The sequence below is a fragment of the Archocentrus centrarchus genome, chromosome 6, assembly GCF_007364275.1.
Source record: "Archocentrus centrarchus isolate MPI-CPG fArcCen1 chromosome 6, fArcCen1, whole genome shotgun sequence".
NCBI lineage: Eukaryota > Metazoa > Chordata > Actinopteri > Cichliformes > Cichlidae > Archocentrus > Archocentrus centrarchus.
The window spans coordinates 19,025,550-19,097,224 of NC_044351.1; the positions used below are offsets into that span (position 1 = coordinate 19,025,550).

At 41.2% G+C, this 71,675-nt stretch overlaps 5 protein-coding genes across 7 annotated transcripts in view; 4 read left to right on the top strand and 1 right to left on the bottom strand.

The window, feature by feature from the left end:
• LOC115782309 (kunitz-type serine protease inhibitor bitisilin-3) overlaps nt 1-1,403 on the top strand; it is a 3,795-nt gene extending 2,392 nt beyond the window's left edge. Inside the window, exons 5-6 of the mRNA XM_030732419.1 lie at nt 72-150; nt 276-1,403. Of these exons, the coding sequence (XP_030588279.1) occupies nt 72-150; nt 276-366 (170 nt within the window). The 3' untranslated portion in view covers nt 367-1,403. The remainder of the gene's footprint in view (nt 1-71; nt 151-275) is intronic.
• A 3,184-nt stretch (nt 1,404-4,587) lies between these two features.
• Nucleotides 4,588-15,680, top strand: usp3 (ubiquitin specific peptidase 3). Its single transcript, XM_030732504.1, has 15 exons — nt 4,588-5,060; nt 5,320-5,380; nt 5,742-5,879; nt 6,161-6,244; nt 6,438-6,519; nt 6,867-6,946; nt 8,614-8,727; nt 9,037-9,150; nt 9,363-9,512; nt 9,868-9,974; nt 10,284-10,364; nt 10,487-10,605; nt 10,712-10,825; nt 13,681-13,748; nt 14,332-15,680. Exons 1-15 carry the CDS (start codon nt 4,970-4,972, stop codon nt 14,789-14,791), a joined length of 1,863 nt encoding a protein of 620 aa, XP_030588364.1. The 5' UTR covers nt 4,588-4,969; the 3' UTR covers nt 14,792-15,680.
• Nucleotides 15,681-17,204: 1,524 nt separating this feature from the next.
• On the top strand, nt 17,205-21,361 carry fbxl22 (F-box and leucine-rich repeat protein 22). Its single transcript, XM_030731067.1, is given in 3 exon segments — nt 17,205-17,774; nt 21,013-21,299; nt 21,301-21,361. Coding segments are annotated over 3 exon segments (918 nt in total).
• Nucleotides 21,362-49,958: 28,597 nt separating this feature from the next.
• ciartb (circadian associated repressor of transcription b) lies at nt 49,959-58,103 on the top strand. Its single transcript, XM_030732492.1, has 6 exons — nt 49,959-50,088; nt 52,140-52,602; nt 52,935-53,010; nt 53,564-53,642; nt 55,335-55,464; nt 56,475-58,103. The coding sequence occupies exons 2-6, from the start codon at nt 52,180-52,182 to the stop codon at nt 56,865-56,867; spliced, it is 1,101 nt and encodes a 366-aa protein (XP_030588352.1). The 5' UTR covers nt 49,959-50,088; nt 52,140-52,179; the 3' UTR covers nt 56,868-58,103.
• Nucleotides 58,104-64,912: 6,809 nt separating this feature from the next.
• The window catches only part of dapk2b (death-associated protein kinase 2b), a 14,392-nt gene continuing 7,629 nt past the window's right edge, over nt 64,913-71,675 (bottom strand). For 2 of the 3 annotated variants that reach the window (XM_030731037.1, XM_030731038.1), the window contains exons 5-12: nt 70,661-70,790; nt 70,501-70,549; nt 70,382-70,408; nt 70,146-70,298; nt 69,645-69,690; nt 66,857-66,946; nt 66,654-66,740; nt 64,913-65,961 (exon numbers count right to left, since the gene is read on the bottom strand). In XM_030731037.1, the coding sequence (XP_030586897.1) occupies nt 65,884-65,961; nt 66,654-66,740; nt 66,857-66,946; nt 69,645-69,690; nt 70,146-70,298; nt 70,382-70,408; nt 70,501-70,549; nt 70,661-70,790 (660 nt within the window). In that variant the 3' untranslated portion in view covers nt 64,913-65,883. The other variant, XM_030731039.1, reaches the window with a different exon arrangement.

Sequence of the window (71,675 nt, forward strand, 5' to 3'; positions counted from 1 at the left end):
ATTGTCTTTTTATTTTGTATTGTATCCATTTACACAAACCTTATCTGTTAAACTGTTGTCCTCTTTAATAGCAATCATCTGTGGAGTTGTGCTTGCAGTCATCGTTGTTGCTCTCATCATTACAGTGACTGTCCTAACAGTAAAGTCAAAGTAAGACCATTTTTGTCTTTAAAAAAAAAAAAAAAGGAAGATCATTGCCTACAGTTAATGTCCATTTTCCAAAAAAAAACAAAAAACAAAAACATATATTTGTCTTATTTATTTATTTTTTTTAGGAAAAAGACTGCAAAGAAGAAGGCCGCTGGGAAAAGTAAAGACCTCCAGTCTGAAGCGCCTCTTCAGGACAGGGGGATTGAAATGGCTTAGGACACTTCAAGAGCAACATGTAGTTTTCCCAGCTTGGCTTTGGGCATAAACTAGTCTGCTAGTTTTGATACTAAACGTATCACAGTGGCAACTTATTAAAATATCTTAAAGTTCGATTTTGATTTATATTACTTACATAAAATAGTCATCACATTGTTGCCATATTTTGTGTTTTGTTTCATCTCTCCTGCATCTATTAATTGATGTATTGTTTTTCAAGCTTTACACTATATTTTTTCGATCACTTATCCTATTTCAATCTAGTTAGTCATTGTCAAATCAATAGAAAATTGATGTTAAATAATAGTAGTAATAGTTAAATAATCAGTTAGTCACAATTTTAAATATTTTCCCAGCGTAAAGTCAAGCATTAAGTTTTCTTCCACTGCACTGTTGGTAAGACAGAACAAGCAATGTTAATGCAGTAAATTGTGATGGACGTATCTCACAAATTCAGGTATTTTTCAAAGCTCAGTCAATACTGAGGAAAAAAAAAATAATTGTTGCTTTCAACCCTAAAAGTCTTGCACCAATAATTTGGAAAAAATATTCATAAGAACCCAGGCAGTGTTTTACACAAACATTCAAACATAAGCAGGAGACAGGAAACAAGCTCACGTCCCATTTGTTGCCTGAAAGGCTGTTAGTGGTGTGATCTCATAAACATCTTGCAGTTTCCAAAACTGTGTCGTCACCTGGTGATTTGATGAAAAACTGTCTTAAGTCTGAATGCACACGCCAATTTAAAACCCAGCACGTATATTTAGAACCGTCTTTGATGCGATGTTTTGATGTCTTGTGCGCTCTCTGTGGTTATGCTTTCTTACTCAGTATTTGTAACTCTTGTGTAGACAGAAATGAGCTAAACGGTAAAATGTCAAAAGCAACACTTTGCATCTTCTCACATTCACATTTCATTTAGGACTGCTTTATTACATATTGCATTTGGCACATAAAAATTACTCTCAATATCACAGAACATTGAATGCTTTGTTTTATTGAATGTGCTAGCAGTGATGGGTTTTCAATTTTTTTTATTAGTCAGGAAATATAATTGTTCATAAAACACTTTGGTATAAATTGCAAGGTGTTCTTTGTAAGGTGCTTTTGTACTGTTTGACTTGCAGCAGAGTTGAAATGAGGTAAAATTCAACTGTAACATTCCTTAATTGGTTCAATAATGGATGTCATTTATTTAATTTGATGTTCATTTTTGTCCATTATTATTTTCAGAAATAAAAACTGAATATGTACAGCTGCATTACTGACTAGGTTACCAACTAGACATAATGCACAAATCCTCAGAGGCCCCAGTTATTGAGGCACTCCCTAAAGCCACAGGTCCATGCTCTTGCACTGGTTTTTGAAATGTTAGTTTCAGTATTAGTTTTTGTTAGTATGAACCAAAGTTCATACTAACTGGAGAAAGTGATATTTTCATTAAAGCAGGTCTAGGTGTAATTACCTCCACCAAGGAGGTTATGTTTTTGGTAGTGTTTGTGTGCATGTGTCACTTTGTCTATAAACACAATAGATCAAAAAGTTTTGAATGAATTCTGATAAAACTTTTAGGGTGTAGAGTGGGGTCATGTTAACAATCCATTAAGATTTGGCTTACCCCCACCACATTCTTCAAGGTCAACTTCATGATTTATCAGTTGAAATTTGACAAAAATTTGGATTTATAATTTAGAAACTATTATGCTTACAAGTGTAATGTGTATTATCAACATATAGAAATTATAAAGATTTAAAATATCATGTGATATTTGACCTCTGACCTCTCCTTCAAGGTCAATAGATTGATCTGAAGGTCAAAGTGATAATAATGCTATAAAGAGCTATTTAAATCTATGTATTCTTACTGCAATTGTTTGTGTTGACAACATATAGGCATTTTTACTGCACTACAAACTTCTTAAAGTACATTTAAAAAGAACAAAAAAACCAAAATGAAAATACAATGCTACTCTCATAAAAGTGAATACTGCCCAGAGAGTGAGCTGCCTTGGCGTAGGTTTGCACTCTGAGTGCTTCTTGATTTAATACTGTCAAGTATCAAGATGCTGAAGAAATGCCTGTATTCAGAAACTCTCTCTTTAAATTAGCTTTCAGGACTTTGATAAGGCTTTGATATCACATTAACGTCACCAATGCCCACTTCGACTGACTGACCAACTTTTTGTTGCCTTGAATTCCATCATTTAATTAGACACATCTGATTACTCTAACTATAATGTATCTCAGCTACAAGCAAAGTACAACAATTGTTTTGCTGTTGCTTCAAAAATAAAAACATGTCTTCGTGCAATCTCTGCATCTGTGCCTTGCACAGCTAATATGTTTAACTTTACAGGTAGTTTTGTGCAAACAGGATAGAGCTATGTCTAAACTGCTGTGGGACAACCCCATATTGTGCAATTTTAAGACCAATTTGAAATAAGCAAGAGCTGAGTGTGGCTACTGTGTTATCATATTAATATTTTGTGTTGTAGTGCAACCTTAAGTCAGCTTTCTTTTTTATTTTCTGACTTTCCACATGTGAATTACACAAATACTCACATCCAGTGTCTGTTCTTGTTGTGGGCCTGATTATGGGGTGTTGTTACCAGCTGAGAGAGGCTACATTATACTCATAGAATCTGGGCTTAAGGTATACAATCAACATTATTTTGCTGTATTTCCATGAAAAACACAGCACTCTGCCAGAAAGGTGTGTGGGGAGCAGCAGCTCATTTAATTAAAATCTATAAACAACATGTGATACTTACAATCGTGGCTAATTTATTAGGTACATCTGTTCGACTGCTTGTTATTGCAAATAACTAATCAGCCAATCACAGGACAGAAACTCTGAGCATCAGAATGGGGAAGGGAGGTAATTTAAGTGACTTCGAATGTGGCATGATTGTTGCTGCCTGACTGGTTGGTCTGAGCATACTACAGAAACTGCTGATCTACTGGGATTTTCCCACACAACCACCTCTAGGTAACTAAACTCTAAGTAACTCAACAAATAACCAGACATTACACGTCAGGTATGCAGAAGGGCATCTCTAAAAACATTACATGTCAAACCTTGAAGCACATGTACTACAGCAGCAGAGGACCACACCAGGTGCCACTCCTGTCAGCTAAGAACAGAAAACTGAGGCTACAATTTACAAAGGTTCATCAAAAATGTTGCCTGGTCTGATGAGACTCTGTCTTCTGCTGTGACATTTGGATGGTGGGGTAATGCTGTGGGGGATGTCTTCTCGGCACACTTGGGCTTAGTACTGTTGGGAATGTTTACAGCACCTTGTCAAATCTCTGCCACGATGAACTAAGGCAGCTCTGAAGGGAAAATAAGGTCCAACCTGGGACTAGCAAGGTGTACCTAATAAAGTGGGTGCATACATGTATTAACTTTTAACTTGTTAAAACTTGGTATAATATGGGATCTTTAAAGGTGAACAAAGGTGGGACCTGTATTATTGCTAATTATCAGCCCCTCCACCCCTAAAAACAGTACTTCCCAGAGTAAGAAGCATTGTGAAGAAGCAATAAGTGTTGTCTCAGTATAGGAGGTGTGATTGGTGGACTTAAATGGAACTTACAGGCAGATGGTGACCCACAAACCTTTGCCAGGGATCTCAGGTTAAGCTGGCCATGTGGCTGATCCTGGGTCATAAAACAACTCAGAAGGATTTTAGGACTATGCCCATGTGCATAAAACATCTGCAGTATATGATGACATAGAAATGATATTGGGATTCAAGAAACGTCAGTTTGGATAGTAATTTGAACAATCACAACTGTCGCATTTTACTACAACTTACTCAAATGTTGAAACAAGGAAAGAGGCGTCATCATAACTTCGCATGCGTGTTGGCTGAGGTCTAAAGGCAAACTTAATAAAGACATGCAACTTAAATAAATAAATAAATAGTGGCTAATGTGGTTATATTTGTTAAAGCGGTATAACTACACCGAATATAACCTTTACTCATGTTATAAGTTATGTATACGTTTACCTGCTATTTCCAATCAAAATGGTTGCTGTTATGTAAAAAAAAATTAGAGCGTCAAAATAACAGTAAATACAACAGAAAGAGTCAAATTAAACTCGATTTGTAATGCGGCTTTGGTATCTTTAAGCGGCTCGGGGAGGAGAATAAGCGAAAACGGAAGTGGTGGAGAAAAATGCTCCCGGCAGCGTTTTCATCTTTGTGCTGGCGAACAGCCGAGCCGGCAGACAGTACGTCACTTCCTCAAGTTATTTCCATTTGTTTGTGGCAAACGCCAGCAGTTATCTGGTACCTCTTAACATCAAATATAAGGTTACTATTTCATCTTACGGCATGTGCGGGTGGAACCAGCGCTTCTTTTTATTTATATAAACAATTTTTGTGTGAAATTATGCAGGCTATACAATAGCTACATAACGCGTCGGCGTAAGCAGAGGCAGGAAAACGTGCGTTCGCCACCAGAAGTAGTAGATCTGCTAACGTTAGCTAGCTAGTTTAGGTTAATTGGCTAACTATTGTTAGCTTCCTGGGTCCTGGTACCGTTGGTGTTGCAGTGTTGGGTATAACGTTGGCTGACTCGCAGCTGTGAGCTGATGGAGTGCCCTCATCTGAGCTCAAACATAAGCGGTGCCTTTGATTCCTCCAGGTTCCCTAACGGTGCTCCGTCTTCTTGGTGTTGCAACGGTAAGAGGAGTGTTTTTCTGCCTTTTATTTAACTTTCATTAAATTCAGTTCATTGTACATCAGCGTAGCTCGGTGTGCAATATTTTTGGATGCCTACCTGTGATCAGATTGCCATATTTCTGTCTGCTAGGTAAGTACTAGCTTTAAGTCGGCGGCAGATATCACAAGGGCAAATCACAATTCGCCATATCTCTGTGGCAGTTGAAGGAATTGTTTTATATATGGAAGTTAATTAAACGGAATCATCTTTTATGTTCAGTTTGCAGGTCTAATAAAAGTCCATGGATTTGCCTTACTTGTCTGGTGGTCCACTGTGGACGGTAAGTTTGTGTCTGTTGTTTTGCTGGCCGGTAAACCTCCGTCTGTTATTTTTTTTTAAGGAATTGACTTTGGGACTAACAAGTCTAATAATACAGTACTTAAGGGGCACAGTAAATAAAGCTTCCACATTCGTTGATTCTGATGACAAATGAGATGTACATAAAAAAATAAATAAATAAAAACTTGCCATTGTGTAATTGAAAATTTTTGACAAACAAAATAACAAGACACTAATCATTTAAACAAGATTAGATTTGCAACACACCTACATCTTTGATAACATTTGTGAGCGTAACTACTGAGTCGTTCACAGGAAATTCCAGATGTTGTACATTTATAAAGTTATGTCTTTCTGCACAGATATGTCAATGGACACGCAAAGAAACACTTTGAAGAGAACCAAGTCCTTGGTGTTAGTCAAAGGAAGAGTGAGAAACATGAAAAAGAGAAAATCCATCATTCTATTTGCATGGATTGCAGCAGCTACAGTGTGTTTTGGTGAGTGTCCTCTGTGACTGTAGTTTGAATCATCTGAGTCAGATTTACTTGACAAAGGATGTTAGAAACACTTTTGTGTTTTTTTTTTGTTTTTTTTTTAATCTAACATTATTAAAATTATCATTGAAGTCACTTCTTCCACATTTAAATGTGACTGAATGTTGAAATGTGCTACTGTGTGAAAGATGGAACATTATGATTGTATTTCTTAAATGGTTTTAATGGGTGCAAATCTTTATTCCCCAAATATGGATACGTTATAGTTAATGTGGATTTTATAGTTACAGATGTGATGAATTTGTTGTCAACGACACCAAACTTGGGCAGGTGCAGAAGGTGAGGGAACATCTTCAGAGTTTAGAAAAGTAAGTACAGTTTATTTCATTTTTTTTTCCCCTCATCATTTTACTATCATGGTTGCCCTTGAACATTATAAATAGACCGTTTTAAATGGACAGTTAGTTTTGATATCTCGAGAGTATTTTAGGCAAGTTAAGGCAAGCATGCCAAAGTAATCTGCCTTATCTGGGTGATACAAGTAATCTTTTCTGCTTACAGTTCAGCACTAATGGGTGACAGGCAAAGGAAAAGAAAACTTCAGGACAGCCCAGCAGCAGATGGCAAGCTGTTAAAAGACAATGTAAGTAATCCGTCGAGGTAAATGTTTTGTCTTGGAAAAAGAAGAAAGGATAACAGCTACTTCAGAATTGCATTCCCAGCGCAAAAAACTGCACTACTCCTTCAAACTTGGTCAAATTATCTTTTTACAAGTCTATTTTTTACACTGTGGTACAGGGCTTCAATTAAATGAGTCACAGCAACTTTATAGAGCTGTACGCAATGCAATTTAAATGTTAGCTTAAAACAGTTTTTTCCATAAGACTTTAAACATGCATATATATATATATATATATATATATATATATATATATATATATATATATATATAATATAATATAATATAATATATACACTTGTCTCTCTCAGGATGGCATGGCTTTAGGTGCTACAGGCCTGCGCAACTTGGGCAACACGTGCTTCATGAATGCCATTCTGCAGTCCCTCAGGTAAGTGTACTGAGGAAGAGGAGGCGGTGTGGGTGGTGAACTGAGTATGTGGTACAATTCAGTAGCTCTGCCCCTGTAGACCAAGGGCCCCACGAGCAGTCATCCTTTATTAATATAGTGTGGGGCACAGTCGGGGGGATTACAGAGGCTGCTTGGAAACAAGACACAGTCACAGCCCAGGTTTCCCAGATAATACACATATAGCCACATTTAGCTAAAGGATTATAGTGGTGGAGTTTCAGATTTACATTGTATTTTGCTACTGACCAACTGTCAAAGCAGCTAATATTTTTGATACATATAATTTTTTTTTTTCATTTTCAATATATTGATTAAATAACAAATCCTTATAAAATAGGATTAATGAACTAATTCATTGCTCTGAATTTTGCTTTCCCATATTGGCAATACCTGGCAACCTCTGCTGGCTCTTTAAAGTCAGTGAATAAATAATGAACTATAATAAAACAGTTTCAGCTGTAGTTTCCCTGGTCTGAAAAAAAAGGTTAAAACCTCAGGCAGACCACATTATGCGTTTCTTTATAAACACACTTGCCTTAAAAGTGTAAAGTTTGGATGTACTTTAGTTTCCAGCAAAATCCCTCTAAAAGTGAAGTAAACTTTTTTAAGGCATGTTACATGGCCAAAACGTTTGAGCCACACCTCTTAATCAGTGAATTCAGGTGTTTCATTCAGACCTATTTCCAAAGATGTATAAACTCAAACATGTAGCCATGCAGTCTGCCTTTACAAACATTTGTGAAAGAATGCATTCAACTTTGTGGGAACGGTTTGAGGAAGGAACTTGACTGGCCCACAAAGAAGCTGACCTCAACCCTATCTAACACCTTTGGGATGAATTAGAGTGGAGATTGTGAGCCAGGCCCTCTTGTCAAACATTATTGTCTGACCTCACAAATGCTCTTCCAGACGAATGGGTAAAACTTGTAGAAGGCCTTCCTAGAATAGTGGAAGCTGTTATACTGTAGCTGCAAATCCATAAAACCTATAGATTTAGACTGGGATGCCACAGAAGCTCCTCCAGGTGCAATGTGTAGGTGGCCCAATACTTTTTTGTCCATATTGTGTATTTCTAATTTGGATCTTGCAGATGGTTAATAGATTACAAAATAAATAAATAAAATGAACCGTTGATTCTATAGTTAGGTGATCTAGTGGTTCTGTTATATGTTGGGGGATTCTGCTAGCATGGTTTGGACCCACTTGTCTACTCAGGAAAATGTGACTGCAGATCCAAAAGACATTGTGACTGGTTGCGTTTATCCTTTGGTGAAACATTTCTATTCTGGTGGAGTGGGCCTTTTCAGGATGATAGTGCCTCAGTCCACGGGGCATACTGTGGCTTTTGCAGTCACCAGAGCTAAAACCTTGTGGAACATTTATGATGACAGGATTGCTCATTTGAGGATTTAAAGGACTGTTTTAAGTACAGTTTTAGAGACTTTCAGAATCAGTGCCAACGTGCTTTGAAGCTGTTGAAGCTGCATTTGATGACCCGACATTTTATTATGACACTTTGTCACATTTTCCTTTAAGTTGTCACCTCTCTGCTGTCAATTATGGCCATTTCTGCCTGTTGTATTTTTAGTGCATTCTGCTGATGTCAGGTGTGTGCCGTGTGATCGCAAAATTTGTTTCTTTGACAGCAACATCGAGCAGTTCAGCTGTTATTTCAAGGAACTGCCTGCTGTGGCTCTACGCAGTGGTAAGACGGCAGGAAGAAGGATGTACCACACCCGCAGCCAAGGGGACAACAGTGTGTAAGGTCCTCTTCTGAAGGAGGGATGATTCATGGGCAATAATTCATGTTAATTTCATCAAGTATGAAATTATCCACATTGTTAGTTATCAGTGATCTTGAAAGACACCTTTCTCATAAGATGAGACTCCTAACAGTTCTAATTATGTTTTTGCTACAAAGGAAAATACGTATGTGTGTTTGTGTTAAATGGAAAAAAAAAAAGAGACATAAGTCAAAAATCCAGACGATTATTTAGGTTAAAGACTAAACTGAAGCTGAATTAACTACAATGTGCAGCATAGTAACAGGACTGCTTTATGCTGAACAGATCTTTGGTGGAGGAATTCAGGAAAACTCTCTGTTCCCTGTGGCAAGGGAACCAGACCGCCTTCAGTCCAGACTCCTTGTTTTATGCCATATGGAAAATCATGCCAAGTTTCAGGTACGCCCAATTTGTACACAGGTTTTTTTCCATAAGTTAAGCTGCTAATGCTGAGCAGGAAGTCATTTCCTTTTCAGTTCTGCTGATGTACTTAAGCGTTACCATATTTATTCACAACAATGACAACCGTGCATTGTTCAAAAATTGTTATAACCTATTGTAAAGTTATTACATTATTGTAATTTAAAGCTTTTGTGTTTTTGTGTGTGCAGAGGTTATCAGCAACAGGATGCCCACGAATTCATGCGTTACCTGCTCGACCACCTCCACAGGGAGCTACAGTACAGTCGTAACGGGGCTTCTCATCCAATCTCGCCTCAGGATGGAGTCAGACTTTCTAGTGCAGAGGGCAAGTGCTGCATGTGAGTCAGTCTAACCTTACAATTATTTTGGTTTTGTTGTTTCAGCAGGCTCTTGGATATGATGATTTAGGCAAAAAGAAAACTTTGATTTAAAAAATGACCTAGGCCATTACTTTAAGAGGGTGACGATATTTAATATTTCCTCCTTTTTTAGTTAAAACAGGCTAGTTATAACTATATATATTGGCATAATAACATGCAGCAGTAAGTCACTTACATGAATGTTTTCCTTTAGTGCAACTGACTCTATAAAATGGCCCATATTCAGAATTTGATATATGTATTCATTGGTGATGCTGCTGTTGTATGCACATAGCTACTAGCTAAAGCTACTGTGTCTTTTGATTCTTTACAGCAACGGGACCGCCAGTGTTGTAACGTCTATTTTTGGTGGTATTCTTCAAAATGAAGTCAACTGCCTGATTTGTGGGACAGAATCTCGAAAGTTTGATCCATTTCTTGGTAAGACATAAAATGTCATGAAAAACCACACACCGCATTGACGAAAGGGCTAGCATGTTTCTCATGTCAGTTGCAATTTTTGTTTTTTCTTTTTTCTTTTTCCTTGTTGCCTCATATAGCAAAGTTCATGTAGTGGTGTTACGCAAGATAACACAAATGTAAATGTGGGTTTTCCGTAGCAAATCTTTCGATTGTTGCTCTGTAGCTTAAAGCAAATAAATGGAAAATGCGGTTAAGTGTTATAGAGATAAAGCTTGATATAGCCTGGTGATGCATGACAATATTTTTCTCCTTTTTTTTTTCACTCAGATCTGTCTTTGGACATTCCCAGTCAGTTTAGACAAAAGAGAAATAAGGACCAAGAGCCAGTGCCAACATGCACCCTCCGTGGTAATCTTCCTATGGTCAAAAATGATCATTTCTAGACATATTTTGCAGTGTTAGTTTTAAAGTTTGTGATGCTAAAATTCATCAGAGCATTTAATATTTGTTTGTTTTTTGTTTTTTTAAAGACTGCTTACATAGCTTCACTGACCTGGAAGAACTCGATGACACAGAGCTGTACTACTGCCATAAGTGTAAAAAGAGACAGAAATCAACAAAGAAGTTTTGGATCCAGAAGCTGCCAAAGGTGGTGTTTTTTGTTTGTTTTTTAATTTTTACTTGCTATGAAACTATTGAAATTTTTTTTTTTTTTTTACTTTTTAAATAATTGTCAGTTTTATTTCTACTCATAGGTTTTGTGCCTACACCTAAAACGGTTCCACTGGACTGCCTTTTTGAGAAACAAGGTGGATACTTACGTAGAATTTCCACTGAAAGGTCTGGACATGAGGGGCTACTTACTTGAGGTGAGCTTGACACTAAATAACGTGGGTTTTTCACAGTATATTTTTTTTTGCCAGTTACATTCCCAATGAGACAAATCAACAAATGGTGTAAATCTGTGGTAATTCTCAGACTGTTTTCAGTCTGAGAATATTTATTTGGGAAAATTAGCTGTTTAATCAGGAGAAGATATCCTTTTAATGGCAGGCAATGCAAGGACCAGATTAGGCACTTTGTGGCTGAGAATCATATGAACGCAAGTTTATAAAAACTGCAGTAAATGTTTGCAGACTTTTCTGCTATTTTTGTGGGCTCCTAAAAGCTCCACTGGCTGTATCAGTACACAGAATCAGAGGTCAATAATAATACTCCTTCCATTTTCCACTTGTACAACTGAAAAACAAGTTCACTGAAATTATTATTGTGGAAGTTTATTGGTATTATCTCAAGTCATTTTTGTTGGAAAGATCAAAATAGGAACCTAGTTTACTTATGGCAGTTTGAACCTTTTGTAATGAAGAATTAGTTTGGTTAAGAGAGATGACTATGAACTGTAATGACTGCCTTGTCAGTTATGTATAAACAGAGCACCTGCAGACAGTTAGGAATAGACTTAAAAAAAATAAAAATAAAAATATAGAAAGTCTGTTTCTCTAAAAAAAAAAAAAAAAAAAATTCTTTTTGTTTTAGCTCTGCTGTCGATGACAGACCAAAGTCAGCAGAGCTTATCTCATACCAGCCATCCGGCGTCCGTCCATCATCGACCTTTTGACAAATTTTATATTTGAAATCTTCTGAAACTTGATAAAAATACTTTTTGGATGAGGCTCTGGGGAGACAGATTTTGGACTTGGGTAGTTGCACTACGATCTGCAGCAAATGTATTTTTCATTATTTGGATCACTGGTTACCACCTGCATTTGTGACTTTCTGATAGATCTCCAGCTGGTTACGTAGGAGGTCCGCTCTTGTTTTCACGACTTTGCAAGATGCTGTGATGGCTTATTCACACCTATGTTTGATTCTTGGACATGAAGTATCTGCCTGATTTCAGGGTACAAGCAGGCTTATACTCTACATAAACTGCTTTTGATTAGATCTTTATGTAAGGTCTTGAATTCAGAGTATTTGTGTCAAGTATTAATCTTGTTTGTCTGAATTGCTAGAAGCCTCAAGGGGCACTATTCTACAACAAATCTGTCTGACGGCTCTGCAAAAAGTGGGTCAGTAATAAAAAAACACCCTTTTTTGTTATTTTTCAAGACCCTCCTAGCATACACCCACAGTTCTTAAAAAGTAGGGACACTGTAAAATGCAAATAAAAAACACAATGCAATGATTTTCACATCTCACAGACCCATATTTTATTCACAATTGAACATAGAAAACATAATGTTTAAACTGAGAAAATATACCATTTTAAGAAAAAAATATTAGCTCATTTTGAATTTTATGGCAGCAACATGTTACTGAAAGGTTGGGACAGGGCCACGTTTACCACTGTGTCGCATCCCCTGTTTGTTTCATGAACCAAATATTTACAATTAGTGAAATGTCTGGACTGCAGGCAGGCACGTTCAGCACTCCTCTCCTACAAAGCCACATGGTTGCAGTATCTGCAGTGTGGGGTTTAGCTTTGTCTAGATGTAACAGCTCTGTGAAAGACGTCATCTGGATGAGAGGATGTGTTGCTCTAAATCCTGTATATGCCTTTCAGTATTGATGGTGCCCTTCCAATTTGCCAATCCCATAGACACTAATGGACCCCTTTACCATGAGAGATGCATTCTTTTTGAACTGAGTGCTGATAACAAGCTGATGGTCCAATAGATGAAAACAGTCTTGTGAATTGTTCTCCACGTGGAAGATCAAACAGTTAAGTGAAGAAATGAGTCAGAACAAGGAATGTTCCTGGCAACTCATTTGCTACATGGTTAAAAAAATCAGGCTAGTCGAGACCGAAAACATTTAGAACTGAACAGGCTTTAAGTGGACAAAGTTCAACATTGGTCGAAGTAATATTTCCTGTGTATGAAAGCAATCACTTTCCTTGTTAATCAAATCGTGTTTTAAGTCTCGCTGAGTGTGTGGCACTTTGTATAATGTTGCAAAAACAGAGAGTTTGCAGAGTCAGATTAGTTTGCAGAGTTTGGCTCTGCAAACTTAGCAGTGCTAGCAGTAATAGCTTTGGTTTCTTCTATGGTAGCTTCCACACCCTGCAGAATGTGGTTACACCTGGCCTTGTTTGCTTGGTTATATTACAGTTGATTCTGACAAAGCTGTCATACAACTGCTCATTTTTTTTTTTTTTTTTTTTTTTACATTAAAGTACTTCAGAACAGCAGTTCTGGTTAGGATTGTCACCTGTTTACTTTCTCCTTCGCTCTTTTACAACTTCCCTTTAAAGAGAGGGGAATAGAGAGAGTAGTGACCCTCGTCACAACTGAACCAGTGACCGCTGTTGTAATTAATAAAATAAGAATAATAGGTTTAACTGACTAGTATTTCTAGCACTTACTAGCAAGGTGTTTAAACATCTAGTCTGACTAATTGTGTACATCCCTAGTCAGAACTTAGGGGAGTGTAAAGTGAGATCTGTAACATGTTGCCTTTTAAAGCATCCGGCTTAATTTGATAGTGTTTGCAGTGGAGGAGAGAGACAGGAAAGCGGGAGGAGAGATGGGGGAAGACACAGTAAATGGTGACTAGGTCAGGACTCGCACCGCCACGCGGCATATGTGGTCGCCCGCTCAACCGCTGAACCACCCTGCCCTAAATTGTTTTGATTTTTATGCCATTCTCTGGCTTGTATCCACATCCAGATGTAAGGCTATAAATCTTTGGGCATTTCTACATTTTTCTTTTGCTCTGTTTGCAGCCAGAGAAGTCATTACCAGGGAGCTGCCTGTATGACCTTGTTGCTGTCGTGGTGCATCATGGATCTGGGTGAGTAGCTTAGCATCGTTGAGTTTGGCTTTTCGTGATTTGTCAGTCCTCACCTAATGTCAAGGAGATGGTAGAAGTTGAGGTAATTTTTAAGTTTTCTTAGCTGAGAAGCATGCCTGTTTAGAGCACATAAATGGAAAAGCCATAATTAATCATTAATTTAATGTAATCACTAATTAATTCCCTTCAATAAAACAGCCAACTGGATCCATTTTGCTATGTATTGCTGTTTTTTTCTGAGATCTGAGTCTCTGCATACAGTCGAGACTGAGCTTTGGATCTGTACGTTATCATCTGCCAGCTTTGAGTTACTGTATAATCCGTTTGATCCAGTTTTGTCAAAAAGCTTTGTGGAAAGCTGCAGTTTAAAAATTCATGTAGCCACTAAATACTGAAAGGCATTAGGCTGTGAGTGCTTGAAAACACATTTAGAATCAAAGTGCATTTGTCTTTCGCCTCTAGGTGGCACTGCTACACTGCTACCATGTTGTCAAGCTGAATCTATCCCTCTTGTTTCAGCAGCAATAAATGAAGTCTTGTATGAAAGCAGGCAGCAGAACGTGATGTGTGTCTATGTTCACAGGGTTGGGTCAGGGCATTATACAGCATACGGCAGCCACGAGGGCCGCTGGTACCACTTCAACGACAGCACAGTGACTCTGACCAATGAGGATACAGTGAGGAAGGCCAAAGCCTACATCCTCTTCTACGTAGAGAGGACTGGTCAGGTGCCCTCTGACATGAGCGCATCAAACAGCACAGCCACAAATAAGCCTGCCGCGGACACTGCAACTGTGGACAGTGTTTCTTCAGAAATAGTTTCTCAGGACAAAGTTGTAGCTGACACAGCAGCTACAGAAATGGATTTAGTGGATGTGGCAGCCTCACACGGGCATGTTGTGGATGAAAAAGCTGTGGAAGACGCGAGCAAAGACATGGCTACGCTGGCTGGGGCATCAGTGAAGGCTGCAACGGATGCAGATACCTCAGACAAGGCTGCAACAGAGGAATCTCACCAAGCTGTACAAACTGTCGCACAATAAATGATTCTTTGAGATTTCACTGCCTCAGACCAGCTCGTGACTTTGTTTTGGCTTCACCTCAATCACATTTGTCACAGTGCTTGATTATAATTTTCACATAACATTCACATTTCCACTTTTGTGTTTATGACTTGTTTGAAAGCATCGTGTTTAACTTGCTGCTTAATTTGTTTAGTGGGACTTTTTGCATGTATTTTCTTGATGATGCATTCCTCATATGAGGTAGGCTTCTCCATATTGAATAGATTCCAAAGGTGATCGTTTAAAGTTTAATGTAATGAAGCTTTAGCCTTGGAAAACCTCAGTTGGTCCAATGTTTAGCCTAGACTGAAGAGATTTGTTGTCAAGAACACTGTGTTATATTTGGCATTTCTATTGTTTTTAAACTTTCCAGTGTTATATTTTTCACCTTAAGAACCCAGTAGTTCTGTTTTCCAGTCATTAGAGTATATTTTAGGATTTAGAATGCAATGCATTTGACAGACTGGTGCTCATTAGGGCTTTAGAAAGTTGTTTTAACTTCTTGATCAGAACCAATGTAAAAGAAGTGATCCTTCTCAAAGTTTTGCCTGTACTGATGCTGGAATATCATGTGACATTTTTATGTTAATTTGAAATGGGCATACACGGGGACCTAATGAAATTCTCTTAAAAATGTGTATCAGGCAACATGAACATGACAGAATACAGTGGAGAATGTTTTATTAAGATGTTTTTGTTTGCTGTTTTTATCCACGACGGCAACCGGGCGACGCGGTGCCAATAAAACCAGACAGGACGCCGAGGTTCACATTAGTTGTTTTTGTTTTTGTTTTAGTGGTCTGTGTTATGAATCATTTTACTACACTGTCTCAAGGAGAGATGGTAAGATAAAAAAATAAAAGTACTGTACCATCAATATGTTTCTATACTAAGCTATAATTGAGCTTGTCCTGCAAGTCCATTTTCTAAACAAGTTCTTGCACTTTAAAGGAGTGTCATTTGCATAAACTATCATTAGATGCACATTAGGAACAGGTCTTTACTTTGTGTGTGTGTGTGTGAGCGAGAGGTACACACATGCATGCAAAAATGTATTTTATTTGTAAATCCGGAATACAACTGTCCAACACCCCTATTATGTATTGTAACTGTAAACTGCCTTTGATGTGGCCAAGTACACCTTCTGAAGTGAGAGAGCGGGTTTTTAGCAACCCTTTTTGTTTTGTTTTTTTCCCCTCTGCCATCCTCTCACACGCGTACACACACCGCTCCCCCGGGACACGTGCCAGCCAGTAAGCCTCGCTCTGGCAGGAACAGGCGCTCCTGTATGCTGAGGAGCAGCTGCTCTTCATCGCCTGCACACAGGTGGCTGTGGTTTGTTACTCTGTCCTCATCAGTGATACAAGTGGCCTTTTTTTTCCCCATCTTTATTTTTTTTTTTTTTTTGATTTGATCACAGCTGCAGACAAATAGCTTACATTACAGTGTTAAGACGGATCAGAGGTCTTGTAGAGGACGTCATGACACGGTGAGGCAGAGTACGGAATGTGACCAGCCTTCCAACAGTGGAATTTCCCAATGTCCTGCTTTTTATAGAGATTAGTGATAATGAGTGTAGTTTTAAAAAAAAGTTGGCAAGGAAGTGTGCAGTGATGACATAGGCTAAATGGTATTTTGCCTTTTGCCATCAAAGTACGTCCTCTCTAAGCCAACTGAACAAACACACCCTGAGTTGTATTACTGTGTGTTCCTTCAGGCAACGTTCTGTGTAACGCTGTGACTTTCACTCACGTGAAGAGCAAGGTTAAAGTTATGTGGCAATCTAATGATTACAGGGAATTTTAAAGGTCATAAAAGTGAGTCCTTAAACCGATGCCTACTGCTTTAAATATACATATTTTTTAACTTAATTGTGATATATCATTTTATATCATATTATTTTTGACCCCACCTAAATGAAGAGGACAAAGCCCCACACTTAATTTTTTTACGCCTCTTATATCTCTAAAGTATCACAGAATTGGCTCATGTTCATACATTTTTTAGAAAACATTTAAAACTATTTTAACACAGTTGAAAACCCGTGGGAGTTTTTGAACTGATGTATTACTCCACTATCCTCCAATGTCTTTTGGAAACAAGATATTGGAGGATATTGTTGTTCCCTCTCTCCAGCAGGGATCCAGAGACTTGCTGTTCTGGTAGCAGTTGTTGGCACAATATCTTGCTAAGGTATTTTATGCTATTTTTTCCCTTTAATTTGACATATAAGTGTAGTTGCTGCAGGGTCTGTTTTTGCACTGCACAGTGGAGGTGTTTCGCTCTTTTTTTTTTTTTTTTTTGTCTGTTAGTGTGTATCTGAGAATTAGGCCAGGACAGTGTAAACATCTGGCTGAATCCAGTGCTTGCTGCCTGTTGAGAGCCATGACAGATGGAAAGGGAGCGTATGGCTCAAACACTTCCATCTTTGACTGCACCGCAGTTGTCTTCCCAAAATAGCCTGTGCTCTACGGCCTTATATGTGCAGGCCTGTGTGGTGTGCCTGAGGGGGCATCATGTATCTAGGCCACACAATACAGGCTGTGGGCTCACTGTTGCTGCTTACCAGCAGGCCTATCACTGCCCCAGGGACGGGGCCTGTCTTTATGTCTCGGGACAACACACCATGCATCTTATTCAGCTCAACCGTGAGTGTCTCCTTCACCTTTTCTCCTTCCTGGACAAGGACAGCCGGAGGAGTTTGTCCCTCACCTGTCATCAGTTGCGTGAGGTCTTTCTGGACCCCTGCCTCTGGAATCTACTCCACTTCAGCTCCCCCTGTCAGCTTAGAAAGGACAACTTTGTGCTGGGACCCTCACTTCGTTACTTAACTATTAGGTGGTACTCCAGCATGGTCCTGCAAGTGTGCAACATCGAGGACTGGGTGAAGAGCTCGTTTCAGAAGGACATCTGCAGTAAACACGAAAGCCTGGTCAGCAAGTTCCTGGTCCAGGTCTGCCATATGTGAGTGTTTGTGTGTGGCTTTCCCCTGCTGTGTTGTGTGTTTCAGAATGACAACTGACAAAAGATGAGATATGTATAATGACAATAAAGTTCTATTCTATTCTAAGATGAGAGAGGACACTATAATATCCTGCAATACTGCCTTGAGCAATTGCTTTTAAGCACCTTAACAGCAGAGTTAACATGACACTGGCACAGCCTGTGCGGTTTGCGCTCATCTTCACACACGCACAGGAACATTCAAAATTGTGTTTTTTTTTATGTGCCTTTAGGATGATCACACCATTTGTGTGTGTGTGTGTGTGTGTGTGTGGGGGGGGGGGGGGGGGGGGGGGGGTCAGGGTCATTCACACCCCACATCAGTGAACCAAATGGTTTTCATTTAAGGCACGTCGCTCCGTCTAACTGCCATGTTCAGCTGCAGGCAGCATGGAACATAATCATTAGAAACAGATGGCTATAAACAACTGGCTATAGAGACAGAAAAATGACACATCTGTGGGACACAAGACTGATTCTATTACTAACATAACTGTGGTCACATATCAAATTATATTTAATGAATGACGTGACAGTTGGACTTGATAGGTCGCTGAAAAGTAGCCGTTTTGGCTTTTGGCCTTGTGTGCGTGGCTGGCTTCAGGAATCAGCCTGGAGAGGCATAATGAGGTCTCTGGATAATTTCTTCAAGGCAGCCAGTAATAACAGTTGATGTGAGTGAGCTTGGCCACCACAGCTGGCCGGGACGAGAGGAGGGGAAAGGGAGGAGGGGAAAGGGGGGGGGGGGGGGGGGGGGGGGGGGTCTCTGTGGCGCAGTGCACAACCCTGTGAGGACTTCCTGTATTGTGAAATTTGAGATTTGTGATGTGAGAGCTGTGAGATGAGTCAGAGCTAGAACCGCCCACTTTGTCTGGAGCTTGCATCTCCATGTCCTTAAGGTACACTCTCTGCATACTGATAAACCCTCCCAGATTGTCAGAAGAAAGGAAGTGCACGTGACAAAGTGGGAGGGGACACAGAGAGACTGTGGGGGTGATAAAGAGTGATTTGGCTCCAGACCCTCCCAGTCAGCTGCATAGTGGAGATTTATGCAGGCAGGTGGAGCCTACAATTGGCTCTTTGTTGCTGTCAGAGGAATGAACATGTGCTCTGTCTCTGCCTGCCTCTTCCTGGATAAGACTCCACGTAAACTCTGACGCCAACCTCATGTCTATATTCATTTTTTTTCTTTTTTTTTTTATCTACATGGAAAAAAACTATAAAATATAGCATGTCTTTGGGCACATTTGTAGTGTAGTTTTCAGTGTGATGCTGCTCTAGAGCCAGAAAGCTACAGTAAATCAATTTTCTTAAGGTCACAGTATTAGAATTGCACATTAATTTACATGTCGGATTTGCTGTGTAGTGTGGCCTGCACAGTGGGTGGCACAAGAAGCTTTGGCACGAGAATGGTTAAACATTTCTGTTTCTAGTTTGACTCCCAAATTTTAATATGCACCATTTGGCTAAACTGATGCTTTCTCTTATATAACGAGAACAAGCATGACTTCTGCTTACGAAGTACTTAGAGATTTATCTGACAGATGCTTTAAGAAATATTTCCTATTGAATCTAGAAAGTGGAAGACTCCCACAGTGTTTTAGACTTTTTGACGCAAACCCTCGCACTCAAGAGACTGAAGGACACAAACAGTAAATGTACTCTACGTCTCAGTCCCTTTTAAGAGTTCACTGGATAATTTGACCAGACAAATTAACCGTTAGGAAACCAAACGGCTCATTACAGGCATGATTGCAGGCTGGTGGTGTGGTGTTCTGCTTGTGCTCAACATAGACCAGCCTGCACCCATTACTGTTTCTATCTGAACTTCACTGTGTCTCAACCATAAACTGAAGGAAGAAAATTCTGGGCATTTTTAGGCACACAGAGTTAGGTAGAAGTAGAAATAGCCCTCACTGCTTTGAAAGTATCAAGGTTTTTGCTTTATTCACTCAGCTGTTGGTGAATATATGAAATATTATGGCAATGAGTTTGAAAACTTGTTTAAAGACACAACAAAGAAAGCCATTAAAAAGAAAAAATTTCCACCAAAGAAAAAGGTGCTATGAGGCAGTGCTTTAATGTGCCAGTGACTAAATATCTGTATGTATGCAAGTGTACATTGTGTATGTGTGAGGAAGAAGAGATGAAAAGGACAGATTAAGACAACTGGGTATGTAAATACGGGAACAACACACAAACGAGTCTGCGCAAAGTGGAAGTTCCATGAGAGGGTGGATTATGTAATGGGTTAAAAAAAATACTATTCTATTATCTGTTACTTCTATTCACTTCCTGTCCTCTCCCATTATAAAGGACAAACGAGTCCCTAAACGCAACTAGCGCACACGTCAGCTTCCTCATTATTTTGCTAATGTCAATACTGTCCAATCACATGCTCTGATAAAGCCTCACTTTGAGCCCATGCCACAATCCAACAGGGCACATGGAACGACTGCATGCTCAGAGGTTACTGGGGCACTACCCTCAACACTTGCAGGCAGCTGGAATATGTCCGGCTCACATGTGGTAAAGTCGTAAGATTATGTAAGTCTTTATGTAATCTGCATCAGTGAACATGAATGATACCCACTATCCCTTACCATCCCAGTGTCTGTCTACCAGATCTGTACTGCTGGCCTGCCACTAGGATGCAGTGCACAGAGTGTCATGCCAGCAGTACATGCATTTCACAGCATTTGTAATTAAACTTTGAGAAATTTTTCATTGTTGTGTGTTGTGTGCAACTGTTCCATGCAAGAGCATTTACGTCACTTGTTCGCAAAATCTTTTGAGAGAAAGGAAACACACATGCCCCAGTAGGACTGTATGTAAACAAAAGATGGCTTGATCTGGGTATTTAACAGCTCTGTCATTAAACAGATCCTGGATCTGCCTCTCAGTGTTGTCGTTTGCAACTCATACATGCATAGCTCAGATCAGACCCTCTGATCTCTATTCTTTCCCTCTATTATCGGATTCTATTTGGACAGTATTCATTTAAAAAGAGCAGACGCCAAACTGAATTGCTTATTTTAGACATTGCCTTCTGCAAACACTAATCTTCCTACTATTTGCCCCATTCTATATATATCCTAAAGTGTTATGAGTTATGACACAGAACAGGTCTCATACTCCATCATATGTGTGAAAATATGTCTCTGTTCAGTGACATTTCTGACTGATGTGTCTACCACGGGTGCCCCAACTTGCTGTCACTAACCCTGTCTGGCTGTGGACACATCACTGACCAGGATGTGATTTCTGTGCTGCAGTGCTGCAGGAAACTGCGCTACCTCCACCTTGAGAACTGCGTCCGCATTACCAACTGCAGCCTGGAGGGTGTGGTGGCTCACGGAGACAATCTGGAGGAGGTGAAGGTGGACTTCTGTAGGAATATCACTCAGACGGGGCTGCAGCACTGTAAGGAGATGAAGCCAGCCCTCCAGCTGACTGCAGAGAGGAGTGCTGATATGATCCCTGACAGAAGCTGAGGAGAGGGTGCCAATCAGGAGGACACTGCAGAAACTCCTGCAGAATTCCTAATGGAAGTGTCTCACATCCAAACTAACAGGGACCATAAGGAAGAACATTCCTATCACTGTAGTGTAATGATGTGACTGTAATGTTTTTTCTGATTTGTAGTTCACATTGTTATACCTTTTATATGGCACATTTTGAATATAAATTTCTCTTGCTAAGCTGTGCAGCTGTATAATTTGATTCTTGATCAAATTATTCTTGATGCCACCAGCAGTTAGTTAACTCACACTGTCACAAAAACTTAAAGCAGGAGGAAGCAGGTCAATTCTATCTAAAGGTTAAAAAAAAAAAAAAAAAAAAAATTTTTTGCAACTTCAAAAACATGAGCTGTTTCCACACTGCAGCCCAGACCTTTTGTTGACTTTGAGAATGTGACAACACAAATGTCTGACGTAGCTGGATTGGACACTGAACAGCCTTTGACCTGCCAGCTCCGGAGTACAAAGTCTGTGTAACATCCGATTGGGCCAGTTTGTGTCCATGTGAGAGCAACTGTGGGTATTAGTCCTGTGTATCCATGGCCTTTGTTCTGCCCTCTGCACTCTGCAATCTATCCAGACAGCTCACCTGCCAAACACACTAAACCAAACACAGTACTGCCAGTAGTGTCTGAAGCAAACTCCCCTGTTGTGTGCTACATGTGAGAAAAAGTGATTTCAACCTATGTCCCTTCCTGATTCTCTAACTTTGTTCCTATGTGTCAAATAGTGACAAAATGACTGAATTTGAATTTGCATAAGGGGCCATGTGACCTATTTCTTGGCCAGGACTAGCTGACAGGCAACAAATGGAAACTCCAGGAAGTTTCTTCTTCCAGCAATGTAGCAGCTGTCATACTGAATGACAGATTGTCTTTTTGTCTTGTCTTATTTATTGTACAGGCATGGGAGTGTTATCAATCATCTCTGCATACTTCCAAAAGATTGAATGACCATGTTCCAAAAATGTCAAACTATATCTTTAATAGCATTTGTGGTTTGATTAAAATATTACATACCACTTCCTTGAAGTAGTTAAACAGCATAAAAAAAATATGTGTGGTTGCCATCTCCATCCAGAGAGGAAGGATTCTCCCAAGGAAAATGGCCCTAAGCCTGAGTTGTCTTATTATGTAATAGAGACACTTGTGAAATTAGGCCATAGGGTACTCCTTAATCACTAGTTTCAGACACCCAGTTTTTAATTACCTAAAGCAGTGCTAAGTCTAGTGAATAACCTTAAATGATACAAAGATAAGAGGTAAGCATCTGAAGATTAAGCAGATAAATGTTAGGTCAGCATCCAAAATCATGTGAACATCACAGAAAACAGGCTTTTTCAGGGATCTGGAAATTGGCAAACTTACTGCTTTCTTACAGATAATTAAGCCTTGAAAAGTGATGCAAGCAATTCATACAGCCACCCCAAATTTAGCTGATTTCTTGCAAGCCCTCGGCCTGTACAGAGGTGGATTTGGAACAAACTGTTACTACATCCTCTGATCCATTATTAAGAGAACGCTGTTCTGTAGGAAAGTACAAAATGGTGAGAAAAGGGCAAGACAGACCGGTTGATCAAGGGTTTCACATTACAGCAAGACGGTGACTCAAAACACAGAGAAACTAGATGGTCAGCTTTAAGAGATGGAAGACCAGAACAGTCTTCAGATGTAAACCCTATCAGGCTGGTTTGGGATTAACTGGATGGACAGAAGAGTGAGAAGCAAAGCACTTGTGGGAATCTCTGCAATGGTGTTGGGCGGTGGGGTGGGGTGGGGGCTTTCCAACTTTCCACACAGTGTTTTATTTCCAGAGTACAAAGAATACTATTTGTGTGTGTTCAGCTGCTGAATGAGTCAAAACAAACATTGTCATTTAATCTAGGATTTTAAGGTTCCATGATTTCTGAGACACTTAATGCCGAAACATTACACTATGTTAAGAGTGCATAAGCATATTTGTATATATCAGCCTTGACAAGAACATCTGAAAAGCACACAACCCACTAGAGTGATTCTTATTAGATTATTCTTATTTGATTTTTATTTGGCCGTGCAAAACTGATTAAGCAGAGAAATGCGGTTCATGTGGTTTGGACTGCAGTAGTGGCTCTCAAACTGTGGGGCAGGCCCCACTGTTGGGCCAAGGAGCCGCTGCAGGTGGGACTTGGACAACCAGATGGAAAATATTCAACTCATTTGACTGATTAGACATTATTAGTTGTAACTTTGCCTACCTAAAAATCACCAAGTGAAGTTTTCTTTTCATATCTTTGTGGGTCAGGATAGTTTAGCACGTACTGGTTTAGTCTTGTTTTCAACAAAGAAAACCCAAAGCCAACTATAATTATGCTTTGGCACTGAGACACAGTTTGACTGTTTAGAGGCCAGACAACAAAATGTATGTTATTTACTATCAAAAAATTGTCTCCCTTGAAACTGTTAGGACCTGAGTAGGGAGGGAAAATCCTGAGGCACATCCAGCTGCCTACAGCAGTCATCTGCAGTAAGAGCACTGAGTCCCAGACATGTAAAAACACGACTGTATCAAAGCGTCACTGATCTCCTTGTTTCTACCGGGGGCAGTGTTTTTATGGTTGGATGACTTTAAGGGAAGATAATGCAGAAAGACCTGTTGCCCAGGCACATGTTACTGTTTTAGCAGCTACTGCTGCTGTAATGTGATATCTCATTTACAGTGAAGCGAAAAAAGTACATTTTCACAGGACTCTATGCAGTCTTGTGGAAAGTACACCCTTACTGCTTTAGTTAGAATTAACAGGGTAAGTAACAGCCAGGTGCTGCTAATTAAATGCATTTGATTAACTGATCATTGGCAAGTATGAGCAGCTCCTTAAAAGCAGAAGTTTAGGTAATTTTCTGCTCTGGAGCATTCAGGTGTGTGTTAATAGAATGCCACAATCTTTCCAGAAGTGGACATCCCAGCAAATTCACCCCAAGCTCAGACTTTTCAATGCTCTGCAAAGTTGCAAAAACCCCAAGAGCTGCATCTCAGACTCTACAGGTCTCAGTTAGATTGTTAAATATCAAAGTTCATTGCAGTACACTTATAAAGACTGAACAAGTATGGCTTGTTTGGAAGGGTTTGCTGCCATGTTTTCTCTAGAAAGAACATGGCAACTTGGTTTAGGTTTGCAAAGTTGCATTTGAAACCACAAACCACTTTGGCAACAATCTCCTTTAGACAGATAAGATCAAAGTAGAGATGTTTGGCCATAATACATAGCACCATGTTTGGAGAATACCAAACACACCCTATCAGCACAAACACCTCATACCAACTGTCAAGCACAGTGGTGGAAGGGTGATGATTTGGGCTTGTTTTTGCAGGCACAGGACCTGGGAACCTGCAGCCATTGAGTCCACCATTAACTCCTCTGTATACCAAAGTATTCAAGAGTCAAATGTAAGGTCATCTGTCCAGTACCTAAAGTATGACCGGAAACTGGGTCATGCAACAGGACAATGATCCCAAACACGGAAGCAAATCTACAACAAGATGGCTGAAAAAGAAAAGAATCAAGGTGTTGCAAGGGCCCAATCAAAATCCAGACCTCAACCCAACTGAACTGCCATGGTGGGACCCTAAAAGAGCTGTGCATAAATTAAACCACAAACCTCAATGAACTGAAGCAACGTTGTAAAGAAGAGTGGGCTGAAATTCTTCCCCAGTGAAGAAAGATTCTGATCAAATCATACAGAAAATGATTGCTTCGAGTGTTCGCTGCTGAAGGTGTTGTACAAGCTACTGAATCATGGGGTTTACTTAGCTTTTTTTTTTTTTTTTCCAAGGACTGCATAGAGTCCTGTGAAAAACCTTCTTTTCACATGAGTGTATGCAGCTCCTTCAGTCTATCTGAATTGTGAATAAGTTATTCAGACCCAGGTTTCACGCTTGTGGAATCCAGGAAAAGGTCCTGAACAAGAAAGGCAGTTTATGCTTTCTATTTTAAATATCATTCTGTTTTGTTAAACTGTGAGAGGAAGTTACGGTCTGAGCTGAACAACCACTTTCTGTGTCTTTTCATGTGTAAACCAGTGTATCCAGTGGAGTCCTAGTCTTCTCTCTTCTCAAAGGACTGTTCACAAGAGAGCTGGTGAAATATGAATCCCCCAGGATCAAATGTGAGCCCTTACAAACATCTGCCCCCACTTGTTTAAGTGGTCCTGGGACAGAACAGAGTGACTTTGGGGGTTGTGGATAAGTACATCTTCAAAAAACCACACTTAACAACTGTATCTGCATTTTATGAGAAGAATCTTATAGCAGTTTCATGTTCCAGTGTCTTAAACCGAATATTGTAAAGTTTTAAGACCGAAGCTTCAATCACATTTTCTCTTATTACACTGCTTCAGAAAGTGCATTATTAAGTGGAAAGTGACTTGAATGGCCTTCAGTCACATAATCCACCTAACAGGTTACCTATCTGCAAAAGGATCTCAGCAAAGGTTAGAAAAAAAAATCAGTTAAAAGTACAAGGTGTGACTGTCACTCAAGAGAAAATATGACAGCATTAACAAAACATGATCATTATGCAACAGAATGACCTCTTGTGTGATTATATAATCATATTATTGGGTTATTATTACAATCAACGCATTAATGTAAGGCTGCATGAGTTGTATTTGACAACAAAGCAAAGTAATTGTAGCTCCTGAAACCACAGCTGTGTATAAAGTGAAATATTTGTACCTCAAATAGAGTACATTAATAGACTGCTTGAATAAATGTATTTTATTTACTATTTTATTTTCCCGTGCTATTATATAAGAGAACACTAATAACAACCCTAGGGCTCAGCTTTACATTGTGCAGGCTTCTCTACTTAACTGACAAAACCTGCGCAGAGATCCGCTCGGAGCTCTCGCCGAACGAAAAGCACTGTGAGATTTCAATTTTGTGGTCCTGTGAGAAAATCATATAAAAAGCAAATTGCAAGGGATTGATTAAATTTGTTAATGTTGCACCATTAGAATAACAAATTTCATTAAAAATTCTCAGCTGAGGGACCCAGCTAATCATTTTAATTAGCTGCTCTTGTGGCATCACGTGGAGATGAAAGAGCACCATGTAAATGATGCAGCATTTTCTCGCGTTCAGTTAGGCAGTCTCGTACATTTTAATGTCCTTCAAAAGACAAAAAGGTAATTTTAAATTCCAATAATTAATTTGTTAGTATAATTTGTGTTTAAAATATACAGCATTATGCTGCAGATCCCTGTCATGTGAGGTAATAATAGCATATTCACAACAGCAGTTGAAAATCAACATGTGAATAACAGCGAGGTACGCACTTCCAGAAAGGTTGCACCCATGTTTTTGTGAAAGGCTTTGGGAAGTTTGCTCTCTGTGCTCCTTTGCCATTAAATTATACTGTTTATTTTAATGCCCCAGCTTTTACTTAATGACCTCTAAAATTGTCAAAAATGGAAAGTTAAACTGGTGGAAAAGACTCTGTATGGAGATTGTGTTCTTTTAAGCTAAAGAAATGCACTTTTTTCAACCTAGACCTTATTTGGTGATTTAGGATTCCACTCACTTGGCAGGCTAGCAATGGAGATGACTTGCTTTTCTTTCGCAGTGATTGGTTGCTTCATTGTAATAACAACTGTTGACTGTCTTGGCAAAAGTTTGCACTGGTGTTAAATGGACCAGCTGTGACTTGGCAAAGTTTCTAGTTTAATATATGTTTCAAATTGTTTTGCTGCTGATGGGAAGCAAACCACAAATTTGAAAATGCAAAGGGTTCAAGCAGCTCTCTGGTTTGAAAATCTTCAGACACAGGGCAATGACAATGGATAGTTAAACCAACACACAGCCCCAAACTCAAAACATGTACTGTTTAACTGGTGTTTCATCCCTAGACTTAAATCTATAATTAAGTATTACACAGTATCTCATAAGTTGTTCATACCCTGCACACATTCACTAAAGCCATCAGGTAAAAACATACAATATAATCCTCTTAAACGCAGAATAAAATTGTGAATATTCAAATAAAGACGTAAATACATGGGAGTTGGAAGATTTTATTCAAAAAATGTAGGTCCTTAATGCAACAAAAGATATGTAAAAAAGCTCACAGTGAAGGAATGCTTTTTGATACAATTTTCCTTTTTGAGCAGTTCTTTGTCTAGTTTGCATCCTTCTGCTTTAGACATTGATTGTACGTTATATAAAAGATGGACGTAGCCATAGTGATGTGACTCGATGTTTCATCCTTGACCTGAGCAGTTTTGGCTGTTGCCGTCATAGTTTTTTTTTTTTTTTTTTAAACACGACAAGCTAGGGCTGGCTGAGAACCCTGGAACACTGCAGTGAGGGGTTACCTTTATTTTGTCTCCTTGGCTGTGCCTCCGTCTGGGGTAACTGTAGTCAGAAGTAAAGAATGTGGTTTAATGGCGGCTGAAAATACACATTTATGTGTTGTTTTATTTTAAATAATGAAAACCCCAAAATGATCGATAATTGAAAATCTGCAGTAGTGTGGTGCACAATATAAATGATTTAATGTGGTCTTCATGATTTAACATTTGAAGACTATACACTAAACTTCATTTATGGGGAAAAGTGCAGCACATTTCAGCATCACAGTATGCATCCTGCCATTAAGTAGTGCAGACTCCCCAGCACTCAGGATGACAGCTGGCGCGCGCGCACACACACACACACACACACACACACACACACACACACACACACACACACACACACACACACACACACACACACACACACACAAGAAAAAGAAAAAAATCCATGATGTTATCTTAAGGATTCATGCTACGAGAAGGCCTTTGTGGAGCCAGTAGAGTGGGCCTTTCCCCTGTGTGAAATATGAGCTCATAAAGACAGGATGCTGGCAGTAATAGCTGTGGGGGGAGGGCTGGACCAATTGAGGTGAAAGGCAGCCCCGAAACCCAAAATCAGCAGTTTCCTGACAGCCATATAAGGTCAGTCATGGGAGGCATTTCCAGTACCCACCAAGATTACTCAGCTATTGATAGATTGGGAGGGGGTGGTGCAGAAACTTCAGCAGAAGAGAGGATAGAAAAGGAACAGAGGGAAGATTCATGTTTTGGTCTTTTTGAGCAGCCTACTTTGTGTGTCTGTGAGTTGGCGACTGAGTGCTTGTCCTGAGTTAACTTAAGGAGGGGGGCTAGTGATCTTTAGCTGTTCAGTATGTTATTTTAAGGATTGTTGTTGGACCACGGTGTTATATTAGAAGCAACATTAATCAGTATGTGTGCACATTTAAACAGCCCAAAGCTCTGTGTCATAAGAGTCAGTGGTATAGGCTATGACCTAAACCACCTCTCAATACTGTGCTCTATACAGAGCAAGGATGAGCAATTCATTTTCCAGATGAGAAACAGGGAGTGTTGTGGAGAGCCACACCAATAAGCTTATAAAGAGATAAAATTAACATTAAGCAGAATTGAGTGCAGCCGTCCACAACAGTCCCAGTATCTCATGTGGCCCCTTGCAAAAATTAATTGCCCATACCTGCTTTAGAGTAATGTAATGTGGACAGTAGAAGTATAGCCTTATACGGATTGGGACAAGGTGTAATGTGTGAATAATCATGAGACCAACTGATGTGTTAGAAGCAGGAAAAATGAGCAAGTGCAAGGATTTAAGCGAATGTGATAAGGGCCAAATTGTGATGACTAGATGACTGGGTCAGAGCATCGAAAACTGCAGCTATTTTGGGGTGTTCCCAGTAGGCAGTGGTTAGTATCTATCAAAAGTGGTCCAAGGAAGGAACAATGGTGGACCAGTGACAGAGTCATTGGGGGGGGCTAAGGCTCATTGATGCGCATGATGCGAAGGCTGACCCTTGTGGTCCGATCCAACAGATGAGCTACTGTAGTTCAAATTGCCGAAAAAGTTCATGCTGGTTCTGATACAAAGGTGTCAGAATACACAGTGCATCACAGTTTGTTGTGTATAGTGCTGCATAGCTGCAGACCAGTCAGGGTGTCCATGCTGACCAACAATGGGCATGCGAGCATCCGAAATGGACCACGGAGCAATGGAAGAAAGTGGCCTGGTCCAATGAATCATGTTTCTTTTACATCATGTGGATGGCCATGTGCAATACAAAAAAGCATAGAAACCAGTTTTAAGAAACATGGTTTTTTTTTTAAATTACTTGATACGCATCACTAAAACAGTTGCAACCCAGAGCGCCAACCTCAACCTTATCCACACCTCATCAGGTGTAATTAATCAGCAATTAACCACCTGAAAACTTTTTCACTGCTGCTGCAAAGAGAGTAGGGGTTGCAGATGGGGCGTAACACCTCCCCCCTCAAAAGGGTTCCTCTAGGAGCCCTAAATAAATGAACAAGGCCCTCTGGAGTCTTCTGGTCCTTGATATGTGACCAGCCCCGAGAAAACAGAGTGGTAAAAACTGGAAGAGAAGGACAGTGTGCATCAGCCATGAATGAAATTACTCCAATAGACCTGTCACCAGTTAAAGGAAAAGGAAACTTAGCAAATAAGCTAAGCGTGACCAAAGCACATCAAATTTGGGCATTTACCCAGCAACTGTCTTACCACCACCTGCAAAACTAAACAGACTTAAGCACCATGGATACCCCTACATGAGGATCACAAGTTGCTGCACAGAACACATGACCAAGACAAAGAGGAGCACAACAACCACAAACCACATTGCAAAAACAATACCAAAAGTAGCAGCCAAAAATCCCACCAAGTGATCAGTTGTCCCCATATACCAAATGGTCCTATACCACAGCAGGTTACTTTAATCTACACAATTCAGTAAAAGCAAGTGTACTAGTGACCAACCACAAATAGAAAACCACACAACGATCACAACAAGTGTGGCTCAACGCCACAGTTACCACCATCACCTGGCCAGTAACACTGACAAACGATCCAACTAAAGTGGCCAACTTCTCCACAACACTAAAGGTCACAGCACGGAATTCTCACCTCATTACTTACATACTTTGTTCACACTTCCATTTCTATTGCCAGCCACTTTTTTTCCCCCATTTGAATTGGAAGGTAGAGGAATGTGGTAGGAAGATGTTTGGATGTTCCCACGTGAAACTAAGAGTAGGAGCAGGGTTAGAGACACATCTGTGAGAATGAGATATCTGAATTCTCTGTTAAGAGTTTAATTCAAATTCCTGCCTCATAAATCTAATTTTGAATTTTACATTTCTGTGCTAGTTGCATCTGTGTATTTCAGTACTTGTATGTTGCATCTGGCAGTAGGTGTGAGTCTGTCCTCAGGCCCCACTCAGCAGATGGAAAGAGCAAATTAATAATGTAGCAAAGCTTTGAAGCCCCTCTCTTGTCCTGGGATACTTTATTCACCACATTTCCTCCAGGAACTCATAGACTTCACGCCTGAGGCCTTAGGTAGCTCTCTCATGTCTACCCAGTAGCACAGGCCACAGTTCTAAATTATTTAGATACAGTAGCTGTGGTACTCTAGCTATGTGTGTATATTTCTAGGTATTGCTCTCCATTGTGGGGTACCTTTCTCTGCTTTCAGTTTCACATTAAATTCTTCACTCCACTCCTGCACTGATATTGTAAGGTGTTGTGTAAATGAAATAGCAGAAAGGGAAAAAAGTGGTGGTGGGGGGGAATATGCAGAGGAGCAGCTTTGGAAAAGGAAGGTGAATGAGAGCTCAATGACACGTGAAGTCCAGGGAAGAGACAGGTTTTGCGTCTGTCACAACATGACAGCAAGAAAAAGAAAAAAAAAAAAAAGAAAGGAAAAGAAACGAGTGCCGCAACACAGATGGAGGTTTGACTCAGTCACTGGCAGTCTCTCACCTCCCACTTTCACACACTGTGAAACCTCATCAAGATTTTATCCCGGATTTATATGCAGACTTTGGCGAGAGAACTCAATATTCCTTCTTCAGAGCGAGTTTTACTGAATGCACAGTTCTGATATTAAATTTCAAACTTTGACTGGTGAATGAAGGATAATAACTCTAAATTGAATACTGTTTCTACATTTTACACACTCAGTTTCCAGATGTTCTTTTAGTGAGTTCCGCTTTGTTTTTATTATTACATGTAAAGCATTTTTTGACACGTCTGAGTTAAAAAAGGTCCTGTTTAATCCAATCACCACACTAACAGCACCCAGGAGATAAATAGCTGCTCATTTTCTCATTTTCAGTAATAAATGACACTTTGACTCTTTTTGACGCTTGTTTCATAACTATGCAGATTTAAATAGACTTACAGGTTACTGCAGATCGGCCACAAAAGGTGATGTGAGGTAAATTCAGCAAGCGTGCTATTTCACATTAAGCTGCTCCAGCTTGCACCCTGTTTTTGACAGTGAGACTAAAGCTCCCAAAATCAACCCATTTTCATAACAATATGTATTTATGCACACATTTTTCTTCCTCCCTTGATACTTTCAGTATGATCTAATAATTCCAAATTTGATTTCCCTGTGGTTCCTTTCTAACTTGTTTTGGCCTGAGGCACAAAAGAAATAGGAGGCAAGAGCACACAGAAGTGGGGCTAGTGCTCCCCTGTGAGCCAAAGGATGGGTCTATTTGTGGAGCTATTTCTGTTTCTGTCTGTCAGAGCATCTACAAAGGCTGCCAAGCTCTGGCCAGAGCACATGTGAGAGAGGAACTGGAGCACTAAAGGCGAAGACAGTGACGTGATGATGGTTCTTTGCCGAGCGTTAGGCAAGGTCAGAATTAAAAGCAGCGCAGGATGTGAAGGAGCACACTGAGCCGATATCGCACACCGCATGCTGTTTCCTTGTGCCCCATGCGGCCTGATAATTATACAGGCAGTATGAGGGCCCTCTGTGTCTACTGTCGATCTCAGCCTTTATAAAGAGGTTTCGTACTCAGCCCAGGCTGCCTCTCCAACTGGTCACACTCTACAGCGAATGTAGGAGGACATCCAGCCTCCTCTGACGTTAGCGTGGATAGAGGACAGAGCAGCAGATGACATGTGCAAACAGGAGTGGGAGGCTGAATGAAGCGTGCTTGTGAGTCACAGCATGCACACATGAGCGAGCTACTTATAATGACAGGCTTTCAACTTGAGTTCATAATGTGTTCACTCTTTTGATGTCAGCTGTAAAATTGCAGGGGAAACATAAATGGAAAGGATTAAAAACACAGAGAGCCATAATGGCTTCCTAACCTTGGAGAACAAAAGGAAAGCAGCAATAACCTCTTAAGCTCACAGTTCCTTACGCCTTCTATTGTGTTTAGTAGCCAAGGTCAATTACCTCCACCTGCTTGAAACAACAACAAAAAAAATTCTGATGCACACATATTAGAAGCAATCTATGGCATAAACTACTGGTTGAACAAGCTTTGCTTTCGACTGCTGTAAAGGCTACATTCACTCTCACAATATTCCATTGCAGAGAGAGCCAAACTGTACAAACAGCTTATGATATGTCAAATGGCCATTTTTTGTGGATTCAAATGTTATTATCACTAATGCATTGAAACTGGAGTGCTATTTCTGGAGCTGGTCAAGGTAGAGTTCATTTAAACTAATGGAGCACAGCCTGCAAGCTTGTTCAGGAAGCTGCACTTTCATGCTCACTCTTCTCACATTGTATGCCAAAACACCCCCACCCCACCCACCCACCCCCATTTCAGTGGTTCGCATTATTCCCCATTTCTCTCTTTTGACATCTCTTTGCTGCTGCTGCTCAGCATTCCTGCCTGATCTTTAGTCCCCTCCACCACTCAATCATCAGCATGTAAGCTCTGGGGTGATGTTTGCTCATCACTCCCCACCTTCTCTAAGTAATGTGATGAGCTCAGAGTCTATACTGTCAAACACACACTCTCTCTCTCTCTCTCTCTCTCTCTCTATATATATATATATATATATATATATATATATATTTAGTTTGGCAGTATAGAATTTCAAACATGAATGGTCTGACTGACATTCAGTAAGTGTGAATAAGCTGAAAGTTGAGACAAGAAGCCCCAGAGCATTAAGAATATTTCACATAACTTTTTTGTTTGTTGTACTGTCTATAATCTCTGTGGAGGATGAACTTTATTTTTTTTTACTAATTCATGTATTAAAAGCTGATGCGACATGCATAACAACAGATGCAACTCATACTACTACAGGACTTGTTTGTGATCTGCATGCTGCAACACTTTGATGTATTTCATAGGGAATCCTGGGACCTTTGACCTCATTTCAGTGACTTCCTGAATGAACTGTGGCATTTGAACTGTGAAGATTTTAGAAAATGAACTCTGACAGGTGAGACAAGATCTCATATTTCACATGTGCTTCCTGTTGCACATTTTCTACTCAAAAGCCAATGCCACCTGTTGTGTCAGGTGTATAAGAATAGCTCAAAGGTTTTTCTTGTCAATACCTTCCTGGAGAAGCAGAGGAGAATAAATAGGACCATTTCTCTCAAGATGCTCAATAACTTTTCCCCATAACATGATAAAAAAGAGGTCACAGGTTTGTCTTATTACCTGAGTCTATTTATGAAAAAGATATTTTTGAGTGCCTGTTTTCAAAGATTAGACAATAAGTCACATTGACTTGGTGATTAAAAATGACCCAAACCTTTATAGGTGGGACATGCAGACTGAGTGCTTATATAGATCAGGACAAAATATCAGTCACTCCACCTGCAGTGTGGACCAGAATTCATGTTTTCTTAAAAGATGAGCAGAAAGAATCCACTGAGAACAGCAACAATGAAAGGTCACTGTGTGTTAAGCACCAGCCACTGCGCGGCTGCGTTATTTCTCAAGTGTTTCCGGATCAGCTGCAAGAGAGACGTTGTTAAGGTACACAGCGCAGTCATTGCAGGTACAGCTGGTGATTCATGGCAGGGTTTTTAATAAGTTTCCCTCTGAGGTGCTGAAGCTCATTGCTCGCATCTCTTGCTATAAACCTCCATGCTGACACATCTGTTTTGAGATTACATCAGTGGAAATCAGAAGGTTTTTAATCCAAATTTCCATTCATAAATACACACCACTCCACTAATTGGTTGCTTTAAAAAAATTGTGAGATGGCTTTACATACATTCACCAGCACACAGAAATGTACACAAACTCAGTGACCTGCTGAAAGCCCAGCCCTCTTTTGCTGTGCCTCTTTGCTTAGAAATACCAGCACCCTTACTCAGCCATCTGTGACTCTCTGAACCTACTGACCTTGTAGAAAAGCCGACCTGTAAATTATAGTAATGCATTTGGCTGAACCTTTTCCTCCTGAGGATCAGTTATCAGATTTGCTGGGCTTTGCTGTGTTTTGGCGCCACTTCCCCTCCATTCAAATCCCTTTACCACCATACACGTGCTTCTGAGAAGAACGTTCCACTGAGTAAAACTCAAAATATGTTAGTTGCCATGTATCCTCCTTAGATAAATATATGACTTTCTCTTCTGGGTCCATATTCTATGTTCATTGCATACTGTTAAAATATGCTGCATTGTACTCAGATGTGTTTTGCTGTTTCACAGTCTCAATATTTTCAAAAGAAAGCTTAATCAGAGGAGTGCAGATGAGGATATTTATCACAGAGGAAGCTGAGAAGGTGTATCTGGAAAAATAACATACAGTCTAACTGCATGGTCACGTTTCACTGACTATATGAAAATACCACAGAGAGGATGGGCTTAACTCTGGCCGGCCAACACAGTTTGAAATCATAACCAGAAGCACATTCAACAAATCTAACAGGGGAAATTTAGTACTTTTTTTGGGAAAAGAAAATACATAATTCAAAATTCCGGAGAACTAGAAGGAAAGAAGATTAATTGCAGGATAAATTGCTGTAATGCTGAATATCCTTGACTGGCTTAGTTTGTGGCTATGCATAATTAGCTGTGTGGCCTTCAGACTGTTAAACTGGGATATGCTGAGCTGAGCTCCAAACAATACCGAGTGGATTTTGCCCTTTGAAAGGTAATGGGCCAGGGGAAGGCTGAGGCTAAAATTAGTTACTGTAACAACATTTTATCCTGAGAATGAGATTTCTGCCCAAAGTCCACACAACACCCGCCATCGCCTCCCTCTACCCTGTCACCACTACTCTTTAGGCTGTTGGCAGATTCATTTGCGCTTGACCTAGTTAATGTCTCCGGAGAGATAGAGGAGTAAACACACACACGCAACTGCTCCTCTCCTGAAAACCTGGAATTTTCCATACTTCCACACCCAGGCCACAAGGCAGGCCACATGTGACCCACTGTACATGATAGCCTGATAACATATTGACAACACCAAGCCTAGTAGTGAGGTCACCTCAATAAAATATGTGTTGATGGTTCCCAAGTCTAGATTATTCTTCAGAGATGTTTCATTTGACCCTGCCTCTAATGGAAACTCTTAGTTTAAAAAAAGATTTCAAGGTAAAATAAGGTGTGCATGTACAATTTAACTGGAGAATAGGTTACCCTGGTAAAACAATTTTATCAAATTAACAATAACTGATGAAATGGAAGCAACCCATCTCAGATTTTCTTCAGTTGCTCTCTTTTACTGCCATCCTTTCTGTTCTTTATAGAAAAGTATTCTGCACATGACAGGTGTGGCTGAAAATGAATATGATATCTAACATCTACCCAATACTCTTTGATATGCCCATGGAATCATGGGAAATTCATATTTAGCAGCTCCAGTACGTGATTGGCAATATTTTATCTGTAAGTCTTGGTAACACTCACTGAAGTTGGAACTTTTAAACGATTTTCACCGCAACGGCACAATACTGTTGCATCTGTATAAGCGAGTGCATTCATATGGCACTGAAAAAACATTGTGTAGCTGAGATCAAACTGTTGAATAAGTTCAAGGGTGGGTGCACTCCTATCCATGAGTACTGAGTAAAGAGCTGCAATGGAAGGGGAACGAATGTGCTATTGCCTCCCATTGTCAGAATATTGGTGTTTAGTGAGTGCTTGGGTAAAATAAAGCAGTCCTTATCTCAATAGTTAAAAAATGTTAGTAAAGATACAGACAAAACACACTATAATAGAAAACGCAAACATGTCAAATGTTACATTGCCTTGCCTTACTTTTATACTAGTCCTAAGCAAGTGTTAATTCTGTAACATACAATAGCAGGAAAAACACAAATAGCCCAATAAGTCATAACAGTGTGACAGTGTGACAGTGTGACAGCGTGCCAGCATGAACAATACAGGGGCCTTAAAACTGAAGCAGCTAAATGGGATTCAGCAATCACTATTTATGATTTTAAATTATTTTCTTGAAGTGAAATATATATATATATATATATATACACTCCTCCGTGAATCGCCACCTTATCGTGGTGGAGGGGTTTGTGTGTCCCAGTGATCCCAGGAGCTATGTTGTCTGGGGGCTTGTCCCCTTGGTAGGGTCTCCCATGGCAAACTGGTCCTGGGTGAGGGTCCAGACAAAGAGCGGTTCAGAAGACCCTTATGAGTGAAAAAACAAGGGAACAGTTTACCCTGCCCGGGATAGGGTTACCGGGGCCCCACCCTGGAGCCAGGCCTGGGGAGGGAGCTCGAGGGAGAGCGTCTGGTGGCCAGGCATTAGCCCGTGGTGCTTGGCCGGGCGCAGCCCGAAGAGGTTACATGGGCCCGCCCTCCTGTAGGCCCACCACCCGCAGGAGGTGTCGTAGGGGTCGGGTGCAGTGTGTGTCGGGCGGTGGCCGAGGGCGGAGGCCCTGGCGGACTGATCCCCGGCTATCGAAACTGGCTATTGGGACATGGAATGTCACCTCTCTGGTGGGGAAGGAGCCTGAGCTAGTGCGTGAGGTTGAGAGATACCAGCTAGATATAGTTGGGCTCACCTCAACGCATGGCCTGGGCTCTGGAACCAGTCTCCTGGAGAAGGGCTGGACTCTGTTCCAGTCTGGAGTTGCCCTCGGTGAGAGGTGGCGAGCTGGGGTGGGTATTCTTGTATCCCCCCGGCTTGCTGCCTGTACGTCGGAGTTTTCACCAGTGGACGAGAGGGTAGTTTCCCTGCGCCTTCGGGCTGGGGAACGGGTCCTGACTGTTGTTTGCGCTTATGCGCCGAATGACAGTTCAGGGTACCCACCATTTTTGGAGTTGCTGGGCGGGGTGCTGGAGAGTGCTCCATCTGGTCACTCCATAGTCTTGCTGGGAGACTTCAACGCTCACGTGGGCAATGACAGTGAGACCTGGAGGGGCGTGATTGGGAGGAACGGCCTGCCTGATCTGAACCCGAATGGTGTTTTGTTATTGGACTTCTGTGCAAACCACAGTTTGTCCATAACAAACACCGTGTTCGAACACAAGGATGTCCATAAGTGCACATGGCACCAGGACACCCTAGGTCGCAGGTCGATGATTGATTTTGTAATCGTATCATCAGATCTGCGGCCGTATGTTCTGGACACTCGGGTGAAGAGAGGAGCTGAGCTGTCAACTGATCACCACCTGGTGGTGAGTTGGATCAGGTGGCGTGGGAAGATGCTGGACAGACCTGGCACACCTAAACGTATTGTGAGGGTGCGCTGGGAACGCCTGGCAGAAGCCCCAGTCCGGGAGTTCTTCAACTCCCACCTCCGGCAGAACTTCGACAGCATTCCGAGGGAGGCTGAGGACATTGAGTCCGAATGGACCATGTTCCGCACCTCCATTGTTGAGGCTGCTGCTCAGAGCTGTGGCTGCAAGGTGGTTGGTGCCTGTCGTGGTGGTAACCCCCGAACCAGATGGTGGTCACCGGAGGTGAAGGGAGCCATCAAGCTGAAGAAAGAGTCCTATCGGGCTTGGTTAGCCTGTGGGACTCCGGAGGCAGCTGACAGGTATCGACAGGCCAAGCGGAATGCAGCTCGGGTAGTGGCCAAAGCAAAAACTCGGGTGTGGGAGGAGTTCGGTGAGGCTATGGAAAAAGACTTTCGGACAGCATCGAAGCGATTCTGGCAAACCGTCAGGCGACTCAGGAGGGGAAAGCAGTGCTTCACTCACACTGTTTATAGTGGGGGTGCTGCTGACTTCAACTGAGGCTATAGTCGGACGGTGGAAGGAATACTTCGAGGACCTTCTGAATCCCACTGACACGCCTTCTGTAGTGGAAGCAGAGTCTGGGGATGAGGGGGATGACTTGACCATCACTGGGGGTGAGGTCACTGAGGTAGTTAAACAACTCCTTGGTGGCAGAGCCCCTGGGGTGGACGAGATTCGCCCTGAGTTCCTGAAGGCTCTGGATGTTGTAGGGCTGTCTTGGTTGACACGCCTCTGCAACATCGCGTGGAGATCTGGGGCAGTGCCATTGGATTGGCAGACCGGGGTGGTGGTCCCCATATTTAAGAAGGGAGACCGGAGGGTGTGCTCCAACTTTCGGGGGATCACACTACTCAGCCTCCCCGGTAAGGTCTATGCCAGGGTGCTGGAAAGGAGGGTGCGTCCGTTAGTCGAACCTCGGATTCAGGAGGAACAATGCGGTTTTCGTCCTGGTCGTGGAACTCTGGACCAGCTCTTTATCCTCTCAAGGATATTCGAGTGTGCGTGGGAGTTTGCCCAACCAGTCTACATGTGCTTTGTGGACTTGGAGAAGGCATTCGACCACGTCCCTCGGGGTGTCCTTTGGGAGGTTCTGTGGGAGTATGGGGTGTCTGGCCTATTGTTGCGGGCCATTCAGTCCTTGTACAACCACAGTGAGAGCTTGGTCCATATAGCCGGTAATAAGTCGGATTCGTTTCCTGTGGGTGTTGGACTCCGTCAGGGCTGCCCTTTGTCACCGATTCTGTTCATAATTTTTATGGACAGAATTTCTAGGCGTAGCCAGGTGGCGGAAGGCTTCTTCCTTGGTGGCCTCAGAGTCTCATCTCTGCTTTTTGCAGATGATGCGGTTCTGTTGGCTTCATCAGGGGGGGGCCTCCAGCTCGCAGTGGAACGGTTCACAGCCAAGTGTGAAGCGGCTGGCATGAGAATCAGCACCTCTAAGTCTGAGGCCATGGTCCTCAGCCGGAAAAGGGTGGAGTGCCATCTCCGGCTCAGGAACGAGTTCTTGCCTCAAGTGGAGGAGTTTAAGTATCTCGGGGTCTTGTTCACGAGTGATGGGAGAAGGGAACGGGAGATCGACAGGCGGATCGGGGCTGCTTCTGCAGTGATGCGGACGCTGCACCGGTCCGTCGTGGTGAAGACGGAGCTTAGCGTAAAAGCGAAGCTCTCGATTTACCGGTCGATCTACGTTCCTACCCTCACCTATGGTCACGAGCTTTGGGTAGTGACCGAAAGAATAAAATCGCGAATACAAGCGGCAGAAATGAGTTTCCTTCGAAGGGTGGCTGGCCTCTCCCTTAGAGATAGGGTGAGGAGTGCGGCCATCCAGGAGGGGCTCAGAGTAGAGCCGCTGCTCCTCCACATCGAAAGGAGCCAGTTGAGGTGGCTCGGGCATCTGATTAGGATGCCTCCTGGCCGCCTCCTGGGTGAGGTGTTCCGGGCATGTCCCACCGGGAAGAGGCCCCGTGGTAGACCCAGGACACGCTGGAGAGATTATGTATCTCGGCTGGCCTGGGAACGCCTTGGGGTCCCTCCGGATGAGCTGGAGGAGGTGGCTGGGGAGAGGGAAGCCTGGGCTTCTCTGCTTAGGCTTCTGCCCCTGCGACCCGGCCCCGGATAAGCGGAAGAAAATGGATGGATGGATGGATGGATATACACATACATACATACACACATACAGGGCTTGGACAATGAAACTGAAACACCTGGTTTTAGACCACAATAATTTATTAGTATGGTGTAGGGCCTCCTTTTGCAGCCAATGCAGCGTCAATTCGTCTTGGGAATGACATATACAAGTCCTGCACAGTGGTCAGAGGGATTTTAAGCCATTCTTCTTGCAGGATAGTGGCCAGGTCACGACGTGATGCTGGTGGAGGAAAACGTTTCCTGACTCACTCCTCCAAACCACCCCAAAGTGGCTCAATAATATTTAGATCTGGTGACTGTGCAGGCCATGGGAGATGTTCAACTTCACTTTCATGTTCATCAAACCAATGTTTCACCAGTCTTGCTGTGTGTAATGGTGCATTGTCATCCTGATACACGGCACCGCCTTCAGGATACAATGTTTGAACCATTGGATGCACATGGTCCTCCAGAATGGTTCGGTAGTCCTTGGCAGTGAAGCGCCCATCTAGCACAAGTATTGGGCCAAGGGAATGCCATGATATGGCAGCCCAAATCATCACTGATCCACCCCCATGCTTCACTCTGGGCATCCAACAGTCTGGGTGGTACGCTTCTTTGGGGCTTCTCCACACCGTAACTCTCCTGGATGTGGGGAAAACAGTAAAGGTGGACTCATCAGAGAACAATACATGTTTCACATTGTCCACAGCCCAAGATTTGCGCTCCTTGCACCATTGAAAACGATGTTTGGCATTGGCACGAGTGACCAAAGGTTTGGCTGTAGCAGCCCGGCTGTGTGTATTGACCCTGTGGAGCCCCCGACGGACAGTTTTGGTGGAAACAGGAGAGTTGAGGTGCACATTTAATTCTGCCGTGATTTGGGCAGCCGTGGTTTTATGTGTTTTGGATACAATCCAGGTTAGCACCCGAACATCCCTCTCAGACAGCTTCCTCTTGCGTCCACAGTTAATCCTGTTGGATGTGGTTCGTCCTTCTTGGTGGTATGCTGACATTACCCTGGATACCGTGGCTCTTGATACATCACAAAGACTTGCTGTCTTGGTCACAGATGCGCCAGCAAGACGTGCACCAACAATTTGTCCTCTTTTGAACTCTGGTATGTCACCCATAATGTTGTGTGCATTGCAATATTTTGAGCAAAACTGTGCTCTTACCCTGCTAATTGGACCTTCACACTCTGCTCTTACTGGTGCAATGTGCAATTACTGAAGACTGGCCACCAGGCTGGTCAAATTTAGCCATGAAACCTCCTACACTAAAATGACAGGTGTTTCAGCTTCATTGTCCAACCCCTGTATATGTATACACATATATGTATGTACACATACACACACACACACACACATGAGACTCACTGATTTTCACTAGCACTAAGCTGAGATTTTATGTGTATGATTGCCCTGTTTATCAATGATCATCATTTTTGCTTCATCTCTGAAAGGTGATTTTGTGTCTATGAACTGGGCCTCACTGAATCAAATAACATAATTAACAATTAATATATTAAGTTGTAAAACTTAGACACAGTCTTCATGTTCTCCATACTGAAAGACAAAAAACCCAAATGGACACAGTGTAAACTCACATATGGACCAATTAAGATAAAACACCAAGTTTCTGGGGTCATGAGAACTCTTTTAAAGTAAACACTGGGTTACAAATGTCACCCTGTTAGCTACCCATTGCAACTAGCAACTAAAAATTGCCATCTGGCTCATGCAGCACACTCTTTTTCTTGAGTATTGCTGCTTTCTGAAGCACATGGTGTATTAACATAAAAAAAAACAGGGGCACAGTGCAGCTTACATCGTATCACTTCTGGTAATCAGCCTTATGCTGTCTGTTTTTGAGAAGATTCACAAACTTCTCAAAATGCTCAACAAAATGAAGCATTTGGATCCATATCACTGTTTAGTACTATAGAAAAAAGAGCAAATGTCTCATTCTGTGGCATTATCATGTTCAAGTTCACATGGAACAAGGATGCTACTGCACATGTGTGTTATTGTGGGGTAAACAGGATGAAGAAATGAGCTCTGACATGAAGTGTGGCTGAAAGATCACTGAAGGAATTACAAAAGGGGTGTGAAAATGTCAGAAAGAGCAGGGAGAGGGGGCGGGGACAAGATTCATGAACTGTATATAGTGTGATAGGTGGTATGTGTGAGTGAGAGAGAAAGCTGAGGACAGGAGAATGCAAGAGTGTCACGTGTATGCCAGAATGAGCGTAGAGCTGCAGCGCTGCAATTTCTGGACACAGCAGCAGCAGCAGCAAGTCAGACCCTCAGTCCCTCAGGTTCCTCATGCTCCTTCCACATGTAGTTTCTGTAGCATCCACATTTTGACACCTGTCCTCCTCCTTGCCTTATCTAACCTTGTCCTCTTTAAGGCTTTACCCTTGCTCTCTAGCTCTCTCTTGAGAATCACCCGCCTCGTGTTAACTGCTCCACTGATAATTTTTTTCAATACAATTCTTAATGACTTCATCTCTGCATATCTACAGATTCTACAGTTACTTGCAAATGTCTTGAGTCTTGAAACATGTGAGAATATACAGGGAAATACAGTGTACATGAGGCAAATACATAGTTTATACAGTTGTAATAGCTTATAAGTCAATATCTGTTATGACCCCCTTTATTCTTCAACTCAGCCTGAACTTTCTTAGGTAAGCTTTCTTGCCTAAGAAAGTTCAGGCTGAAGACTACTTCATTTCTTTAAGGTACACTATTTTATACCTGTCAAACTGTGTTATGTTATGTGACAGGCTGCTAGTAACAAAGTGCCTAAATATACAATTTAAAATGGGTTCTTTGCTAAGTTGTCTGTTATGTATAGAAGCAACAGTGGTTCATCCCTTGAGTTAGGTGCCTTTTTTATACTTGAATGATTCATAGTTCAACAAACAAAAAAACATTCTTCTGAAAATGGTCAGTTACAGGGACTGGACTGAAAAATTAGTGAAAAAGCAGCCACTGTCCAAAGAAAAACTTTGAAAGACCTTCAGAAAGCCTGGAAAACTATTGCTCAAGACCACTTTAAAACATTACATGAAAGTCTGGCTCCTTAGAAGCAAAATATAAAGAAATGAGCGGTGGCTTGAGACTTTTGCATATGTACTCTACATTGTTAGTGCACATGAGCTTGATGTAGATTAACTTTACTGTGATATTGTTGCCATTTTAAAGCCATTTCAAATACTATTTTATGACTATGCATTAGAGAAGGTCCAGTAGGTGCAACTTGGCTAAGCATAAGGTACAGTCATCGCTTAAATGTGCCATCTTCTTTCTCTTTCAAAGGAGCTGATGGAGGAGAGTGTAGCACCCTTCTGTAGCCCTCTGAATCTCAGCACTGCTCCTCCTAAGAAGAAGAAAGCTGGAGAGATGCCAGGTACTTTTTTTCACTTTAAAAGGTTGGGATGACATCCAAACAAAAGAGCACAAGTCCTAATGTGGACCTCACAATGTTATGCAAGTGTATGACTGCAGCAGCATAATAAAAAAAATATACATAAAGCCCACGCTGAAGCTTTTCTGTTCCTATTGGTGAGGAAAACACAAACCTCACTCCTGGGGCAGGGCCAAGGACACGTGTTAGCCACAAGCAACCCCTGCTATTAAAGGTTTATTCTGTGTGGAAATTTCAGCCTGACTCTTCAACCACACTGTAAAGCACTCTGAATGGGTGACTAATGCATGTCTGCTACTCTGCTACAGCAAGGTGAAATTTCACTCTGAGATTCTGCCTCCTGTGACTCCACTTTAGCTCATACAACCAATATATTAATGACATTAAGCATTACAATGTTAGTTATACAGGTGAAAACGAGTATAATAGCACAAGGAATTAAATGCTCAAGTCCCTCATGGCTTTGTCCAAAGTAATCCCTAAAGTATGCTTCCACAGCTCCATATTTTAAAAGACTTATTTAGTGAGATAATGATTTGCCTAATGAGAAATCTTTGTTTTTGCTGTTTAACAGTCAGCACATAGAATTTAATACATTCTTAATGGCTAATGTCTTCCAGCTGTAATATAATGGAGCAAGCTGTAATTAATTCTTTAATTACCTGCTTTTCCCATAATTGACATTTGATGACTTTGATGGCTGTTCTGTGTCTTCTGTTTAATAGACTGTGTCTTTAATTGATTGACAAAATAAAATTATCAGCAGACTGCATCTTCACAAAAAACAGGGAGGCACAAACATCCACACAGACCCTCGCGCACATTATCTGATGATGAAATTTTGTCACTCAGACCCAAGCGGACTCCAGCTGACTTACAGATGCAGGAAGTATAATCAAGGCTTAAGGGGCCTATTATACTCGCCATTCTCGCACAAGGGGCGCTGCATGCTAAAAGTGGCTCACATCCTCTAGCGCAAGTCGCACTTTGGTGTTGTTTACGCCATTCATGTGCCTCTAAATTCTTCTAACCTTGCGTGGGGGCCATGGCCGGCCACCTGGTTAAAGACGAGTGTCCAATCATGCTGATTTTTACCACTATTTTAATGATATATCAGTACAGAAGCTCAGAGATTCACAGATTACACAAAGGGGATCTTGCAACAGCTTGAAAAAGATGATTTTGTGAAAAGAAAAAAGAAAAAACAAACCCCCCCCCCCCCCCCCCCCCCCCCCCAAAAAAAAAAAAACAAAAAAAAAAAACCACACAATTTATTTGCTTCTGATTTTGACTTCTCCTTTTACACCAGTGCTAATGTGGATGTTTTGTCTGAGTGGTGACACCTATCTGCAGCAAGTACTCACGCTATACCCTCCGTCACATCTGTGTGCCTGCCTGTTTTTTTTTTTTGTTTGTTTTTTTTTTGTGGCGACACAGAGAATTTCCATTACAATGCAACGACTACGCATACATCTGTGTCCGTGTTGCAGACTTTGACATGGATAGCTAGAGACCCAGTGGCTGAGTAGTCATTGGGCAGATATCTGAACATTCGCACAAGCCCACGCATTCACCGTCTGATGATGAAATTTATGTCACTCAGACCCAAGTGGACTTGTAGATGCGTAAAGTATAATCAAGGCTTTAATAAACACACCACGACAGCAAATCCTGAGAAACTGGAACTGAGTCATTTCTTTTTGTTGGAAACTAAAGATATTTCAGATTGGCATTCGCCCAAAAGTGACACGTGGCTGTCATAAGAGACCTGTGATGAGGTTTGGGGCCAAAATGCTATGAAACAGTTTTGATCGTCTCCTCTCCAAGTGAGGTTGGATAAGTTGGCTTCAAAGAAATTATCAGCCCATATAACATCACTTCTAGATAGGATCTCGCACTACAACACCCACATGATGATTCCATAAAAGTGGTAGCAGCGGGAGCGTGGGCAGCTCTACGTTGGACATAAATTTGGCGGATAGCCTGTTGTCAGCCATCTCATCAGCTCTCCACAGGGAGCCTCAATTACAGACTTCATCAACGTATGTAATGCATGTCCAATTATCCGCTTCATACCAAGGCATCACAACCCACAGTTAGATCAGTACAGAAGAGGAGTGTCAGTAGAGCTGTCAATGATTTTGTCACGTTCACTTTTTTGACTCATGCTTTTTTTTTAATCTCTCATAAATCCCCTTATATAACCCTAACCTTCTCATTAAGATTATACTCTATTTTGCTGCTGCTACTAACTCACAGTGTTACATCATCTGAAATCAATATGGCTGCATGGCAAAGAAAATCTGTAGTAACAATGAATCACAGGAGGCTAATGTTTTAAGGTCTTTTTTTTGAAGTGGAAACCAATACTTTAAAGAGTGTTTCTGTGAGGTGTGTATTGGCAAAAGATCCAGCCTAGTGCAGGAATTATTCAATGCGCCGCAAAGGCAATGCTTGTGGTGAGCTCACAGTCCTCTGCATCATGTGTAGCCCTCCTCATCTGTGCGTGGAGAACGCAGGCTGGAGCACTTACATAACCTAGTTAAAATATACCCCAGTCACATGTAACATTCAGCCCTGCAGATAGATATCCCACTGTCGCTTGAGCTGCTCTGGCAGCCGTTCAGACACTAGAGAGAGTATAAACATACACACACACACACACACACACACACACACACATACAAAGAGCCATAAAATATTTGTCAGTGGTTGGCTGCCAGACATTCTCAACTGCCTGCATGTGAACTGTCTGTGTGGAAAATGGTCAGGGAGCTTTTTCTCTGGATGAAGCACATGTGACTGAAGTTGGACGAGGGAGAAGGTGCAAAGGAAGAGGGAGGGTGTATGACGGGGTGCCGGAAGTCCAACCCTTTAAAGTAACAAAAATGCAATGAGTATCATTTCTTCTCTGACTACATAACTTCTAATATCATCTCTAAATGCGATTGGCTGCGCATACAACTGACACCTTTTTCCCCCACACTGCTGCAGCGTGCCCACACTACATGCAGTTACATTTCTAGTGTGTGGGTGGGGTTTATTTGTAGAAGTAGCATTTACTGTAACAGGATGACATATCTGGAGGAGTAATATGCTACACAAGGGAGAAGTGGAAGACACGTTTTCTAACCAAGATTCAAAAGCAAAACAGGGTCCAGACATGGTGAAGCATTGCCCAGATTCAGATTAAGTCTAAAGCAATTTCAGTAATTTTTCTGTTAGTGGAACATCTGTGAAAATCATTATAAAACACATAAGCGTTTTGAGAGTGAGATCCAAGTCACAAAGTGCAGATTCAACTAGATTGATGGGAAAATTATTTTTTATTCCTCAAAGCTGACATGCTCAATTGGTGGTGGTGACTTGATGGAGCTAGTCCAAGGCTTTGCAAACATTACAGGAAAAAAAAAGAAGTTATGTAATCCTGTTATTACAAGTCTATGAATCACTGCAAGAACTGAATATTTTGTACCAACGTCAATTATGTCCAGCCAGCGGACGTCTTTAAGGTCTGGTCCACCTTTGTGTTTACGTTTGTGTTCCCTGCAGCAGCTTTAATTGTCGTTAACACAGTTATGAACATTCCTGTCGGTCTTCTCCTCCCTCTGAGCTCAAACCAAAACCTGTGACTGGGTAATACTCCTGCTATTAGTGGTGAGCAGGCATAATGTGAACAATGCTGTGGAAAGTCTGCTGTTTGCTGTGTCCCAGTTCAGAGACGCAGTGCATGATGTACAGCCTGGACACACACACACACACACACACACATGTGTCACCATAGGTCAAGTTTTGAGTGCGGGAAAGCGTATGGACGAAAGCCAGGGTACACCCAGCTGAGTCATATGAACAGTTCACGGGACAGATGTTGGGATAACAGACACACACATAAATATGCTCCCCTGCCAATAGTACTCAAACACTTTCACATATATGCCTTGCAGCATATTTACAGGTAAGGGCACAGTCTCTCTCATTCCTTCACTTTATGCAAGTGTAACAGGGGGTCAGTGTAGGTTACTGGCTAGCGCTCCACACACACACAAGTGTGTGTTTTTAATGGCAAGTCGTTGCATCAGACATGTGACGCTGTCTGAAAATGAGAAGCAGATTTTGTAATACTGTAAATCGTACACACATGTACTTGAGTTCAAAGCTGATTTCAGTCCACAGGATGAGGTGTGGCTGATGTTCCCCCACGTACACGTGCTAGATTTTTATTTTTTTTTAAAGAACAGGGTTAGACAGGGACAGATGTTCACTGTATGCCCTATAATAAAGTGGGTGTGAGTCTCCGATTGGTCTTTTATTTTTTATGAATGAGAGCAGGAGGCATCCAGTCTCTGTGGGATATGTTTTCAGCCTGCCTCTCTGAAAAATTGAAAATCGCAGTGCCAGTTTGTGTTGTGTGACTCATCTTGGATCCTGACAGGAAAATGCACAGATAAAAGAGTTCCCTTTTGTGAAAAGACTGCAAATTGCTGCTGTTGTTCTTTATGCGAATGACAAATTGTGAAAAATTGGAGAACAGCTCAAGAGAATTGGATTATTGTTAGCACACAGACATTCTTGGCAATCACACAAAAGATCTGCTGAAGCTGTGGTTAGGATTTCTATATATTTAACGCTGTGCGTGCACAGTTCAGTTTGTTGCATGTATGGCCCCAAAATAGCTCTTTGAATGTCAAAGACATGTAGATGTCTGTTTCCTGTGCTTTGAGGTGGATGTGATATATTCCACAGTGGCAGGGAAGCCTCTAATACAAATAAGGGAAATGAGAGTTTGGTGAAAAGCTGTAGGAAGCTCTCTGTCGTCACAAAGTCTGGGGTCACCGGTAGATCTGAGCCTTGGCAGCAGAATGGCAGGAGACTGTTTGAAAGACTGCTGTGATTTACAGGGCAATTAAAATTCAAAATGAGTGTCTCACTGTGCCAGTAGGTGTGTCACCTTGACTGGCTTTGGAATGCATTTTTCACAGGAGGATGTGATTACAGGCTCATCCGTAGAAAGCAAACCCAGTGTTTGGACCCAGAGCTGCTGGTGCCCTCACCCTGCCTGCTCTTCATTTTGACAGCAGCACATAAAGCAAAAGTAACCACATATGCTCCTCTATGATCACTTGACCACAAATTGCTCTTTGAATCTAATTACCATGGTACAAGCTCATTATAGAAAGCAAAGAAGGCAGTCCAAGAAGTCCTTCTGCATTATATCTCAGACAGATTTGCACCCGGTTGTTAAAAATGTCTGGGCAGCGTCTTTGGCTCTGTAAACATCTCGCAGAGCCTTTTTGCATATGACCTGTTTACTCTGGAGACAGAAGGGAGAAAAACGCGTTGCTTCAGATCCTGTCTGTCTGCATTGTCAACTGAGGGGTATGAAGAGGCCAGGCTGGTTGTGCCTTTTGAGTGGGTGTCTCCCGGGTGCACGTGATCCCCCTTTTGCCGTGAAAGCGTTCATGACTCACTGGCTCCAAGCTCAGGATTCTCGTCTGGCCTCTGACAGAGCGCTCTTAATCCCATTCTCTCAGGCAGTCAAACAGAGGTCCTGTGAGTCATCAGTTTGCCATCACTGTGCCCAGAAAAAAAATATAAATAAATAAAAAAAGATGCATATTAAGTTTGAAGGTTGAAAAAAAAAATAGTTTCAGGTTTCGTGTATTTAGCTTTTCAAGAAAAGCAAAATGAAACAGTTAGTGACTAATTCCAGTTAATTCATCTTAGTGTATTACTCACTTAGTCACTCACAACTTGGAGACACCTTATGTAATGTCTTATGACATAAGTTATTTATTTTACAGGTTAGCCTAATTTGAAATCATTTTAAGCAATAAGATGATAACATAGTAGCTTAGATTACAGATTAAAACGTCAAAATGTTTGGGCAACTGTAACATGACTGTTCACTTTGGTTTATTAACATCAATATTAACACCTAATAACATCTGTTACATGTTCATAATCTGCCTTACAACGATTTTATGTGAATATATGTTGCCAGTTACCCTTTAATTGACTTTAAATTGCAGGATTTTTATGTGCTCCATTGCTTATGGTCTTCTTTTGTCCCCATCATTAGCAAATATATTTTTAAAGGTATATAAAAAAACAATAGTTTACACAACCAGAGTCCCTGCTACACTCTACTAAAGTGTCCTTGAGAAACGTTCTCATTAACTATCACATTTGTTCCTGAAATTGCTGACTGCTGACTTGACCGGATCCACTCAAGCTTACTGACATGCCTCAAGTCGAGCATCATCATCCAGATGATATAATGCCCAAGAATGCCTGTAGAGTGACCACAGCCAGCCCTGGCTTGACTTTTCACCCAGCTGCTGAAACGAAACCGATCCGCGTGTCCACGTGTTTGTGTCATTTCCATGTAATTTGCATATGTAAACCGGCCTCGCCTATTGCTCCGCAGCTGCACTGAACAGAGAAGCCGATTCGTCAGTCGGAGCCGCTTGAGGAGCAAATGGGAGCGCAGGCTCCCGCTAGTCCCGCCCTCCCAGACACGTTGCCTTGGGAGAAGCAACACGGGCCGATCACTGGATGTACTGCCTCCTCTCTCTCACGCCGCACGTCCAGCACATCAGCTGCTCTCTGCCGACAGTCCTACTGGATTTACCGCTAAACAAAGGAAGAGCACGATCAGCCGCTCCATCCTGGGAAGGTAGGCACCCTACGCGTCTCATTTTAATCGCCGGAGCCTCTTGATGAACCGCACTTACTGTCTATTTCTAAAGAGAATAAACGCGATCCTATTTTGTTTTTTTTAAACCATCCAGAGGAATTTCACACAGACATTCTGATCGTAAAAAACAAAGAGTTTGTGTTTGTGATTAATGCTGCGGTGTGATAGTTTTCCTGTTTCAGGGACTGTTTCTGTATCTCTTTCTCTCTTTTTTTTTTCTTGCTTTCTATTTTTTTTTTAAATATTCCAGCATGCTGCCAAATTCACCGTTACTGATGAGGAAGTCTATTGTGTCTGTTACCCAACTGATGTAAAACCCGCATTTAGGCGGACATATCCGACCAGCCACCTTATCTCTTTCTGCTCGTTTTCTCTGATGGGAGATAATGACGTTTGACCTCAGAATGTGGGAAATATCCTCTCATATTTCAAGCGTTACGGCGTACGTGTTAAGTGGCGGGCATCTCTATTCAGGTGCCCCACCTACACAGGTAGATGGAGACGTCGAGGTCGCGAACGCTGACTGGTATTTTTATGCTTTATAGGAGAACCTTCCCTTTGATTCAAAAAGCCACTGTGTAAGGAGCTGTTACCAGTAACTCCTGCTATTTAAAATGTTATCAGAAATACAACTGCGGGCCTATATGTGTATGCAAAAGCCCAGGGCGAGTGAATATTTGGACAAGCCTGCCATGTGCCATGTGCTATTTTTTTGTTAGTTTTTTTTTATCACAGAAAGAAATTAGTAGCAGCCTAGAATAAGTCATGGCACATATCTATATTGAGATACGAGAAGAGAAGGTTTTCTCAGTGGTATTAGATTCATTTAAGTAAAATTTAAGTGTATTTATAAGAAGTGCAACTTATTATAGAGAGATATTGGACTTTCTTTTTTTTAAATCTGTATTACATAACACAAAATAGACACAGACATTGCAGTAGCTTAAAATTAGATTAAAGGTTAATCTCTATTATGTTACCTAATGCTAGTGTGGTCTTAGTATCATTTGTAAATCATTGGATTTATTTACAATGATGCCATGATATATATGTTTTACATTTAGTTCAGTAAATCAGTAAACGTCCGCTCCACCCTCCTCTGATACAATAAGATCAGAAGGCGTCAAAGAACCAGGGAGCAATTAACTCTTCTACCCTCAAATTTTTTTCAGCAAATAGGAGACATGGCAGCCCTTAACCTCTGAAAAACCTAAAATAAACTCCGTGCTGAAAATGCTGTAATAACTGCAGAGGAAATATACTGCAATTAAGGCTCTAGTAGGAGCCTTTAGTAGAAGTTTTTATTCAGAAGGCATTCAGCTGCTGTGAACAAACAGTGCTAGTCTCCCATTTTGTTAAATCTCTTTTTTCACCCCACAAGTGTCACTTGTGTTGATGGGAGGTCCGCAGTCTGCTGAGGTACTGGTCGTCATGGTGGCAGACCCCTGCCCCTTTGAATAAGCAAGCAAACAAAGTGCATGAATGAATGTGGTGGTAGCAGCTGGCAGACCAGCTGATAGAGCCAGAGTGAGGGGGAAAAAAAAAAAACCTAAATTGTAAAATGTAGAAATCTGTTTGCGTGCGATGTCATGATGTGGAGGGTTGCATAGAAAATAATTTGGAGGGACAAAGATTTGAGCCCCTGAGTATTTGATGGCAGTGCAGAACTGTTTGGTGTTTGCTTTTGATGGTGGCTGGCCTGTGTTTACTGGCTCAGGTGTTGCATCTGCAAAACAAACAGGTCATTGTGGTCTCAACTACTGTTATCTCACTGCCACCATCTGCTCAGAGTACTCTGCTGTCCCTTCTCCGTCTTTATTGTTATGTCTGCTCGGCTGGAGATGCAGTGTCTTTTGGAAGGGTTCTTTTTTTTTCTCTTTTTTTAAACTTATTACTCAAGAAAGGGCTTGATGCAGTTACTTTTTATATCCTGTTTCTCATCTTCATGTCCACTCCCTTTAATCATCACTTCTCCCTTTAATCTGTTTCATGTTGTTGCAAGATAGTAACAGGGACTTTCTCTTTGTCAGGTCAGTGATGGTCAGTGCTAGTTAGACCCTGCAGCTGAGGATGTCTGCTACAGATTCGGACAACTCCATTGACTGGCTGGCTAGCGACAATGAGGATAATGAGAATGAACAGGAGTTTGACTGTACCAGAAAGCACAGCCAGACAGAAGCTCCTCTATCCCCCTGTGCCCCTTCACACCTGGGCCCGACTGACAGCAGCTGCCACTGGAGCAGCGACTTGAAGGAGGGCGGCGGTAACTGGAGCGAGGTCAGGGAGGTCTCCAGCCGGGGATCTTCCGGCTACATGGAAAAATGGGACAGAGACACCACCACTGGACTGTGTAAAACACAGCAAGGAGAAAAAATGAATGGCAACAACACTCAGCAGGCACTGAAGAGACCTCACAGCTCTACAGAGGAAGAGTGCAAAGAGCGGCAGCTCATTTCCAACGTGTCAGAGAAAGAACGGATTTTTAGCAGTAAGGTGAGCACTTCTGTGTGTTTTCCACAGAAGGTGGTTGACACTGTCAGCAAAACTAGAGCGTGCCCTATCACCCAGACTGACTCCCCTGGTGGTTTTACAGAGTGCTTCCTGCATGACATTTCCAGTAAAAATGACCTTCCCCTATTTGCCAAGCGTCTCTAAAGAACTCCTTCTGTCATAAGTCAAGCAAAAGCTAGTTAGTCATCTAAAGTTGTCATCTTATCTAATAAAATGAATGGGGGGGTAGGCTTGTTTAATATAAGCTTTTTAGAAAGGTTTTTGAACACATTTTATCACCTATCTACAAGTAAATCTGTTATTATTGTTTTCAGTGCATGGAGCTACAATGCTACATTCATCCACTGTCATCAATCTTGAGTGGCCTTCGTTCAGGGCGATACAAAGAAAGTAAGTCAGTATTTAATGTGTTCAGCTTCACGATCAGCATATTAACCCAGTTTAACCCAAGAAAGGTCTTAGTTGAGTCTGTGTTTCTCACGGTCTCAGAGTAAAACAACAGAGTGCATAGACTATGCAAGTCTTTGTGGAATATGTGTCCCTGAGATATGAGAGCGAGATGTCTGAAACATGTGTTCTTGTAGTACTGTTGACTAACCACAAGCATTCCCTGTATGTGTGTGTGTGTGTGTGTGTGTGTGTGTGTGTGTGTGTGTGTGTGTGTGTGTGTGTGTGTCTCTCCAGTAAAGCTGATGCAGTTCTTGAGTCAGATAGGCATTATAAAGATCTCTGAAAGATAGCACCGTGTTCAGACAGGCACAGAAACTGCTTAGTTTGGCATCTTAGTCAAACCCGAACCTCGTTTGACCCGGCACTTCCTGGCTACAGAAGCAGCGAGTCTGTTCTTTCACACACACATTTCACACAACCCATCTGCTGAACAGACTCAGCCCTGCTGTCAACACAGTTCTGGTGGCTCATGCTACAACTTTCTCCTTGCCAGGACTCAGCAGTTTCCAGGAGAGTGTGGCCATGGACCGGATTCAGAGGATCATGGGTGTTCTGCAGAACCCCTACATGGGGTAAGTGTCCTAAATGTGACCCACGTTCCGCTCTACACCAAACAGTGGTATTCAGTACTTGTGTCAGTGTAGAAAACCTTGTGTCACTTAAATGCTCCTTTCACTTGTGGTTTCAAACCAGTATCAGAATCACACTGCACCCCCCCCCAGCATATATTTACAAGGGCTTCTAAATGCCGCTTGCTTTCTGTGGGTCGAAGTGGTCTCCATTATGTTTCTGACACACGGCTCGCAGCAGGTTCCTGCTGCCCCCACGCATTCAGGATAAATTTACTGCAGAGATGGCTGCCTCTCACTATAGCTGGGCATCTTGTTAAAAATGTATCAGGCTCCACTGTGAGAGCAGCACACTTGTGCCTGTGTGATTAGCTCGTCGCTGGCCAGACAGCATAATGGAATAGGATATCACCCCTTTCAAGGAGAAACTCTTAGTCCCTGTTTCACAATCATTTTAAAATGTTTTGATATTTGCCATCGTTAAATGGCAAAAAGCTGCCAATCTCAAGTTGTTACAATCTGATTTTTATTAGAGGTCTTTTTTTTTATTATAAAAGTGAATATCCATCCATTCACTCATGTATTTTATTAACTGCTGAATCAGAAACTTCCATATATGATAATTATGGTCATCACAAATTTCAGAAACTGCTGTGATATATGTTTCAGTTATATGGAAGCAGGAAGTGGTCAGATTTGAGAAGCTGGAAAGTTTGAGATTTTGATTTGAGTAATCAGTTTAGCGCAGAATTTCACAGAACAGTTGCACTTAATGATCGTATCAATGCTATTTCATTGCTCTGAAACTAAATCCCAGCATCATGTACAGTTTTTTTAAAATGTACACAGGGCGCAGATAGTACGAGGCTTTGCATCAAGGTATACTGAAATTAGACAAAGTGCTGCCGAGCCTAGCGCAGACTAATTGGAGCCCTCGCCCACCAGCTGCTGCCTTCATAAGGGGAAACAAAGAGTGGGTGTGGCAGCCTCCCTGCATACAGCCAGGGCAGAGGCTGGAAGGTGGACTAAACCCCTCCCTCCGTCTCTCCCGGTGTCTGCTCTGTGTTGCCAGCTGGCAGCCCCTGGAGCAACACAATGGTAGATAGGATCAAAGTGACTTTTTTAGCAGCCACTGTGGCAGATAATCTTTCACATGAATTTAACATGGGCTGAATAGAATATGGCAGGAAGGTCCTGATCATACGACACAGGCTAATCCCCAGCTCACCATCTGGTTCTGACGGGTGGCGGTTAAGGGGGATTCTGACTGCATCCACCTCCGACGTCAACTGCGTCAACTGTTTTATTTTTACTTTCACGCTGCGGGAGAACATTGTGGCTTTGGCGTTTATATTTAGAGGCGAGCAGGAGTATTACACGCCAGTCCACGTGTGAGCTCAAAGCATGTGAGAAATGTACTTAAGACAATGTTCCCCTCTCCACACACACATGGAGAGCAGGGTTTGTTGAGTGAGTGAATGTGTTCGCTCGCTTTTCAAGATTGCATATTTCCTGTGTGAGTTTGATGGAGTGATAGCTTTCAGAGAAGGGGTTACCAAAGATTTTTTTTCTAGATTATGCAGATTCATGCTTGATAGCTTGAGTAAATATCTCTTTCGCTCTTTCAATTTCTTTTCTTTTCTATTTTCTTTTTTTCTCACCTTTTCTTCCACTGTGCTTTTTTTTTTTTCCCAGGGAGAAATATATTAATATCATTCTTAAAATGGAAGAAATGCTGAAGACCTGGTTCCCTAATGTAAAGCTACAAGAACACCCACTCACTGTCACCCAGACAGAGGAAGCTGTTCCTACCAAGAAACTCAAGGTAAAATTGTTAAAAGATGCTATTGTATAAGAGCTCTTTGGTTTAGACAAAGGCTGCTGCCAGGAACATATGGTGATGACGCAGTGAAAGAGCGACTAAAATATCTATTATTATTTAATCACAGGCCTGGGACAGGGGAAGGAGGATTAAAAGCTATTTTTACTGAGGTTTTACTGCAGTCTCAGGTTCACTAAGAACAATGACAGAGGAGAAAAGGTAATTTTGGAGGCGAGTCCCTAAGGGGATAAGAAAGATCAGAATACTTGAGAACATTCCTTTGCATTTAATTGGTGAGGATTTACTTCTGACGCACCTTCCCATAAGCAGGATTTTATGAGTCACCATAAAGATTTTTTTTCAATACCTTATAACTGGCCATGCTCACTTTCATCAATGCTACCAATACCACAAAGTCTTTGTGATGTTGGATTGCACTGGTGTGTAAATTGTAGAGGCAGTGCACCAAAGTAGTGCAAAACTGTGGAAATTCTCCCAGATTATCTAAAGAATTTTTACCCTCTTGTATCTCTCCTTTGCTTCTTTCAGCTCATAATTTTTGGTTTTATGCCCGCAGCTGTCTTCAACATGTTGTTAGCTTTCTTGCACAAAACCTCTCATTAAACACTTTGTGTCCGGCACCAGATGGCAGACAAAATAAGTAGCTTTTCAACAGACTGGAGCTTCTAATAACTAAAGAACAGGATATTTTCCTCAAGAATTGGTGGAGGTCAAATCAGAGTTAAAATTAAATATTTTAGAAAGATGGAAACATAACTCAAAATGAAGGCCAGTGTTTCCTACTAATGTTAGACAGGCAAATTAACAAATTTTGAGGCACTAAAAATTTGTTTTCAGCTTGTTGCATTGCATTATTTATTTATTTATATTTCAGGGTCAGGACAGCAGATGAAAATTAGGCCTTTATAGTCTTGGTGATCAATTTGAATCATCACTGAATAATATATTGCTATGCAATTGAAACTGAGCTGTGTTTCTATTGTTCCCAACAGCTATCTCCAGTGACCACAGCTGCAGCAGCGAGCCCCATCACCACTAGCGATCCTCCAGCCACCGCCAAAGCCCTGAGAGTCACAGACCTCACTCCTCCTGGAGCGTACTCTGCCAATAACCTGAAGTGGCTCCACACGTCACCCATTTGCTCCCCCACAGCAGAGCAGGCCCAGGCTGGCCCCAGGCCCCTGCTGACCCCCACTGACAGAGACCTAACGCAGGACAGCGCTGTGTCCTCCAGCACAGACAGCCAAACTAAGACAAACTCGGTGCCCAGAGGCCCACCGCCAGGCAAAATCAACGCACCGTGTCTAGAGAGGCTTCTTAAATCAACAGACAGCATCATCACACGTAAGGGGACGGGGCGTTTGACGGACAGCAGCTGGTCCTAGTCCACACGGAGGGCTCGGTGTCCAGCTGTAAGCAGCGCACAGGAGGAGCCTCGCCTTTCCTACCCTGCAGGGAGCCAATCAGCTCACTTAGCTCATTCCAGCCTTCAGGAGAGATGAGAGCCTTCAAAAGGGATGTAACTGATTCCTCTTTAATATGGAAGCGGTGTTGATGAACGTGTTGCTTTCTGTATGGCAGTGTACCCTCTCTGACATGACAAGTATCTGCTTTATTTCCCTTTTTGTTGACTTATCTCTTTTTTTTTTTTTTTTTTTTTTTTTTTTTTTTTTTTGTTTGCACTCTTCGATAGCGTGTGTGAGAGTTGGAAGGATAGATTTTATATGCCGTGATACCGGAGAAAGTATTTTCACAACTGAATTGTTCACACTGGCTTGTAGATGTAAAAATACAGTATCTGAGTATCTGTGAAGCTGCCATTATGGCTGAAAGGGAAAGAACTGATGGAGAAGCTTGTGCTGGAAGGAAGACATGTCAGTGATCTACATATTGTGCTGAAAATGTGGGTGAAATGTGATGTTGCTCCCCTCCCATGACTCTACTCTTAAGTTTATTGATGTGACTGTTACTCATTTGTATTCTTTATAAATAACTCTTTTGGTACAACTCTTCTACCTCAGTGAGCACCACGTCACGGTTAGTGAGTAAGAATGTGAACACTATGCTCAAAGTAAGGACACCTCTACAGAGCTGCAGTGAGCCAACAAACGGCCTCTGACGACAAGGTCTGCAGTGCAAAGTCTCCCTGCTTGTACAAACAGAGGATGCTCTCTCCATGGGGGTTGCTCTCGTGGCCTGGCTGGTGCCAATGTAAAGAATGTCAACTGCAGATTTCTTTTTTGAGTCTCCCAGTAGAAGGCAAACAGTGCCTGTAACGTCAAGCTGTGCCTGTAAGCTGGTTTAATAAAGAGAGAGAACCGTTTAGAAACCTTGCTCCTCTGTGGGATGTACAAATCAGGAATTCTCACTCTCCTGCCGTTTTCCTGTTTTGAGTAAGTTATTCAGATCTCGCCAACTACTTTCTGTGGTGAAGCAGAACAATTTTTTTTTTTTTTTTTTTTTTTTTTGCCACAGAACTGGACAGTATGTTGGACCAGCAGAGAGGGACAAGGTATTTTGTCTGTGTAAATCTTACAGGAAGGTTGTCAATTTACCCTGAAAAGTGGCCTTTACAGTGTGAAATTTTATACTTTCAAAATAAATGTGGTTATATTGGTTTGATGCAAAATGGCTACAGATTCTTCTATTGTGAAATCTCTTAAAACCATCTGGTAGAGAACCAACATTCGGTCAATTATCTCAGCATGTAACCCCAGAGGCTTGTTTTAACATATAAGCAAAAAGAATATACAAAATTTCCTCAAATCATTCTTACCCAAGAGCTAAACCAACTCAATTATTCATCAAAGACCCCCAAAGAAAGAAGAAAGGGTGCTATCTGATTATTGTCGCAGTGTGGCCAATTATAGGGTGAGTCCCTCAAAGGGAGCCTACTTCCTGAGGGAATAATAAGATTTATTGTTTGCAGGGCAGGGTTCCATCCTCTTTACCTCAGTTCTGCTGTACACACAAAGTGAAATTATTGCTTTCACAGGAGTTGCCAGCTCAGTATCACTTCGCATTTCTCAGAAAGTGTTGGCACAGTGTGTTTTTACATGCCTGCAGACAAAGTGGAATTCAAACCACACAGTTATTCACAACCTGCAAAAAAGAAGACAATAACTTTGCATGTGTCAAATATCAGATTTGATTTGCAGATTAGTTCACGGAAAGGCAGGAAAGCAAGTCTTTTATGCTCTCTGGTGTAACCGTGACGTAAGCGGTTAACTGCACCTCTAAATGCCACTGTAATTTTCACTGGTATTAGGCCAAATCTGAATCTGAATGCTAACATATGTAGGCATTGTTTGTGTAGCAGATCCCTGATCCCTGATCCCTGATGTATGAGAAAAGAAACATTTTGAAATCTTATTTGGAAAAAAAATTAGGCCTGACTTTTGCTTTAGAGCATTTTGAGAAACCACTGATACCACTGTGTATTCACTTTCACTCAACTCGTGCTATGATGGATTTCGCTTCTGTCAGTAAGAACACGTTCACAGAATCTGAAAATAGAAGTATGTGGGAGTTCTATGGCCTTGAAAACAATCAGTCAGGAAGTTAAGGAGATTAAAAACGATAGAGATTTGCAACCCCCCTTTTTTTGTGCTTCACTAAATTACACATTATAGTCACGTGTCTCTTTTTCCAAACTAAAAAGGTTGATTGGGTTGATTACCCACACTGCTTTGTTTCAGTGTTGCTGCCCCAGATCCCATCTCTCAGGAAAAGGCTAATGGTCTGGACTCACGTGCACAGATGACCTGACAGCATCCGTGTCCATTAACAGCTGGCACAGAATACCCAGAAAGCTGAAGTTGTTATGAATGACAGGAAGAACTGCATCAACAAAAGATACCTCTCTCATAGCACTCTCAAAATCACATTGTGCAATAAAATGCATGTCAGTAATGAGCATGTGATGTGCTGAGAGTGCTAAGAATATAAAAGTAAGTCAAAACGAGAAGGATTCTGCAGAATGAGATGGATGCATTATAATAAAATTTTTAAGGTTTAAAAGTAATACAAGAATATGCTAAAAAAATAATACTTATTTGTCATTTTTAAATAATTGTAATAACTGGAAGATGAAGGATTCCCTACATTACTGCGGAGTCTAAGGAAAGGCAAGTTATAAGTGCACAAAAAAGTACCAGAATAGCTCAAAGTGATGGCAAATCAGATCCTTAATTATTCAATTATGTTCTACAAAGTGGTACCAGATTTACCAGATAACATTATAGACCAATTCTACCATGGACAAGAAATCTCATTGCTTTCCTTTTTAAAGGTCCACAGAGGTTATGCTGCACAAAACTGATTGATGTCTGAGGATTTTTTTTTTTTTTTGTCCAAGCTGCAGTATGTATGGGCAGGACTACAAAGACTAATCATTACTGGAGCAGCAGAGATTGGAGGCTTTTGTCAGAAGCATTCAAAGGCGAGTGGGAGAGAAAAAGGGGGTGGACGAGGGGGTCCCTGGTTCCAGTCACAAAACGCCAGAAGGAATAATAAATAGGGCTTCATTTTCTCTAGCTGCTCTTTTATTGTAAAAAGGCTCTGATTTTCAGTTCCAGCTGAGTTTGAAATGGTGGTGGTGGGGGGGCTGAATCACAGCTAAGGTGGTAGTGCTTAACCTTGCAGTGGTTATTTATACATCTAGTGTATTTATAATCCTCCCATCCAGAAAGAGCCAGATGTGGCGAGTGTAAAATCATATCGCAGCACCTAACTACCCGGTCAATTCATGATATAAAAACGCTAACTACAACAATACAGGTGGTGAATGAAGGGCAGATATTTGCAGCGCTGCTGCTGGTGACCCTTTAAAATCATTCAAACCTTCTGTAATGCAATCATCGCGTTTGTGTTGATGCTCACTATGGCTCTGATTTTTTCACACTGCAATTTTAAAAGAGAGACACGATCACGCCTTCATCGTAAATATTACATAATTATGTGTTCTTCCCAAAACTGAATTGCCATCAGCATATTGTGACCTTGCAGCATCTCAAACCTAAACAGTAATTAAATACAGTCATACATGCTTGATGCTAGAAAGAGCATGAAGGTGCAAATTTGAAAAATAACTGATTCTCTGGAAAATTTGCATATTCTTACACCAGTGGGTGTTTCGCGAGGAAAAACAGCTTTGCACGAGATTGCCACACATTTTGATTTGGTCCGTGCAAAGCAACGAATTGACTCATTATGCTATTATGAACTGCGGCTGATTCATTCACACTCCACAGAAATAATGGCCTCATCTGTCAGAGAACTGAGCACGTTTAATTAAGAGACCTGTGAACCCAAAATATCCCCTGTCCAATTATTAGAAGTGCAGGTTATACAAATGGTGAAGGAGCCACAGCAATCCATGGCTGCTTTTCCTCGGTCCTCGGTTTGCTAATCAACCATCTCTTTGCAGTTTAACATCAACTCTTTGTCTCAGCTTTCACTATAGAAACCGTAAATTGAATTTTGTGTATGTTTCTTCTTATTTTTTTTAAATAAAAAGGGGGATGTTATTAAGTTTCATTCCATAGTATACTGATATAGATAAATCAATGCTTCATAAAGTCAGATGTTTTTTACTGATATTGCAATGGAAAATATTCTGGCGTCCAGAGCCAAATGACCACCAAGTACATCGATCATCGATACAGACAGGGGTCTCTGCAATTCAGTACAGTGCAATTGATTTTCCTGTCTCCAGAAGGTTATCCTTAGCCTTTTTAGGGAAAAAAAAAAAAGCAATGTTCAAAGAGCACCACTGCCCGTCTGCGTGGGTTTTTACCAGGAGCACTTTTTGATATTTCAAACAAAAATGGTGAAATACAGCTTCACAGGATGCAAAAAGTTGAAAAACATGATGTACACAACGTAAAAGCGTCATCATAAAACTTATAAGTAATTATCAAGGGTGCTATTTTATAAATGCTTGCAGTGCATACTCAGAGCAGAAATGATTGGGATCATAAATGAGACATTTTAACATTTGATGCAGGAATGATAGCTGCTTAGCAAAATGGTGACAATAAAATAAAGAGTTTAATTTCCACATGTTCCCCTTGCAGAGTCGCTGTAACTGAATCAAACATCACCGCACAGCCTCTTGCACAAGCTCCCGTTTCCATGTGTTCATTTGTCTGCTGTTTTTCAAAATAAGGACAATACATAAAGCCTCAGAGACTAATTATGTGAGCAAGACATCATCACGCCCTGGCATCACAACCGTCCGCATATTGCCAAATAATTGCCTGCACTTAAGCTTGTAGCAGAGGAGCAGGATTGATTCTTGTGGGCTTACCTGAAATATGAAAAGCACACTTTAAAAGGACAAAGAAGAAGGATTTTACTCCAGTGAGTTTGGTAATCTGGGAAGTCGTTTAGTTTCATATTCTGCGTGTGGACCCTGAACATCTTCCAAAACCTCTACATGTGACAGAAGGAAATATAGCATTACAACTTTGGGAATACTTGCATATAAAATGGATACAACACCTTCAACAACCACTTCACACAATCAGACATCCAATTTTTTTCTTCACAACAGGCTTGAATCAACTTCTTACAGTGGGATGGGATAATCATCGTGAATATGTACAAAGATGGAACATGGAGTACATGTAATTTGTATTAATAACATAATAACACACCTTATGATAGCTCTATGTGAGCCACAGTTGTTTGTCAAGGTGCAAAGCCTACTAGCTTTGATGAAAAGGTCAGCCAATCAACTTTCCTTAAAGGAGAAGACTTGTCATTCTCGGTATCATAATGAGCAACACTTGTCACCTCCCTTGGGTCTAATTGCAAAGGTACCTGTGATGCACATTGCTAAAGATGAGGCAGTGAGAGTAATGAGATCACTGACAAAGATACGCCACTCAGTGACATATCAAGAGCACACCCACCCACACTCACTCACCCATTAAGTCTCATTTCCAAGAATAGGGGGCAGACTGTGCTCTTGTAGGTATGAATAATGGAAGCAGCCTCCAGGAGCTCATTTCCAGAGAGTGATCATCACTAAAGTACGGCCTAATGATCACACAGATAAAGTGAGAGGCTGGCATTCATGATTAATGCCCTCAGGTCTGTCTCCACAGCTACACGGCCTCTGCCATCAGATCTTCTGATGTTCACTAAACACAAAACATCAGGTGCATCAAGGAAAATAAGATACACCATAAATCACTGGAGTCAGCACATGCTTTGTTCCTACTAATAAAACTAGCTGTAATATTGCACAGGTATATATAAAACAACTGGGAAACATGTTGGTTTTAATAAAGGTGCAGTATTTAATTTTTTCTTATTTGTATTTATACTGTAATTTTTTTTAGGCACCTAATTTATCCCTTGATCCGATTTTCATGGTATTTGTTTCATTGTCTGTTTGAGACAAGTTTGAGAGACCTTCAGAAAGTCTGGAGAACTATTGCTCAAGAGCACTTCAAAATTGCAAGACTAGGGTGCCAGGGTGGCTCAGCGCAGATGAGCAGGATATCATGATGGCCACTTGGTGGTGCAGGTGGCTGGGGTTTGTGTCCCGACCTGTGGCAATTTACTGCATGTCTGCTTTCCTGTTTCTCTCCACGGTAGCTTATTGAATAAAACCCCATAAGGCCAAAAAATTTACAAGTATGGTGGCAGGAAAGAAATGAGGTATGACTCAAGACTTTTACACGGTACTTTATATGGATGGTTTCTTAACTTCAATTACCTTGTAACAATTTATTTCAGGTTAAATGTCGATTACATATTTGAAGTACTTCTGCTGTTCTTGTTAAGCCCACTAGGTGGCACCATTGGAAAGAAAAACGCTGCATATCTCTTGAAAGACATTTTTCTCATACTATATATATATATATATATAAACTTTCATTTAATTCATTTTTGCTGTATGCAATGACCTCAACATCTCAAACAAAATGTGAAAATATGCATAATAGAGCTAATTTCTGAATTAAATTAAATTAAATTAAATTATTTATATACATGTCACCTGCAGCAACATTCAGGTGTCACTGAAAAAAAAAAAAAAAAAAAAGATCTGTTTAGTGGGCCACCACAACAGGGGCCTGACCCACTTAGATGGAACAGGGCCACACTGTAATTAATTACACCTGTGTTTATATGTCAGAGTGGCTGAGTGGCTGAAAAGGGCTTAATATGCTTGCCATGTGCTAACCACATCACTGACACATCTCTGAGTCAAGCACTGTTCCAAAGACACCATGAAGGGCACGGTTTGAGCTGACAGCACACCTTGTCTATGTGAACAGATCATCGACCGGATCATACCAACGTGAGTCGTCTAGAATTCCATGATCCCACAGAACTGATCCCACCATACCGGCTGTGGCTCTGTTACATGAGATGCTTCAAACCTCACTGTAACGGCTGACTGGAAGGCATGTCATGACACTGTCTACAAAGGACTCAGCTCCTATTTCAGTGAGACATGGCTGAAATATTTACAGTCACCAGCTTGGCCCATCAGGATGGATAGAGATGAGTGACCCAAACGTGCACTAAATGTTTTCTCTTATCTCATCATATGCCAGTAACTCACAGGCTATCATTAAACAACAATGGGAGCTGCTAACACAGGAACACACTACAAGAGTACTGTCTGACACCGTGTATTAAATGTGAATGCAAATGTTTTTTGCTGTTATACAGAAGCACAAACAGGAGCACTGTTTTCAGACTGACCTACTTGGTGATTATGACTCCTTTCTCACCATTTGTGTTGAGCCGGCCTAAATTGTGTAGATCAAGCCAAATTATCCCTCCGATCTCTTTCAGCTCAACTGAGTCCAAACAGCACGACTGTTGTGAGGATAATAAACTAAGCAGTGGCCAGAAGAAATGGCAGCAGCCAACAAAGTAGGTGAATAGCATGCTGATATTCAGAGAACCATTTATTGTCAATAGCTGCTTTTATTCTTTCTATAACTTTCCGGGCATCACGTTGTAAGCAAGCGTGTGCAGCATATTTACAGTTGACATTTCAGGGTCTAAACAGAATCGAACTTTGACCGCCCTTAGAGAAGTGAGAGTTTAATATCCAGAAATAATAGGCGTTATGGTGGTGCTGTAGTTAACACTGATGGCTCACAGCAAGAAGGTTTTAAATTTAAACTTCTGGTTCAATGGAGGCCTTTCCATGTTCTCTCTGTGCACACAGCACCCCCCCCCCAACCAGTATAAAGATGTGCACACTGGTTTAACTGGTGTTTCTAAACTGGTCGCACGTGTGGATGTGGAGCCCTGTAGGTTGGTGACCTGTCCACGGTGTAACCCGCCTTATTCAGTGTCAGACTAGAAAGGCATCAGCCCCCTCCACAGCATTAAGAAAATAGATAAAAATCAATTATCTTTTTGGTTTAATAAAAACTGTCAAAAGAACATGTTCATTAATTTATTTAACACATCCTCAATTTACAGTGTATACAAGTATAATGAAAGTAAAATGCTTCTTGAAAACACTGAAGGCTAAGATATGGTTGAAAGTGAATTTAAGACATGGTATATATCTATTTACACCATAAATATATGAAAGTATCGCGTGACCTATTTATTCTATTAAAAACCCAACTGCAGAATTAGTTTCACATATTAGGCACTGATACACAGTCAATGAACTCATCAGTGAAACACAGTTGCTGTATGAGAATAATTTGCACAAATTAAAATATCCTATGTAAACAGGCAGCTCTGTAGAGCACACAGTCTTCAAGGAAACATTCTTGAGGTGGCAAATTTTAAGGTTAACAGTAAACAGTAAAACATTGTTAAGCAGAACAACATGTAAACATCTGAGTATGAAGATCTGCAACCATACAGTCATCCTGCGGTGCTAAACTTTCTTTCTTTCTTCTTTCTTTCTTTCTTTCTTTCTTTCTTTCTTTCTTTCTTTCTTCTTTCTTTCTTTCTTTCTTTCTTTCTTTCTTTCTTTCTTTCTTTCTTTCAGTACTTTGGATGCTAACATCTGTGTAAAATATATATATAAAAAAAGAGAGAATTGATCTGTATCAGTACTGTGCCAAACCCAACAGCTTGAGAACTTTTTAGACAGAAGCTGTTGACATAAATATGCGCTAACATACAAAGCAGCTCCTGTCAACAGCAATCAATCTAGAGCTGTTTGTGCAAGATTAGCATGTATTTAAACATGGCAGAATAACATCTGACATTCAGAAGAAGATGTGCTGACTTTGAGGATGAAGAAGTTGCCTAAAACTCTAAAAATGCTACTTTTACAGCTGTCACTTGAAGAGATACTGTAACCGATCTTAGTGGCGTAAAACAGCTGCAAAGCATACCCTAAAAAAAAAGGTGCAAAGTCACTGTTTTGCGTGTTTTTGACGGACATATTTAGGGTTGCTCTCAGGAAGTGCTGCTTCTCTTTCTAGTCCTTGGCCTCCTCTTCACAGTTTCTTCTTCTTGGTCGCTTTCACAATCCCTCTGACAAGACAAGCACATCCGAGTTATGAAACAGCTGTACTGTAGTTACGGTTGGATGGTGATTGTGACAGTTTTGTGGGTCCACAGCTGGATAGGGCTCACAGAATATGAGCATTCTTATATGCAGCAGAATATACCAGGATAAAAATATGCTCACTGCATTGCAGCACTGCAGAACACAGTATCTGTTGTACAGGTACTAACAGAATTAGTTGAACATGAACATCTGTAAATACTGTATACTATATACTTTCTTGCACAGAATTAGAAACAATGCACAACAAAATGTACTCATAGCCACTTTATTAAGTACACCTGATCCAGCTGCTTGTTAATGTAAATATCTAATGAGCCAATCACATGGCAGTAATTCAGTGCAATCAAACCTCGACGCAAATGGGCTACAGCAGCACAAGCACAAGAACAGGTAACGGAGGCCTAGGTTCGCACAAGCTTATCAATCTGAGGAATGTTTCCAGCACCTTGTTGAGTCTATGTTAGGAAGAAATAAGGCAGCTCTGAAAACAAAAGGGTCCAACTTGATTCTAGCAAGATGTACCTTATGAAGTGTTTGGTGAGAGTATTTGCTAAATTAAACTAATCAGCTGTTGGCTGTAGCAGTAAACATGAGACCACCAAAGAAGCCAAACTGTTAAGCTACGTTTAACATTGTTAGCTTTACTGCAACCTACCCCATCCTGCTCAGGCAGCTTCTGGCTCTTCTGGTTCTTCATGATTCGTGTTAAGTGGTTGCATAGAGCCACAATTCTGAATGACAGCTGTTGAAACCGACAAAAGTAAAAAAAAGAAATGGGTTACAAAATCAGCCATAAGCAACATTTTTTTTACACAATCCTGATTTAAGTAATAATCCAAGTTGGAAACTGCATTTTACCTTCCACCTGCGTCGAGCGTACTGTCTCTTAAAGTTCTCCAAGTTGATCACTGACAACCTCTTCACCAAGGCCTGTCTGGGATTCACAGGCTGCAGAAACACAGTGGGATGTGAGAAAGCAGAAGTATTTCTGATGTCAACACTTGTCCAATGCATTATGCTAATGTGCTTGTCTAATTTTGACAGTATAACCAGCAACACCATAAAGACATGTCACATCATAAATTACAGGAATTTGAAAAGTGGAGGCATAATCTATAATTAGTATTTATTTCAGTGTTGACAACAGTGGAAAATGTCAGCGCACACTTGAAAGGAAAGACAAAAGAGTGCTGAGTGTTCACATGCTAAGGAAACACTGGTCAGGAAGTGAGAACTTTATCAATAAATAAGATCTTATCATAGATGTTTTTATGCTAAGCTCAAAACACCTCAAAGATAGAAACAAAAGATTTTGAAATAAATAAATTAACCTTCAGTAACAGCGCACATTTAAATCTATAAAAACAATCCTTTCTTTTAAAATACTATAATTTACAAATGGATTATTAAATAAGTTGTTAAATAACATAAACATACAGTTAAAAAAAATTAAAGACAGAACAGAATAGAAAAAAATCTAATCAGTCAATAAAAAAACATTTGAATTTGTTTTGCATCCCACTGAGAGAACTGTTGTTTGTTTGTGTGTTGACTTTTTGCCTTGGCACAGTAAATTTGGTTTACTTAGTATTACTTGTTAAACCAAAAAGAAAACTATTAAATGCTTAATCAACAAAGAACAAATGAATTAATAAAAGTAGTTTAAGGTATCAATCAGCTATCCCCGTTAAAGGACTAGTTCTGTATCTTAAACACATTAGCTGTTAAGATCAACAAATAGCAGGCCAGATCCAGAAAGAAAGTTAAGCTCAGCTTAGCTTAGGCCTACTAGAGAAAACAGGCAGCTTGACTCTGTCCAAAGTCAACAAAAGATATGTCAGTGCTGGGGGCAGCAGTCTAAGCAGATCCCCCCCCAACTTTCTCCAGATCTTTCGATGGATAACAAATATTCCAAACCAGCTGAGAGATGTAATCTCTCCAGCATGTTTTGGGTCTGCTCTGTGGCTTCTTCCCAGTAGGCAGATATTTGTTTAACCTTCAGACAGAGCCAGACTAGCTTTACTGCTGTTCATAGGGTTTGTGCTAAGCTAACTATTACTCATGCAGACATGGTAACTGAGATAAGAGTCTTCTCTTTTATCTCTAACTCCACAAGAAAAAATACAAAATCTCTTTTTTCTTTTTTACACAAGAGAAAAAAAAAAAAGACAAAGAAAGAAAGAAATACAATTTGGAGAATTTAAAGAGTGCAGTTATACATTCAGACGTTTGTGTTGCTGAAATGTCGGCAGGTCAGACAAAAAAGAAAAATGTTGACTTTTTGATGATTTTTCAGGACAATAAAAGTTTGTTAGCCGGACTCTGTGAGCGGCTGCTCAGCCTCGGGGCTGAGTTCCCCTCCACAAGTGTGATGCAGCAGCTCCTCCAGTGTTTGCTTTACATGTGTACTCAAAGTACTGCTATGGCTACTGCCATTGGCTCCTTCAGGATGCAATGATCCCATCACCTCCTGGAGCTCCTGTCTCAAAGCATCCAGTTTGTCCTGCCTGTGGTTGTACCTCTTGCTGATGCTCTCCAGACACACATCTATCGCCTTCATGTTTTCCTGCAACAGCCTCCTGGTGGCCTCCACTTTATGTATTTCAAGGCAGGCTTGCGAGAGCTGTTTCTTTGCGGTCTCACTCTCCTCCTTGTACCAAGCCTCCTTGTCAATGTAAATGGAGAGTAGGGCTTCTATGTCACCCTGCAGGGTGTGGTGTGCCTCTGCCACCTCAGACAATCCTGTCTCCATTAATCCAATGTCTTCCATCACGTGGGCAAAACGGTCAAAGTTGGCGTATGTGTTGTTCTGGGACATACTGGAGTGCGACTGGATAGTGTACTCTTTAAGACGCTTTGTCTTCAACTGCTTTTCTTTCTTCTCAGGGGCAGCGCTGTCCTCCTCCGTGTGGCCACAGGACTTCAGACAGAAGGGTGGAGGGGGGAGACTGAGTGAGAGGATGTTTCATTGTTGCATCTCGAAAACATATATAGCAGTGAAAATCCCAGCATACGTGGCACTGGAGGATTAGTGTGTGACCCCAGAGCATAAGCCACGGCTGATAAGGGTGCCAAAAAACAGCAAACATTCCTGGTGAGGGGGTAAGGTTTCCCGGATTCATGCTTGCATCAAAACAGGATGAGGACGCCACAGAAAAACACCACACACGTGCATTTCATCAGACAGAGTGGGGGTAGGCTTCTTCACCATTGCACAAGGTTAAGTTTCCATTCCATTAAAATACAATCAGTGAGATATTGCATGAGTCAGACTGTTGAACTAGACAAAAGAATTATTTCAGATGGTATGAAGTTGCATGCGATGAATGGAGCTAAGTGTTGAGATGTGAATTCCCAAATGGGAACAATATATGTATTAACTATGGGATAGTATGCTCACAACTAGCCAGAATAAGTACACAGTTAGGATGTCAGGGGAGAACACTGGGATTTTGAGATGGTGGTCAAATTTCTTTGCACTTTAACAAATGGATTTACCTCTTCAATAAATACAAGCCTGTTACCAGTATGCTACCTTTAACATTAGCTGCAGTATGTTTTGCCCCTTGTAGAAGGAGGCGAAGTGCTGACAACAGTCACAGATAATACAAACCATGCAACGCTACAGCATAATTCATGTCCATACCTTAATCCAAGGATGATTCAATGCATCTTGTATGGTCATCCGTTTTCTAAAAAAGAAAACGCAGCTGAATAAATATGCCAGAACAACTCCATCACAGAGGGCACGTAGGTCAGTCGTGCAGTATACGGTGACTCTAAGGAATACCGCCAGACCAAACTTCCACAGGGATATTCAGTTTCCTGCACATAAACATGTAGACTGGAAACACATGTTAGGAAATAAGAATAGAGTCACACTTTACAAAGAAAGTGTTTTTGCAGCACAATAGTTTACTGTTGAAATAATGTTTTCATATTTTATATGTCACATTGTGTAGCAGAAATAAATATTTGCTGTATATTTATGTTGACTGGCTGGCTGTTTATTCTCATTTGGTGAAGGAGTGCACTTCATTAGGATTTATTAGAGCAAACCTCCCCCCAGTACTGGGCTTTGTAATGAATTATCAAACTTGACCTTTGGCCTTCAGCTATTTGTTAGTAACCTAATTTCTTTTTTTACCTCGTGTCCTTTTCCAGGAGCTGTCTGATAAAGTTCTTGGCCAGCTCACTGGTATTGCTGAAGAACTCTTCATCAAATTTGTAGTCCACCGCTGAGATATTTGCTAATGTTTCCTGCTTTGTGTCACCAAGGAAAGGAGATGCACCGCTCAGACTGAAACAACAGCACAAACGTTTGCACAGTCTCCATAGATACATAAAGATTCTCAGTCATAATCACAAATAATCCCAACTTACAGTATATATGTGATGACCCCAATGCTCCTGTGAAAAACAGCACAAGGTTAATCTGAGGTTATGCATTGCAGCCTGTTGTATAGAAGTCAGCAGAGCCAGAGGTAATTAAATGCTCTTACCACATGTCTGCCTCCAACCCCAGTGGCTCATAGTTGACTATCTCTGGAGCTGAAAATAGGCAGCACACACTCAATGTCACAAAGAGCATCGGGCCAGACACCAAGCATTCTCTTAAAATCTTCAAACTCTACATTTCAAAAAATAATAAGAAAAACTTACCAACAAATTCAGGTGTGCCAAAAATGTTTTTGAAATCTGCCCCATCTTGTATTTTGTGCGCCAGTCCAAAGTCTATTAATTTGATGCGGGGTAAGGTGGCATTATTGTCCAGCAGCATTATATTTTCAGGCTGCAGCAGCAATGTGAAAAAAAGAAAGAAAGCATATATGTCAGCATATTTCCACTAGCAGTAACATTGTGTAAAACAGACAAAATGAGGTGGAAGAAACAAGTTACCTGGATAAATCCTCCTTTTGTGCAAGCATTAAAGAAAACCAGTTAGTCGTGCTAATTGGTGCATAGATCTGACAGAGTAGACTGAAAATCAAGGCTTCGGGCAGGTTTGAATCAAGCACCAATCTACAGTATTTCCTGTTATTTTGGATGCCAAAACCGGCTTCAATTTCCAAAAAAAAAAAAAAGGCCAACAGTGGCGATCATTAACAGCGAGTCATCCTTACATTCCTACTGGTGCCCAGATTCATATGGACGACCTAAAAAATATTATCACCCAGTTCTGTATTCACTTAGTAAGATGTGGGCTCCCGTGGAAACTCATCAAAGGATATTTTTGTTTCCCAGCACTGCCCTGTGGCCCTGTGCAATATAATAGGTCTGCAAATTAAGAACTGCTCACAATGATTTTCAAGGGTTAAGGGATTGGGGTTAGGTTGTGTTTATTTAGCTGTTTTGAAGTTTCATTTTAATTTGAAAAAAAATTACAAGTTGAAACAGGTCAAATAGCGGGGTTCATGTGTAGACTGATCTGGTGAAAATAGATCGTGGGAGCATAGATTCAAACTTGCAGGGGAACAAAAACAAGAAAAAAAAGAGAAAGGAAGTGTGAATCAGAATAGCGGGACTGTAGTGACGCATAAATCAAACACCTGCTAGACATATCTTTCATTTGAAGCCCTTTTTGGCATTGCATAGTAATACAGCTGCTATGGAGGTAAAGGATTTCATCTTCCACAGAAAATAAACACAGTTTAACATGCACAGCATAGATGAAGCA

Bases quoted from the DNA above. Each gene is read 5' to 3' on its own strand.
- usp3 (XM_030732504.1), top strand. From the start codon at position 4,970: ATGGAGTGCCCTCATCTGAGCTCAAACATAAGCGGTGCCTTTGATTCC. The intron at 6,245-6,437 runs GTAAGTACAGTT...TTCTGCTTACAG, and splicing joins CATCTTCAGAGTTTAGAAAA to TTCAGCACTAATGGGTGACA. The intron at 9,151-9,362 runs GTACGCCCAATT...TTGTGTGTGCAG, and splicing joins AAAATCATGCCAAGTTTCAG to AGGTTATCAGCAACAGGATG.
- ciartb (XM_030732492.1), top strand. From the start codon at position 52,180: ATGTCTGCTACAGATTCGGACAACTCCATTGACTGGCTGGCTAGCGAC. The intron at 53,011-53,563 runs GTAAGTCAGTAT...TCTCCTTGCCAG, and splicing joins TTCAGGGCGATACAAAGAAA to GACTCAGCAGTTTCCAGGAG. The intron at 53,643-55,334 runs GTAAGTGTCCTA...TTTTTTTCCCAG, and splicing joins CTGCAGAACCCCTACATGGG to GGAGAAATATATTAATATCA.